This window comes from Colossoma macropomum, unplaced genomic scaffold, assembly GCF_904425465.1.
Source record: "Colossoma macropomum unplaced genomic scaffold, Colossoma_macropomum, whole genome shotgun sequence".
Lineage (NCBI taxonomy): Eukaryota > Metazoa > Chordata > Actinopteri > Characiformes > Serrasalmidae > Colossoma > Colossoma macropomum.
Window position 1 is genome coordinate 20,506,567 of NW_023494804.1, and position 60,948 is coordinate 20,567,514.

The 60,948-nt window shown below is 39.1% G+C and overlaps 2 protein-coding genes across 3 annotated transcripts; one reads left to right on the forward strand and one right to left on the reverse strand.

The window, feature by feature from the left end:
• Positions 1-21,061: 21,061 nt before the first annotated feature.
• On the reverse strand, positions 21,062-41,378 carry mrrf (mitochondrial ribosome recycling factor). The gene is made up of 7 exons (XM_036595710.1): positions 41,278-41,378; positions 38,104-38,268; positions 37,595-37,747; positions 31,419-31,537; positions 25,339-25,430; positions 22,559-22,718; positions 21,062-21,735 (listed from the first exon to the last, which is right to left on the reverse strand). The coding sequence occupies exons 2-7, from the start codon at positions 38,264-38,266 to the stop codon at positions 21,658-21,660; spliced, it is 765 nt and encodes a 254-aa protein (XP_036451603.1). The 5' UTR covers positions 38,267-38,268; positions 41,278-41,378; the 3' UTR covers positions 21,062-21,657.
• A 63-nt stretch (positions 41,379-41,441) lies between these two features.
• rbm18 (RNA binding motif protein 18) lies at positions 41,442-58,212 on the forward strand. 2 transcript variants are annotated; one of them, XM_036595059.1, is made up of 6 exons: positions 41,442-41,620; positions 43,080-43,193; positions 51,764-51,890; positions 53,270-53,356; positions 56,170-56,258; positions 57,191-58,212. In XM_036595059.1, the coding sequence occupies exons 2-6, from the start codon at positions 43,087-43,089 to the stop codon at positions 57,354-57,356; spliced, it is 576 nt and encodes a 191-aa protein (XP_036450952.1). In that variant the 5' UTR covers positions 41,442-41,620; positions 43,080-43,086; the 3' UTR covers positions 57,357-58,212. The 2 variants fall into 2 exon arrangements, with proteins under 2 accessions (XP_036450952.1, XP_036450953.1); XM_036595060.1 differs by having other exon boundaries at positions 53,270-53,350.
• Positions 58,213-60,948: the final 2,736 nt, after the last annotated feature.

Consider the following 60,948-nt stretch of genomic DNA (forward strand, 5'->3'; position numbering starts at 1 on the left):
ATGCTGCCATCATCTCTCATTCCTCTTATTCAGATTCAAAGTCTCTACCAAACACAGCCAGTGTGAGCAGAAAGGCAATGCAGTTTTTATTTGCAGAGATCGTCAATATTTCAAATCGGTTTAATTACAAGTCTTAAGCTTCCAAAATATCAAAATAAAAGCATGATATTCAATTTCCTGCCCAGATAAGGACAACGGCAATCTGCATGTGTTACTGGCAGGAGCAGTAGTCATAAAATAATAAGGCTGCCAGAAAGAACAAAATTGACCAGATGCAATGCTGATATGGTCCATTATGTTCTCCTCACTTTATGATGGGCTGTGATGACTTAATTAAGCTGCATATATCAGACATATCACAGTAGCTCCTCATAGTCCAATACACTTTATAAATATCAGCTTTAAAGGGAAAGTCCACTGATTTTTAAACTCTCATTTTCCTTACAGTGGTGGTGATAAGAACCAGGGCTTGCATTGTATACAATACACATTTTATTTACTATCCAAAGCAAATCCTGATACACAAACAGTAAATATAGTGGTAAACCTGAAAAAGGAAAAAAACAAACAAACAAAGTTTTCTTTGGAGCCTATTTTGCCTCACAACACCCTGTATGTACCCTCCACCAAAAATGTATTTAATATATGTTTTAGGCCAAAATCTTCTCAAAACCCAAAACCTCATAACCATTTCATGCAGTATGTGAGGGAGATTTGCCTTTTGAATGTGTTCCTACTGAAACCTAAAAGAGATGCCTTTAACATTAAGATGTTTCTGAAGCTCTTGATTAGGTGTATAAAGTGTATTACATTAGCATTGATGCTGTTACAAACTGTTCTGCAGAAAACCAGTATAGACCTTCTTCCATACGTTCCTGTCCAAACAAGGCAGAAGAACATACATGCACGTAGGCCCAATCCCATTTCTTATTTTTACCCCTACCTCTTGCCCCTTGGAACTGAGTTACAATGGGTAGTGGTTGAAATCTTCCTCTGTGAAATGAGACCCTCAAATAAAGAAGAACAGTACTTAATTAACAGGCTACTAGTGGTGCTCTGTAGACGAGCCTGCCAGTCTGCAGTGATAGCAGAGGAGGGTAAAGTTCAGCAACCTCACTTCTGGACTTTAGTTACATTTAGGAAATCATATGCATTCAAAGAGGGGGATAAGACAATTATTTATTATCACTCATCCCTAATTCTTTAGTGATACGAAGCTGAAGCCAGCGATTCACCAGCTTCTTGTTCAAATTTTCCTATTCCACCTTAAATGGAGAAACAGTTACATTCTAGTGCTTCAAAAGAACCATAATACATTGAAATGACATTAAACTAAGATAATACAATTGTAATCATTATTAAAAAAGAAAGAAAATACTCACATTTGTGTGTTTTTTTGGTCGCTTATGCAGCCATCTTGCCAGTTTTTCTTTTTTTCTCATAACACTGTTTGGAGTGTGCCAAAAACCTCTATTTGAAAGGTTATTTAGCTCTAACACTTCACACTATCCCTCTATCTCAACAAAAATTGGGACACCCTACCCCTAGGCGTGAACGCGCAAAACAGAAGGTAAGGGCTAAATTGTAGGGGAGAGAAGTGAAATGGGACTGGGCCTAAATGCATGAAAATATAACCATTGCTTTAATGGAAACTTCTCGTATTCATCAGAAGTGATCATTATGTAGCTTACACTCTTAAAAAAGGCTCCTAAATGCTTCTTGGCTTAGACCTGCTAACAGGAAAAAGCTTAAGCTGGTATTCAGCCTTTATATTATGTGGAAGTTCTTTAAAAGCTAAATTTCCCAACATTTCTTGAAAGAACTATCACTTGAAAGGTTCTTTAAGAAACCAAATGTGGTTCTTCTTCGGTATTGCACCCATCCATCCATCCATCCATCCATCCATCATCTAAACTGCTTATCCTTCTGGGTCGCAGTGGGGTGCTGGAGCCTATCCCAGCTGTCATTGGGCGGAAGGCAGGATACACCCTGGACAGGTCGCCAGTCCATCGCAGGGCAGACAGACAGACATACACAATCACACTAGGGGCAATTTTAGCATGTCCAGTTGGCCTGACTGCATGTTTTGGACTGTGGGAGGAAACCGGAGTACCCGGAGGAAACCCACGCAGACACGGGGAGAACAGGCAAACTCCACACAGAACTGACCCCGGTCGCCCCGCCGGGAATCGAACCCAGGCCATTCTTGCTGTGAGGCGACAGCGCTACCTCCTGTACTGCGCCCAAGAACCCTTTATTTTTAAGATAACAGACATGAATAGAAATCTCTAATCTATACCTGCTGCAATCCAACTTTCTTGAACATCTTAACTTTGTATTCTTTGTATAACTTTGTATTCTACTGTATTCCTGAAAGGAACGACAACTTATTTTCCTATAATTCTCACTTGCCTTTTGTCTGGACAGAGATTCACCTGTCTATATGGTTCCCAGTAAGCCTCATGAGTTGTGTCCACTATAAAACGTCTCCTCTTTCAGCTTCGGAGCTTTCCATCTCTCTCTGGTTCCTCTGCATCCTCTGGCAAAAAGTGCATAGCAGATATACACACACAAACAGATAAACAGCCACCACGAGCCACACCACAGCAATGAACACGGCAACGCGCAACAGGTTACTATCCATCTCTACTGACCGAGAGGAAAGAGGAGGGAGAGGTAAATAGAGAGTACAAAAGTAAACACCTGTATGACAGGGTAATGATGCTCTTAGCTCTACACAAACATCAAAACATCACTTTGTACCTCCTGTTGATGGACGGTTCTTTAAGGAACCATTTTTGTATATGAGATGTGTGAGTTTTTAAAGTTTAAAGGACCCCCCCCGTAGTGTAAAGGTTCTATACCAATGAATGTTTACTTCGAACTGTACGTCCAGCCAAGAATCATTTAGGAACCTTTATTGTTAAAAGGCCATAAATGGTCATAATTCATTTTTACCTGACCAACCTCTCTGTATTCCTTACACACTTAGAAGAGATGGGTTCTTTAGTAAAGAAAATGGTTCTGTATAGAACAGTAGACACTCAAAGAACCCTTTGCATGATTAAAGGATTCTTTGTATCATGAAAGAGTTCTACAGATTGATGCAGAATGTGCTGTAAATGGTTCTATATTGAACCTTTTTGAAAAGGGTTCTTCTATTATTATAAGCTTAACATCATAACAATAGAAGATCCCTTTTGGGTGCTATCTATAACCTTTTTTAAATAGGTTCCATATAGAACCATATACAGCACATTCTGCATCAATCTGAAGAACCATTCCACCATGTAGAGAACCCTTTAATCATGCAAAACGTTCTTTGAGTGTTGATGGCTCTATATAGAACCATTGTCTTTAAAGAATTATATTTTATAGAGTGAACCTTTTCAAAAAGATTTTATATAGCACTGTCTCTCTTCAGTACATTCTCTATCAATATGAAGAACCTTATACTTTACTAAAGAACCTATGAAGAACCATCTTTTTAAGTGTGTAGAATTGAACAGGCAGATTTATGAAAATGACCTCTGTTCTGATTGGCTGCCCTGTATTGTGCCTCATTCAAAAGGCAGTCCGGACTGAAACACCGTATTAAGGGTTATACCCTTACTGTGAGTGGGCAGGGCTAAACTGCTGTAGGCTGAACAGCTGGATACATGTAAATGAGTTGGTTCTTGTGACATCACAGAAACAACAAATTTATAACAGGCTGGTTTTGAAGCTTAGTTTCCATATATGGGCTGCACGGACAGGGGAGTGAACAGTGCATATGGAAACTTTAATAGTCTTTACATACCATGCCCATTATATGGGCTCTTTAAATATGGCACAACTGTTTTGCTGGGGAATTTTTCAGTTATAACTTGTTCACAAACCTTAGAAAAACAAAATATCATGACACATATTGTGTATCATACAAGTATCTTCAAGTATTGTGATACATTATTGCCACATAGACTATCCTACAAGAACATTAGGCCTCATTCACCAAAATCTTCCTAAGTTTTTTCTTAAATGTGTTCTTGAGAAAGGTTCTACGAAAAAGTCTATCAGATTCATGACATGTTTTTAAACCACAGAATTGTTCTTGCTCTTGAGTGTGTGCAAATTCTGTTCTTCCCTAAGAACAAATAAGAAAGCATTGGTGAATGTCAGAATCTTCGTGAAAACTGCGTAAGTGGGTTTAAGAAGAAATGTCTTCTTAAAAACAGTTGGTGAATGAGGCCCAATGTTCAGAGGCAAATCACATTTCTCTTTTAAGGTGTTGTTTGTCGCCCTCTATTGAGTATTACTAGGCATGACATGCAGGGCTATTTTTAGATGCAGAAGCTGAAGAAAACAACAATGTTTATGTCATGCAAATGTTTTCTCTGAGTATTTTAACACCAACTGAGGTAAATTTTAGTCTCTTTGCTTTGAAAATAGAGCTGAAATTTCAGAAGGTCTCCTCGTAAAGCTTTTAAATGAACTCAACTTAAGGCGTATAGAAGTCAACTCTCAATAACTCTTGTCTATTATCATTTTTCAACTTCGTAAGTTTCAGAGCAAGGATATTGCTGGGGATTTTGTATCTTCTAAAAATGCAGTGCTTTTGAGAAACTGTGGTTTAAGATGATAAAAACCACAGCTGTACTTGGAACCAAGACCAAAGAGTGCAGACCATTAGGATTTTTCAGGGATTCATTCTGCAACCTGAGATTTCCCAAAGAGGTATGAGAGCTTTGAGGTTGCTGAGAATTTGCCAGGACTTAAAGCTTTATGTCTGGAAGAATCACACGCACAGATCGTACAATCAGACATGCACACGGCAAATGTGGAATATACACGCAAAGGTATGCCCATTTGGACACATGACAAATAAGTGTGCACATTTCCAGGCAGCTGCAGGTATGAGCTCAAAGCTAATTTGCTGCGCCAGTAACGACCACTTGGTGGAGTCGTATCCACATTCTGAGGATGGGGGCCAACTTCAGAGCAATTCCCAGTGAAAATGTACGCCTGAGAAGTTAAACTAGCTGTAGTCCTGGACGCCTGTAGTCTAGTTTAGTGATTGCCTTGCACACCTTCATCTCATCAGTTGAAGGGGAAAGGGGAATTCCACTCATGTACTAAATTTCTGCGTACTTTAATAGTTAAGATGCAAACAAAGTCATTCAGAGTGGTCTGATGTGAAATGCATCGTTCTTGGGAAATGTACCAAATGATAGGAACCTGATGTCTGAAGCATCTAAAAGTTACCTCAGAGGAAGCAATTACATTAAAATTTTTACACAAGTGTTATCTGATGCCTAGGACAATGTTATATGATAGTTTTGAGATTAGTTTTTTGCCTGAATCATAATTTTGAAATATATTCATAATGTAGAGGTACATGCAGGGCGTTGTAAAGCAAAATAGTCCCCAAAGAAAACACATTTTTTCAGATTTACCTCTATTTTACCATCATCAACATTACATATAAAAACTCAGAAGCCACATGTGGGTTAACTCGTGGATTTCAGACAATAAACGAAATGGTTATATTTGCATTGTAGACATTGTGACCTCTGGTTCCTATTATTACCACTGTAAAGAATGTAAAGAGTCAGTTTCTCTATAATAAAGTATTTCACACTAAACCACTCTGTTTACTTCTTATTGCCTGAATTATGCAGTAATTTCGAAAAATCGGTGGAATTTACATTTAAAGTAATGGCTAGTTCCTTAGTTTAGGAGCTACAAGCCTAATGGGGAAAGTAGTAGAAGCTTATAGCCGCTAGGTTAGCATTGCGTAAACTGCATGCCTAAATCATCACACTTGTGCCATTAAGTAAATGCAGATAGGCTTGCTTATGGGGTTTCTGACAATGTTTGACAAAATAATTACCTATAAAAATGGTAAAAAAAATGCACTTTGGCTACGTTCACACAGAGGGTAAAGGTGGTTTTCTCACCAAATCTTAATTTTTTTGTTAGGCTGTTCACAATATCTTTTAAATGTGACCTATATGTGACTTTAGCCTAAACAGATCAGGCTCCTAAACTGACCCACATATGCAAAAGAACAGTGCTTCACATGGCACAGTCATCCTGAGGCAAACGATCAAAATGGAGTCAACAGTAACAGCCACTCCTGGAGGCTTCAGCTTCATCTTCACCCACATCACAGGAGCTTATAAGAAGTTCCACGTTCAAGCTTGGTGTAATAGGGCATGTTATTCGGCCACAGCCAGTTCTTTGGTTCACATTTTGCTTTCTTTAAACTTTGCATTGTTTTGCCTCGGTCTCCTACGGCTGCGTTCAGGGATTTCTTTCTGAATCTCTTCGAACATGGAGCAGTTTGGATAGGTATCTTTTAATTTTGTTTGTACAGAAACATCACCCTAAATGTTTATGAGGTCTCCGCCAGAGAATTTGTAGAGAGGGAAATACCACTCTGTAAAGTCTTCCGGGTTTCTCAAACACTACAGGGCGCTCTTCAGCGAGTCCACAATGAATGGGTTAAGAAGGAGCGTTTGAGCAAAATTATAGTTTATAAATGCTTAAACATTGTTAATATAAAAGAATACATTCATTAGCTGAATACAGAACATCATAAAACATTTTAACACGGCGTTTAAAACGGCGCCTCATGTACATTTATGACGTCAGTGAGCGCGAACAGCCAATGAGCTGCCCTTCTTGCCAACCATTCAGCACCCAGTAGCAATAATGTTAGCACCCTGCTGCTTAAAACCCGTTTGCTGTAGAAAAAAGGAAACACACAGGTACGTTTTCTTTCCTTTTTTAGTGAAATACATCCTTAAACTTTTTAAAATTAAAGAAAAGTTCTGGGCAAGTGATTAGACACAATTTTAACTTTTCGTTTTTAGCCATTTAGTTCCAATCACCCCCATTCACTGAGGACTTGCTGGCCGGCGCCTTCTGGCGTTTTGCTGTCATGTTTTTGATATAGTGGGGGAAATAGGAAGAGGCCAGTCTCCTTATAAACCTACTCTGGTCTTCGCAGTGCAAAATTATGACAAATGTTGAATTGGATTGACATAAAAGTTGCATAAATTCAGATCTGGCTGTTCAGATTGAGTCACAGTGCCGCATATTGGATACGTATCGGATTTCAGTACCACATATGAAAGTGTCCCAAATCGGAATGGAAAATGTGAGATTCAGTGTGTTTTTTGCTGTTCAGACTGACACATAGATAACACATCTTTGTCACATATGAAGAAAAAAAACATTTACCTGCTGTGTGAACAAAGCCTTTGTGGCAACTGTATGATAATTTAACCACGAATTGTGTGCAACGCTAATTTGGTGGCTATACACTTACATTATTTGTTAGCTGCATTAGGGTTGTAGCTCCAGTGCAAAACTAAAGAAGTGAACTTCAGACACAAAACAGTTTAGGTGATCAACCACATATGGAGTAAAAGGGGGAAACTGTGTGCAATCCATTTTTGGCTGAACTATCACTTTAATAACCAGATTTAGTAGGTATGTTAGTGCAGGAAAAACAGTCAAAAACTCTTTCCAGAGCCACAACAGGACTCCCCTGCTGCCATGGAGAACCACCAGAGTAAAACATTCTAAGTGCAGATGAGTGGCATGTAAGTGTTCATAAAAAAGGGAGAGGGATTGCATGAGACTGAGACAAACAAATAAAAAGAACTCTCTCCTCTGTTCTGTTTTGGCATCCTTTCCAAACAGAATGTGTCTTCGAGGCCTCCGGGTGAACAAAAAACATATGCTCCGCAGCTCTCCTCTTGTTTTGTTCTTTTTCTTTCTCTTCTTGTTCCCGTTCTGTGACCTGTGAGAAAAATTACATGCCTAGTGTCTTATTAATCTGGGAAATGTTGCCAAAAAAAAAAGCCGCGTAAAAAACTTCCTGGTAATAGCTACTCTCTGTGTTAAAAGGCCTCCTTGCTTCTTCTCAAACTTCAAACCGAATATCAGATCTTCTCCATAATGACTGTTAAACCCATCATCAAATGGGGACACTCTTCAATACACTAGGCCTCACTTCGTCTCACAGTTTCAACCCCAAGACCCTAAAAAGATTTCAATCAGCATGTAATTAATATTCCAAGAGAAAGAACACATCAGGAAGCAATTATTCAATGGGACCCACCCCCACTGCCAACTCCTTAACGTGATGCTCAGTGTGCATATCTAGCGTAGGTTACTCTGCACTGAGCCTTGCTGGCCAACATCACCATTTACCCGTTGGGTAAGAGCCCAACAGCCGAATGAATGACTTGTAGCCTTTTTCGGACTAAAGACCAGCTCGCTCTTAAAAATATATATTTTAAAACACTACTTTGACGAAAAGTGGAATGCATACAAATTTCCTCCATTACCTCTAATGTGGTCAGTCAGCCAAGACATGCTTGGTTTCTGAAGTTTGCTTCTCCAGTTTTGCACTGGAGCTTTGTGGCTAATGTAGAAACTAATGGAAGCTTATAGTTCACCAGTCGTCATAGATAACAGTATATCATACAGTATCATGAGTAGAGTGTGACTTTAACATGCAATACTAATTAAGCTCACATTAATATTACTTTTTGAAATTACTAAAGGGGCACTGAAAAATTGAACCATCATTTAATCTCTTGTAAACATGCCTACTCATATCTAGTGACAGTGCTGGAATAGTTTGTAAAGCAAGATTTCGATGGTTAAATCCCAGGCTTATTAGATACTAAGGCTTATTATTTAATGCAAACTGCCTGAGCTATTCTTAGGCTATAGAAGCATGTAATAAAATGTTGCCCCCACTGGTGGGCCCTGGCAATATAAGGGGTTAAAGACTAGGGAAACTTACTAAATTAAACAAAAGAAAACTATTTTAACTTTTCATTTTAGCCGTTTAGCTTCATTCACCCCATTCATTGAGGACTCGCTGGTGGGCGCCCTCTGGTGTTTTGCCGTCTTGTTTTTGACATAACAGCGGAAAGAGGAAGAGGGCATGCTCCCCTTAAACCAGATCTGGTGCCATATCACTGATGCTAGCTAGTCACACAGAAGTATTTAACGCCTCTAGATTAGTGGTTAGGCTATTCTGGATTTGTTGACACCAATGGTTGTGAGATGTATTTGCTTAATGCATGATGGGTGTTGTAGTGGCTCACCATATGGGCTAGCCCTTCAAATTGGGCCATAAATGTCAAAACTTCATCAAAATGTGAGGAAAAAGCCCATCTCTGCAATAATGCTAACGTCTGCTAGCACCACTATGGGATAGCGCTAAGCTCAAGGCAATTCGCTTGAATTTTTTTCAGACATTTAAGGCTTTTAAAAGAAATTCAAAGTTTTAGTTGAAGCTTATGACAGACATGGTAGCATATATTTTACCTTGTAGCAGTTTCACAGTGACTCACAGTAGTGAGCTCTGGTTTAGAGCTGCTGCCACTGTTTTCCATTTCTAACAACCCACTTATTCGCCCTACAGCTCGTATTCACAGTCAGTTATGTATTCAGGATTTCCAGAAAGCTTAGAGTGAATTTTTTTTCTCACTATTGGAAATCAAACAACGTGATTTGTTGATATTTCTGCTACTTTTGCTGATAAATAATTTAACATGTTAGGCCTTCTCTTCAGCTCTTAAAGTCACAACCAATAGGAGAGCTTCCTTAGCTTTATCTATCTAGATGCCATGGAGAAAAACAAATAGTGATTGGCCAGTTTAACCCTTCAGTTTCTATCCAAAAAAGCGAAACAAGAATAGCACTATAATGCTTGCAGAGTTTAAATACAAGCATGATTCTACTGAACAAAAACAAGTTCCCAGAAATCAGCTTTCTCAGAAGAGGGTTCCACTCTGGTGTTGAGAGAAAACATAAAACGATATAAAATTATACCCAAAATACTGCACACATAAATAAGCATACTAAATGCTAGTTTTATGCCCATTTACAGCCAAAAGTATAATATGTAAACAATATAAATGAAATTCTCTAACCACCATAAGTGACCCAGTAAAACCAGTGTCAGATTTGTGTAAACCAGCAGCTTGCAGAGATGTCCAGCACCTCGCTGCTCACGCTTGAGCCTCAGCCATTTTGCTGGCGAGGGCTAATTGAGATCAGATGCGAGCGCGACCTGTGCCGAGGGTAACCTGGAAGCATTTATTTTATGGAAAAGATGTTTAGTTAAGTGCAGCGCTACAGCTTAATGAGTCTGGGCCTGGGCCCTGTGATGAATATGATTGGTGAAAGCTCTGAAGGCCGCTTCCTGAGCCCTTCCTTCCTCTCGCATCAGGTTTCAGATTAGCACACTTCCTGTCCACTATGTGCGTTTGTACTCCAAAAGATACTTCTTCTCGAAGGTTATCATGTATTATTTTGTGTGTAGCAGCCATTTTTCCTCTGTGCCTTTTAGCAGCTGGCAAGAGCGACATTGGATGGTCAGAGAACTGAAATATTTGACTGGTTTTGGCCATGCTGTTTGTGTACTGATGGGTTTGCTGCAGATGTTAAATATCAATATAGGCCTAATAACATAGTGGGATGATATTGCTGGATATTGAAAATGTGGGTTGCAATATATTAAAAACATACTAATGAGCCCTTATTGTAACATGATTATAGATTGGCCTGTAGAGCTTTAACAGTACATCACTTCCGATCGATGTGTCGATTCTAAAGTCTACGTTGTTGATGCATTATATGTGCATTGATCCATATAGTTGTTCATTAGGGGCTGGATTCCTAGAAAGCTGCTGTAGGACAGTGTTTATTGTAAAAGCGCTATACAAATAACCTCAAACTGAGCTCCCGTTTAGAGACAGGTGCGTTCGCATGTCCTCCGCAGCACTTAGAAAAACAAAGGAAATTGCCCTTTTTGCATGTTAAATGTGTTTATACTGTATGAACCTACCAATAAATCTCACTGACAATACATAAACCTCACAGTCTTTTGACAACACCAACTTCTCATGCATTGCAAGCCTCATTACAGCTCTGGACCGAGGTCCTCACTGAAATCTGTTCCCCAGCGTGATGTGACGCCCATAGAGGGCGCTGTTGATTTATATCTTCACATTATTTGTCTCAATGTTTGCTGCATTAGGTAACGAGCACAGCATTAATTTTAAAGTGGCTATTGCAAGTTAGTCAGACAGAAAATGACAAGAAAAACAATCTTGAGAATCCTTATATTTTTGAATTGCACAATTTTCTGTTACTATACCAAGCTTTAGACATGAAACAATTCCAGTACATATATATGTACTGTAATGTACTGTATCTATATATATATATATATATATATATATATATTCATGGCAAGCATTCGCTGTATTTTACATGGTTCACATGACAACATAATAAGTAAAGGAATAGCTAATACATACATGCAAATGTTGCTGAGAAGGAGCCATTCCTTTAAAGGGCCAATATCATGGAAAACCATTTTTTCCTCACTTTTTTCTATTTGAAAGAGTTTGATGTAATATATAAACAATGTTAATGCAATTGGTGAGTTAATATGGAGTCCCCCCCTCCCAACTTTTGTGGCTATAGCAGCCTCCACTCCTCTTGAAAGCTTTTCACAAGATTTTGGATCATGTCTTTGGGAATTTGTGCCCATTCAGTCAAAAAAGCATTTGGGAGGTCAGGCACTGATGTTGGACGTGAAGTCCTGGCTCACAGTCAACATTCCAATTTATCCCAAAGGTGTCGACTGGGGTTAAGCTCAGGGCTCTGTGCGGGCCACTGGAGTTACTTCACACCAAACTCACCCAACCATGTCTTTATGGAGGTCACTTTGTGCCCAGGGGCTCAGTCATGCTGGAACAGGAAAGGGTCTTCCCCAAACTGCTGCTACAAAGTTTAAAAGTATATAATTATCTAAAATGTCTTTGTGTGCTGTAGCATTAACATTACCCTTCACTGGAACTAAAGGGCCCAAACTCTAAAACAGCCCCAGCCCATTATCCCTCCTCCACCAAACTTTACTGGTGGCAATATGCATTCTAGTAGGTAGTGTTCTCCTGGCTTCTACCAACCCAGATTCACCCATTAGACTGACAGATAGTGAAGTGTGATTCATCACTCCAGAGAACACATTTTCACTGCTTCAGAATCCAGAGGTGGCATGCTTTACACCACTCCAGCTGATGCTTGGCATTGCACATAGTGATCTTAGGCTTGTATGTAGCTGTTAGGTCCTGGAAACCCATTTCGTGAAGCTCCTGATGCACAGTTCTTGTGCTGATGTCACTTCCAGAGGCAATTTGGAACTTTGTAGTGAGTGATGCAACAGAGAATAAGCGATTATTGCAAGCTATGTGCTTCAGCACTCAGCACCCCACTCTGTGAGTTTGTGCGGTGTACTGCTTTGAGACTGAGCTGTTGTTGCTCCTAGACTCTTTCATTCAACAATGATAGCACTTACAGCTGACAGGGGCAGATCTAGCAGGGCAGAAATTTCACAAACTGATTTGTAGCAAGGTGGCATCGTATGACAGTGCCATGTTTAAAATCACTGAGCTATTCAGTACAACCTATTCTACTGCCAACATTTGTCTATGAAGATTACATTGCTGTGTGCTTGATTTTATGCATCTGTTAGCAATGAGTGTGGCTGAAACACCTGAACTCAATTAGTTAGAGGCGTCCACATGTCCATGTAGTGTATGTACATTTTTTCAACAACTATCCTGCTACTCCACAAAGATTCTCAAGTAATTTCAAACATTAGGCTCCAAATTTGCACGAATATGGTGACCCCACTGCCTCAGGGCCTACATTGTTCTATGAGTGCTAAAAACTCAAATAAAGCCATGAGCTCATCCACTCTGTCCATGCCATGGTTGCAATGGCAGGATGTCAAACTGATCCATGGCTCACTCAAATCGATCCCTTACACGGATCTCTTTATGTGGCAGGTGCCTTCCTTTCAGGCCCTAGACATGCATACTGAGAGTGGATGAAAAGCACACTATGCTCCTCGTGCTCTGGAGCCCCTGATTATGGTCCTCCTCACATGACAAGAGTGAGATGGAGGGGGCTTGGGGGGAAGATGGGGGGGGGTATCTAGTGCTTCAGTCACTTAGGATCAAGGTGAGGGTGGGAAATGGTAGCAGACATAAAAGCTAAATGTGATGATAATCACCAGCGAGCACGCGACAGCTTAACCACTCCAAACCTCAACAGAAAAAAGACGCTTACGGTCGAGGGCGGTGCAGCTCGAGCCATATTCTGCGTTTAATGTAAATGCGATGAATCTAAATGCAACAAATCCAAATGCATCCCTGGCACAAGCTGCAGTTACAGCCTTTTCTATAAATCAGAATTATAATGTTCAGGTTGATACATGGGCTCAATCCCAAATGGCTCTTCACTCCCTATACAGTGTAATACACTACAGAGGCTGAGAAATAATAGCTTCTACATCCAAATAGTGCACTACATGTCCAATAGGAAGAGGTGGGTAGGAACTAGTGCCCTCCAGATTTATTGGCACCTGTGGTAAAGATGGAAATGTTGCTTATACAGTATGATTTGTCAGTGAGAAAAACATCAAAGAAAAAAATTGTTTAAATTATTTGAATGATTACATGAAGTTTTGAATCTATACTAAAAAGTTTTGAATCTATACTAAATAAACTTTTTTCCACAGTATATTTACTCACTTCCATGTACTTCAGCAAAATGTTCATAGATTTGTACAAACATCTGCATATGAGTGTACAAGACATATCAGTGCTATATTGTGATTAATACCACCTTTATTAGAGAAACAAAACTCTGTTTTCCCTTAAATGTCAGCTGTTACTCTTTTCAAAAAACTTAAATCCAAAATATACAGATATACAGCATTTAAGAATGAACCCTACATTTAGTTCCTAATTCCTTTTTTTGGGTTTCATTTCTTTCTGTTCCTACAAACTTCAGTTCTTGTGTTTATATATGCTGGATGTACTAAGACGTTCCACAGCAGTTCTACAGGAAACTCAGTACTCTGTTTGTTGGATCTGACACTTTTTTACTCAAGCTATTCTGTGCTAGGCTTCTTTTACGTCTACTTTATTTCACTGCAGTATTTGTATTGCTGTGGGGTTTTAGGCCACTCAGCCAACAGCAGGGATGGAATACTGATTGGGCCAAAGGGGCCAGTGCACAGGGGCCTCAGGGGCTTCAGGGTGCCTCAGATCCCAAGGGGGCCCAAATACACTACAGATGAATGAAAAGCCCTTGAACATGTACAAATAACTAAATAGATGAAACAAATGAAGAAATATTGTGGAGTGGTATTAGAGTTTATCCTTCGATGTGTGTAGGACTGCTTCTGTTTTTGCATAACAATACAGTTTGGCTTAAAAGAATAAGAGATCACAATTGAAGTTTGTCTTTGGATGTAAAAACTGTTATGTAGATACAGTAGGATATTGTACCTTAATGAGACTCGTTGTGTTTTTTTCCCACACAAAAAAGAAACAAAGGGCCTGTGTACACCTTGCATCAACATATGTTTTCGGTGATCGGATCATGTTCAGATTTCACTTGTCATGAAAGGCCAGGCACAACCACCCCTGAGCAAATTATGATCGGATCAGTAAACCAACATTCAGAAGTGGTCAGAAAAGGACGATCACACCTAACACTAGTTAAAAATTCTATGCATTTTTGTTATATGTATACTAGTCATGTCAAACTTTCAGGTTAAAGTGCTGCAGAGATTAGCATTTACATCTGACATCATCTGACAATCTGAATTTAATGCATGAAGGCCTTGCTAATTAGCTAATGAGCCGAACAAGGTGTGTTTAATGAGACAGTGGTTGAAATCTACAGTGTCTTAGCCCACTTGGACTGGATAGTGACACATGCCGTATACAATGATGTGAAAGGAAATGCGTGACCACTGATGAAGGAGTAGCGCAGGGGTGCCCAGTCCTTGTCCTGGACATCTACCACCGTGCAGAGTTTAGATCTAATGTAAAACACCTGATGCAAGTAATCAAGCCAGGTGTGTAGATCTCCAGGACCAGGATTGAGCACCCGTGAAGTAGAGGATGAATAACACAAACTGTGCAGCAACAGCTGAGCTATCGTCTCTGACTACATCTACAAGGTCGACCAACAAGGAAGGAGTGTCTAATAGAGTGGACAGTGAGTGTAAAAGTCCAGCAGCACTGCAGTGTCTGATCCACTTGTACCAGCACACAGACACTAACATGCCACCATCACGTAAGTGCTGAGAATGATCCACCACCCAAATAATGCCTGCTCTGTGGGGGTCCTGATCATTGAAGGGCAGGGTAAAAGGGGGCTAACAAAGTACATAGAGAAACAGAAGGACTACAGTCTGTAATTGAAGAACTACAAAGTGCTCCTATATGGTCAGTGGATCTGATAAAATGGACAGTGAGTGTAAAAACAAGGATGTTATGGCTGATCAATGTACATGCTATGCCGGAGCCCCCTTTTTACCCACAATGCTCTTATAACTCACGCATCATTTTGCTCAGGAACAGAGGGAGCTGATTAAAGTGTGTAATTCGTTAAGGAGCGCTCAAATTCAGCCAAGATGGACAAAAAGCGAATAATGCAATCGAAAGCAAATGATCCACCTCTCGCTGCTGCTCAAACGCGAGCGCGCGCCGCTATCAGACCGTCCAAAGAGAGAGAGAGAAAAAAACACACTCTGTTAATTTCCTCTCCCATTTGCATATGCAGTGAGCCTGCCCTTTAACGGCGCGAGCGTCCCGGCACAAAATCGCTTCTCGTCTCAGCCCAAGTGCGTCTCCGCGCGCTAAACTGATTGGATTCTTGATGAGGAGCGTCGTGTGGCTCGCGCTCTCGAGAGGCGAGGACGCTCGGTGCCTCTGAAGTGATTAAACGCGCTCTCGAGTCCCCCCCCCTCCCCCTCCACACACACCTCCCCTCCTCCACCCCCACTCCCCATTCCCTCTCCCCACCCGTAACTACCGGAGCACGGGGAGAGCGCGAGGCGCGTAATCAGCGCCGCCCGCCGCAGAATAATAGCGCGCTTCTTCGCTGGAGACCCCGCCGTCACACGAGTGCGCCAGAGCCGGGATGTCAGCGCGCCCGCATTGTCACAAGACCCGGCAGGATGAATAATGCAGAGCAATCCTAAATAATCTGCATATAAACTAGGCGTAAAAACGGGTGCGCGAGGAAGTGTTGGGGGGGGTGGTAAAGGGCAAGAGCGAAGTGTTAGTCCATTTGCACCTTGCATGAAAGAAAGAAGAAGAAGATGGAGAGAAAAACATCGTCATAGGTAGGCCTCTTAATGACCCCAGCACTGGCCACATCCGGTATTTTACACTTGTGCTCTACAGAAGATGCAAAAATCGCACTTCAGAAAGATTAGAGTGTCCAAAAGCATCGTATTCATCAAATAAAGGATGTAAAGTGTACTCAGATGCTGTACTACCGTGCTGTGGAAAAGTATTCACACCCCTTCCCAATTTCTTCTATTATTTTTGGCATGTTTCTCACACTTGAATGTTTCATCAAACTACTTTTAAGATTAGACAAAGATAACTCAAGTAAACACATAATACTCCTTTTAAATGATGATTTTATTTATTGTTGAAAAAATTGCCCTATATGAAAAAGTAATTGCCCCCTTAGCTACTAAATCAACCAGTTAACCAAATCCAATTAACTATTGGGTTCAATTTCACTAGCCACCCCAGGCATGATTACTGCCAGACCTGTTGAATCTAAGCATCACTTAAATAGAATCTGTCTGGTAATGTGAAGCGGGATAGAAGCTCTCAAAAAGCAGCTCATGATGCCACATTCTAAATATTCAAATACAGATGCCAAACAAAGTCATTGAAATCTACCAGTCTGGAAAGTGTTACAAAGCCATTGTTAAGGCTCTGGGACTAAAGCGAAACACAATGAGAGTTATTATCCAAAAATAGAGAAAACTTGGAACAGTTGTGAACTATTCCAGGAGTGGCCAACCAACCAAAATTTTACCACTTTCAACGACTCATCTGGGAGGTCACAAAAGAACCCAGACAAACGTCTAAAGAACTGCAGGCGTCATTTGCCTCCATTAAGGTCAGTGTACACAATTCCACAATAAGAAAAACACTGGGCAAAAATGGCATCCATGAAAGAGTTGCAAGGTGCAAATCACTGCTGACCAAAAAAGCACAAAGGCTTGTCTCGCATTTGCCAGAAAAAATCTAGATGACCCCCAAGACCTTTGGGGGTTATATTCTGTGGACTGAGGAGTCAAACATGGAACTTTTTGAAGGACCTGGGTCCTGTTACATCTGGCATAAAGCTAACACTGCATTCCACCATAAGAATATCATACCAACAGTCAAACATGGTGGTGGTAGTATGATGGTCTGGGGCTGCTTTGCTTCTGCAGGACCTGTAAGACTTCTCATAATTGATGGAACCATTAATTCTGCACTCCATCAGAAAATCCTGAAAGCGATGTAAAAGACTCAAGTGCAAGTTATCACAAATGTTTGATTGCAGTTGTTACTGCCAAGAGTGGCACAACCAGTTATTAGGTTTAGGGGGCAATTACTTTTTCACATGGGTGACAAAGGTTTTGAATAAATATCTTCAATAAATGGTATGATCATTTAAAAGCTGCATTATGTGGTTGTGTTTTCATCTTATATTTACATTAGTTGGACAATCTGAAACATATAAATGTGACAAGTTAACAACATTAGAAGAAATCTGGTGAGGGGAAATAGTTTTTCACAACACTGTATATTCAAAGTACACTGCATGGCCAAAAGAATGTGGACACTAATTAGTAGGTTATTAGTAGCTATTTTAGCCATGCCATTGCTATCAAGTCCATACAATACTGTGCAGGTCAGTTTATTTCATTTCCAGTCAAAATTACCATGAAGTACAAGTTCTTTATTTTTCAGCATCATGAAAAAACAAGAAAAAAGTAAAACCAAATTTTTTCAGTACTGTTTTTACTGCTTCCGCTTTTTTCAGGAGTTTTTAAAAGAAATCCGCAGGAATATCTCTCTACATCTCCAAAGTTCAGTGTTAAAATTTGGTTCATTTTCTGCTTTTCACAATCCAGTAATTCCAAATTTATACAATACAAAACAAGTTTGTGTTCCAATAGGAATTTTCTTTGATCTGTTTCCTTTTCTCAGCAACAGCTTCTCAACAGCTACACATCCTTTCAGACTCATAGCATTGAGTTGTCTTCTCACAGTGGAAGGATGGATAGAAACACCTGTGGATGTTTTCAGATCTGAAGCAGCTTGATTTTCTCTTCTCTCTTAAAGATGAAAGCTTTAAGTGCTGTTTATCTGATGGGGACAGTTTTGGTGGTCTGCCAGGTTGTGCACAAATGCTAGGAGCCCCATTTTTTCTGGATCTTATAATCATTTTATGAACTCCAATTTTGGAAGTTCTTGTTTTTTTTCACTTATTTTTCTTTCACTTTCTCCTTGCTTAAGCACATGGATTATCTCATATCCAATCTCCTTCAAAATATCTCCATTATAGCCCTTTTAGATGCTCATGAGTAGTTGTTTGTGTAATATGTTAGCGTTTACTTGAAGGGAAACAATGTCAGTAATTCCTTTGGGAACAGCTCTTGTTGGGAGGACTCAGCTGTAACTAGATGGTTTTCAGATTGGAAGAATGGAAGAGTTAATGTGACAGTATAACGTGCACAAGAGTGAGTAGAGTGGACAAATACTGATAGATCTGACATTCTTAGAGAAGGAGACCTTCATATAATTTCCTGTTAAATATATATTTAAATATATGAAATATATACGTTCAATATATATTTCATGCTTTTGCATAGTATTGTACAATCAGGTATATGGCTAAGCAATCTCCATAGACAGTGGCAGCAGAATGGCAGTCATAGAATGTCATCCAAGTCAAGTCAGTTTGTCAATTTTCTGTCCTGCTAGAACTGCCCCAGTCATCTGTAAGTGCTGGTAATATGAAATGGAAATGTGTAGGAGTAACAACTCAGTTGTGAAGCAGGAGGCCCCATAACCTCATGCAATAGGACTGTCGAGTGTGTAGTGAGCAAATGTATTTGGTCTTCAATAGCAACATAACAACCTTCGATACCAAGTTCCAATAAAACAAGTACATTACATGAACCAGTCCCTGTAATCATGCTCCAAAATCTGGTGAAAAACATTTCAAGAAGATGGGAGGCTGTTACTGCAGTAAAGTGGGCACAAACTCCACATGTAAGCCTTGTAGTGTATTTCTCAATATCATTAAGAGCAGACTTGTGTTCCTGTAAGGAACCTTGTTGCCATGTTCTATGCGTGTTTAAGATGTTATTGCCGGCTATCTTGAGCCTCTTCCTAATGAAAAAAATTGGAACCAGCTTTCATACCAGGCATTGGCTGTACTAAATCAGCACAGATTTGACAAAGAGTGTCTGTTTTTTGGCTGGATTTTGCAAAATGAGTCTCAGGTGCACATGAGAGTTTAAAAAAACTGAACAGATATGCAAATGCAAATTTCTCTAATGTTTTACATTCTAATAAGATCCATGAGTTGAACTCTATGCTCCACCCGAGGGCAGTGTAGAGCCTGTGTCTAATGTTTTGCTCAGTTTCTTACCTGTTCACTCCAAAGTAGAAACCACAGAAAGGCTGCTCCGGGGAGCAGACAGTACAAAGCACAGCTACAGCATATAGTAAGCGTTGCAGAAAAGTGTTGATAAACGTCAAGCACAGGCTCACTGTACACTGTACTCATACATATTTAATGGAATAAAACTTTGGCATTATTTAGTGAATTTATCAGGTTTAGTATCAGCTAACTAACTTCACAAACTTAAAAGCTTAAAGGTATGAGGTGAAATACCATGTGAATAAGCTTATACCATTAGCTAAGGTGAAAACAGATGTTTAACATTTGTCTGTTTGTCTTAAAGACCTTAGATTGACACCTCCCTCTGTGTAAATTTCAAGCCATGTCACCAAACAGATTTGTGATCTGGATTTAATATAGCACAGTAAAAGTAAGATGCTTGATGGCATCACCACTTCCGGTCAATACCTCTTGAGGTGTCCAGTGTAGTAGCCTTTAGCCAAGATTCCTAGACTTTTTATACCATGCATTTCATGGGGGTAGTACTTGGATATTTTCCGAATAATGCCTTTAAAATTTGAACATTAACTTTGACTGAAATGCCCATCCCTATTTTATTAAGGTGGTTTGTTAAGTTGTCATCATATTTAGATCTTTACATTATCATTGCAGTGAGCAAGCGAGTCAGCGAGAGAGAGAGAGAAAATGCACAGTAAGTCACTCCCCTCTTCCAGCGGAGGAGCGCATGTTCGAGCCCAAAGTTTACAGAGCCAATTTATGCATGTATATTTTCAACGACATGGCAGGAAAAAACATTTGGTTCCCCCTCCCCCCCCCCTCCACTGCCATCCCCATCACCTCCATCATGGCAGTTGTAAACGGAGAGAGACGCGCAGTAATCCGGTTGATAAATGTAAAGTGAAATGAAGCTATCAGCTGAAAGCAATTTTCGAGCCAGCGGCTCAGGATTTTCACCCCTCCATCGATCATGAGCCTCTGGTCCAGGCCAAGATACACAATGCCCCCAAATTGCTGACATATGGACCCAAGGACCAGCAGGAACCTGCGTGTTTCCTCTGTCTGTGGACTACCTCCTCTAAACTTCTGTTTATTCAGTCACCCCTGTGTTTTTCTCCATTAGGGATGATGCTTTTCAGTGCAAGCGCTAGGCTACAGTCTTAAAATTAAAGGTGCCAAAATGGTTATTTGGAGCCACTTTCAGCTCCCAAAAGAACATTTTAATGGATGGTACTTTAAAAGAACTCAATTAGTCTTATGTGTCATTACAAAGAATGCTTTCTGGCACCTTTAATTTAAGAGTATAGTGGTGTTTTGTACCTTAGGGTAAGCTTTTATATTGATATTCCAACTAAATGATGCACTTAATCCAGAGCTCCAATATCAGTATAGAGTTACATGCCAGTTATATGCCACTGGTTACTCAGAAAACAGTTATATGCCATTACAGAGATGGATATCAATAACTTTAAGCAAAGAAACAGGCTGTAATTGGCCACAGGGGCCCAAAAAATACAGTGTGCATTTTTATTCCATTTGTATCGGCAGCTATACGATTAATACTCACAAACAGAAGGAAAGCATGACCGTTTTTAGCCCAGTGGCTGCGAATGTGAAACAAATGTTGGCACTGCCTTACTGGGAGCGCTCCTGCACCGCCCTTCGAGACTTCCACCACCCTGTAAAGACCGCAGAGTTTACATTCAATGCTGCGCTTTCTTACATAAACAGTGCACTTGTGGCATCGCTCTGATTAGGAGGAGGACCCCCAAATCACATTAAAACTTCATCTGTCCTCCCGTTTGTTTGTTTGAAGAAGTGAGGACAGGGGGAGCCAACAGCCACTGGCGTGCCATGGCAACATTTGTTTATGCACGAGAAAAATACACAAACATCGCCCAAACGCCACCTTCAACACTCCAATTTCTATCACCATGATCATTACTTTTTTCCTCTTTTCTGGACTTGGGGGGGGGTGGGGGGGGGGGGGGGGGGTTGAGTGTCCTTTTCTTTGTTTGTAGGATTTCTTTGTTTCCGGCTTCCAGCTTGAACTATGACGACCAAAATAAACAGGTCAGCGTCATGAGGGTTTGGAAGGCCTTGTCGATGTCAGCCCAACAGCTCCTTGGTTTTCGTGGCCAGCTGTTTGTCAATGTCTGCTGTGTAACTATCTGCTATCTGCTGAACCTGGTAATGTCAGGAAAAGACGAAGAACATAATCAGAACTCAGAAATGTGGAGTTAAAGATGCTTACACATCAAAGTTTCAAAATGAGCTGTTTTTCAGTCTTTGACCCAGTTTCCCTGGGTAACGGATGAGATAGATATCGGTTGTAATATAGTATCACAATATAAAATCCAGTAATAATCATACGGCTTCAAATCTGAATAATTCTGATAACTGTATATGATTATCATCATAGTCAAAAGTGAAAAAGGTCACAGTGAAAGTAACGAGCCTACGCTACAGTCTCCTTGCAAATATTGCACCAGGACAACATGTTCAGATGGTTATAATCTGAACATTAAATATTAGTGCTGATGATAATTTCAGATTTATTTAAATTATAGTTGATTTTCCATGTTTTAAATACAGGAGGTTGAATAAAACACAAATATGAGAGATTCAACAAAAGGTCCATCAATGTAATACCTCTGGTGAAATGATTTGAATATGCATGTGTGCTTTTTAGATGTTTTTAATATATTTTAACATAAACACACTCTGGTTTTGGTCACGGATATCATGAAAGGAATTTTTCATACCATCTCAACCCACCTCTGGAAATACAAATATAAGTTTTAGAGTATATGGAGTACTAAGGCCTGCTCCAGTTTGATTCCCATGAACCATACAAACTGAATTTTACCCAAAATCGGTACTCTGAGTTGTTTGGATAAAAGGGTCCAATTAGCTTACACTAAATGTAATTCAATGTAATTAGGGGAAGGATGTGCAATACAAACATGTTCATTTACCACAAAGACTGTTCTGGAACACATAATTTTACCTGCTTTTCTATTAAGCGGATAGTGTCTTCAGAGACACCTTCCTTGGACTTCTTGACCTGTGCCAAAGCACTAGAGCGCACCCTTCTCACAGACTCCTTGGCCTTGTTGCTAAACTGCTTGGCCAGCTTAGCCAGGTTCTCCCTGTGCTCCCGCGTTACTCTGTCAAACACACATACACACTTATAAGCTTGTTTTTATACAATGTCAGAACTATTATATATACACATGGTGCTGTGCAAAAGTCAGAGACTGCCCTTTATTTAATTCCCAGTCAAAGAGGCCATTAAGCACAAGTTATTCATTTTTCAGCAAAAATTACACAAAAGCCCCAATAACTAAATATACATTTTTCAGTGTGTCAAACTTTTTGTTTGATCCCAATGTAGATTCATCAGTCTATAAAAAGCTCTAAATCTCAGATGTCCTGTTTTGTTGTTCTACTGCAAAATTTTATTTTTGTCTGTCTCCTTTTCTTAGTAAGAGCTTCTTGTCAGCTACATATCCTTTCAGACTTATAGTGCTGAGTTGTGTTCTCACAGTGGAAGGATGGACAGAAGCACTTGTGGGTTTTTTCAGATCTGAAGCAGCTTGATTTTCTCCTCTCTCTCAAAGATGAAAGCTTTAAGTGCTGTTTATCTGATGGGGACAGTTTTGGTGTCTGCCAGGTCTTCCAGGTGGTTGAGTCGCATATTCTCTGCATCTTTTAATTATTTTTTTAACTCCAGTTTTCTTCTTTATTATGCAAGTGGATAACTGTATATTTAATCTTCTCAGAAATATCCACCGAAAAATGAATGGCCGTTTTCACTGCAAATAATAATAATAATAATAATAATAATAATAAAAAAGAGTGGTCTTTGAGTTTTGCATAGTACTGTATGTGTATATATATATATACACATATTAAGTAACTGTAATAATAATAATAATAATAATAATAATAGTACCATATCCAAAAAAAGGAAAATCTTGCCATTTTTGTCTTGAAAATATACAAAAAGTACCTCCACACAGAAATGGGTATTGATGCATGAAGAACTCAGAACAACAAAGTGGTCATTTCAAATACAGGACACATATGAAGAACCATTTTTGACATTTACGTAATAAGAAATTCCCTGGCAGAGATTTGTGAAACGGAAAACATGAGCCTTAATTGCCTCCATCATGTTCCAGACAAAGCAATGGGAATAAAATAAGGAAATAAAAAATTATGTTGTTTAAAAACAGGCCAGATCTGAGTCGGAGCAGCAAAACCAGATGCCTCCTTTCTTCTCCCCGGTCTTACAGACAAACAGGAATAGGTGCAAAAAAACTGACTGAAAGTATTTTTTTACTAAATTCTGGTATTTGTGGAAGTTTTCCTCCTCCTCCTTAATTGGCATTTTGCTATGAACCATTTGCAAACAGTCCAAGTGCAGTGTCTGTTTACTGCAAACAATGTATGTAATTAGTGATTCTGAGCCAATCAAGCCTCACGCTCTCTTTAGATATGCAAATCCACACGAGGAGTTGGTGCTGATTGCGGCCGCTCTGCGTCCAGCCCCTCCGCACGCCGCTGCCAGACGAGCACCTGCCGCCACCATAGCAGCCATGGGCATGCCGAGGCTGTCTAATCAACACGTTTTGTGGTTTGCAGAATAAAGGCAGAGATGTGTGGCTATTTTGCTTGGCAGGAGCGGACAGGAGCGGTCAGAAACTGCAGACCGCGGAGAGGTTTTTTTTTTCTTCCTGAAGAGGGCTTCAGAGCTGGATGAAACAGGATACAGTGATGGCTGTGGATTTACTTTTATGTAGCATGTTAAATTTCATCACTGACATAATCTTTTAGACCTCAAGTTGTTTACTGTAATCTGTGGAGCTGCAGCACAAACTAACACAAAGAAATGAAAGAAATCACATGTAGAAAAACATCTGGCCAGAAAGCAGAACAGCTTTCTGTGACTATGCCAAACTGTTTAGAACCGGTGTTCTCATAAATAGATAGAAAACAAAATAGTAAATAATGAATTTATGCACATTTGCTGGTAACCAACAGAGTTATCCAGATGAAATGAGTGTGAGTAGACAAAAGGTACCCTGCTCATCAAAAGTTTGGGAATACTGAGCTTTTAAAATGCTTTTAACAGACAAGTATATTTTCTTTGGGGATTTACAGTAACTTTATCATAATAAACAGAAATCTGTTTTGATCTTGCCATTTTTCCTTTTCTGAAGAAACAATCATAAAAGCCTAAGCTACAGGCCACACACACTGTTCCCCCTTGTGATGATGTCCCCACTCATCAGCCCTCAAACCTTTCTGGTGTTTAATCTACCTTTGGGCCAAACAAGTTTCAGTGTGTACTTTTGATCAATAGAAAACTATTATTTTGATCAAAAAGAAAACTATCAAGTCATTATTAAAAGGGGGGTGATGAATCACAAAATTCATTATTTGATTCAATATTTTAAGGTGGTGTCTCAGTAGATACAGCAAAAACAATGAATTGCTGAAAATGTTACATTAATATGTTGATATTAGTAGGTGTGTGAGACAGGCAGAAATAGAGGTAGAGTGAAAGAAGGAGAGACAGAAGACAGAACACAGACAGAGGCGGGGCAGTCAGTCAGAGAATGAGATATATAGACAGATAAAGATGGAGGAGGGGGAAAGAGGGACACAGACAGAGGCGGGGCAGTCAGTCAGAGAGAGAATCATAGATAGATAGATAGATAGATGGATAGATGGATGGATGGTTGGATGGATCTGCCTCTGCCCTGTGCTGTGGCCACTCACTTGGGAATGGGCACTCTGATGATGGTACCGTCCACCTCCGGGTTCAGCTTCATGCTGCTCTCCTGTAGGGCACGGGTGGCTGCTGCTGTGGCCTGAGGACACACAAACACACACATCAGGCATAATAACAGCCAGCTGAGGAGGCTGCTGTACCTGCAGCTAACCCTCGAACACCCACTGCACAGTTAAAACAGTAAATACAGTTTTAGACATCGGAGAAACTTACACTTTAAAAAAGCTGTTTATCTGGACAGTAAGTGTTCATTTTTTCAGGAAAATATCAATTTTACAATAAATTCAAACAACTTAATACAAGAAGCAATGATTTTTGCATGTTACTGTGTTTGTTTAACCATTTCCTAATCTGTCCTTGTGGATGGCCAGTATTATATTTGGTCATCATAACTTGTAAATCAAGTGTGCTGCTGATAGGATATCACAAATCTATACGTCTGCATGGGGACATCAGAGAGAAATCTGAACCCAGACCTGCATTCTACTAATCAGCTCATAAGACTAATTAACTATATTCAACAAAAAAAATAGTTGAAAGCAAAAGTTTTGGCACGCTGGTCAATGACATTTTGTTGATTTTCTAAGTAAAAATAAGGTAGCACATCATCTACAGAGAACACATGTATGCACATTTTAATGCAAAATTAATGCTTATTTGCTGAATTTAACATATTGGGGATAAAAACTAAATATAAAATGTGGCCCATGCAAAAGTTATGGCATGTTTTATTTTTGCATTATGTTAAACACAGCAAACAGTCAGAAATTGTGCTCTATAAAATGAGCATTTTTTAAAATAATATAAAACAGTTCTGTTGCAGACAGATACATCCGTGATGCTACTAACCACTCTACCGCTCCTCACAGGTTTCAAACAGTTCGTTTGAAGCTGAAAGAAAGTTTACATGTGTCCAGAATGGTGAACAGAGCTGTAGATCACAAAGGTCTATTATGTGTGTTTGTGTGTACATATATATCACTGCTGTCAGAACAAAACCTTGTATCTCCAAAATGATAACTTTACAGGAGAAAGAAAAAGCTTCTAAGGTCTAAAACTTCACTTTTAATGTAAGTCAATGGAACCAGACTTTTTTCAAGTAATGTTGGGCTATTTCTTTCGGTCCATTCATCATGTAATTTACACACAATGTAAAGGGCGACATGCATTTTCAAATTATGTAAAAAACTAAAAACTTAATTTATTACGTCTTATTATATAATAACGTTGTTAATAATGTAATTATACCTACTGGTGTCCAGTTCTGTTGTTTTAATCTATACTGTGCAAGTATTTTATCAGCTAACAACAATTATTAATATGTCAAGTGAACTTTTGAATAGCAGTGTAAATGACACACACGCACATATGCACATGCACACACGCACACGCACACACGCACACACACACACACTCCCCTTTTCATCTGTCCTCTAACCTCCATGCACCCTCAGCCCACCCGCGTACCAACATGCAGACCCTTTGATCTAAAGTAAACGGGGACACATCTCTCCATACTGGAGCTGCAGAGAGGAGGGGTGTGTAACAGAGGTGAGGGTGTGTGTGTCGTGGAACTGCTGCAGGGCACTGTCATCACACACTCCTCTGGGAAAGGACTAGGAGGCTGCTGTGCAGGACACTGACCTTTGATGACCTGCAGCGGGGGCTCCTGCCTGCTGAGCCCACTGGGGAGAACATACACTGGTCTAAGGGGCAGACAATGAGCTCGGCTACAGCAATAAACTTCTCAAGCTTGTAAGAGTTACTGAGGGTAAATTATCTTAGCAAGTGAAAACATCTTAAAATTAGTCAATATTTCTAATATTTCTTATTATGAGACTGTTGTAAGACTATTATATGATTATTCTACCTGTTTCTATACATTTTTGCTTATTGTACGTTTTTTTATAGTGAAAGTTTCTTATTTCATTATTTTACTTGTTTCGAAAAGTAAAGCAGATTTTGCTTGTTTTAGAGAATTCTTGTTTTAAGCATTATTTATCAGCCATTTGAAAAAAACACTAATTAGATAAGTGCTTAAAACAAAAAAAAGTCTTTAAATAAGTTAAATAATCTTATAATATTCTTACAACAATCTCATAATAAGAAACAGTAGATATATTGACTAGATTTCAGGTGAACATGCTAAAGTATTAATTTTTTTAAGTGAAGATACCAGTACTGGTATCAATGTGGTAGATTTCTGAATGATATCGAGCCCAAGTGAAAGACTTACTCCCTGATAAAAGGTAATTGGGCAGATTAGGTAGTAGAGAAGTATATCAATCTGTCATATGATTCTGCAACTATTTTATACTATAACTAAGTAATAGCTAACATGTATTTGGAAGCTTATTCCCACCAATTAGCAAAAGGCATGCTTAAATTGTCACTTGCCTCCATCGTTATAGACAACAGTACAGTGTCAGAAACCCCATAAACAGGTCTATTTGGCTGAGTGCAAAAAAAACAAAAAACAAAACAAAAACAAAGAAACAAACAAAAAAAACCCAAAACAACTCTATTTTTGGTGACAGTGTGAACAGAAAAAAAACAGAATCTGATGCTTTCAATCCTGATTTAGGCCCCTTTAGTATGCAGTGCTGACCTTCAAAACTAACAGCTTTACAAAATCAGCTTTACTTCAAGGATAGTTTTGGGGAAAAAAGTCTGGTCTACGTGGTTATTCATTCTTTTTCATAGCAGGTAAACAATAAGCTTTCTTTCACTGCTTGATCAGCTTCCACAATTAAAACAAGCATAGAAATTCACTATTTTTTCTCTTTTCTGTAAACTCAATGTGCTCAAAGTGGTTGTTTTAGTGTCCACTGTTTGTCCTTTAAATTTAAAGTAGCAGTTTGGGCAGCTTGTTTGGATAACATGTGAAAGGAGTCTTTTAATCTTAAGGAAATATAGAGGACAGCTGTGCTTGCTGGAGGAGCATGCTGGGTGGACCGGTGTTCTTTTGCACGTGCGGGTCAGTTCAGGATCACAGTCTATTTAGACTGACGTCAGACAAAGGTCACATTAAAAAAGTAATGTGAACGACAATCTGAATTTTGCCTTTGAGATTACTCATGATGCAGTTTGCACAATGCTAATTGGTGGGGTTTAAGCTTCCACTACTTGTTATCTACAAAGCAAAGGAAAAAAGCAAACTTCAGACACCAAACAGGCCTTGGCTGATCGACTACATTTGGGCTAAGGGAGGATAAATTTTGTAAATTTAATTGTTCCCTGATCTATTCCTTTAATTTCAGAGAGTGAGGATTTCTGTGTGGTGTGTTTTCCAAAAAACACTCTCCTAATTTCATTATTATTTTCTTCCAGTGCCTCCACCTCTTACGGTAAAGAAAGGAAAAAAAAGAGAGAGAAAAGATCCTGGTTTTAGTTAACATGTTAAAAAAAGTGACGAGCTTTTGATTAAAAACGCGACGAGAGTTCAAAGAAGGCCCGAGAAGAGTGGAGCTAAAGAAAACACGTTCCTAATGAGAGTGGATACCACACAGGCGCTGTCTGCACAGCTACATGCACAACAGCCACTGGGGTTTCTCAGTGAAACAGCACCTTCCCCAGCTCTTTAATGAATGACTGCAAAACAATGGCCTCTCTGGCTGAGGCGTGTGTAATGAATTAGAACAATTATAAAGCTGTTTGCTTTCAGGCCAGGCCAGTCACCTCGACGTTGTTTTTTTTTGCAGGCCTGTTAGGTAATGGCCAGTTACTGTGACACCCTGCACACCACTGAAGGGCATTATGAGCTGCCGTGCACAAAAAGTTACGCTATAATGCTGAGCAGAATCCTTCTGTGCATTACTGTAATTTAAAGGTGATGAATAGAAAACCACATACTTACAGCTACCTAATGGTAATATAAATCATGCTATGGCTTCACTTGATGTGGCAGATCAAGGCTTATACAGCATAAGATACCAAGAGACACAAACAGAGCTTAAAAAGATAGTTCAGTGAACAAAGCAGTATTTTAGTATAGAGAATCGTTCATACAATGGTTAAAAAATGGTTATTTCTCCATATCTGAAATGTAGTTGTTCAGTCAAAGCATGTTTAATGTCAGAAGTTTCTTTTTTAGTTTTGCACTGAAGGTACTATGCTAGTGTAGCAAACAACTGATGGATGCTTAAGCCCCACCAATTAGAATCATACAAACGTGCCTCAAACCTTGTTAAGTAATCCTAAATATATTTGCTAATGTTCTTTCTGACACTGCATGATACTGATATCTACAAAAAAAAACACTACTGTAACATGATCAACTGCATTTAGGGAACCTGGAATGCTGTCTTCATTTGACTTCTTGCTGAACTATAGCTTTAAAAATCCTCTATACTGAAGTGTTGGATTGTTGACTTCAGCCATGGACTGATACTAGACCCTGAAGCACTGGGAACCTATAAGCCAAAAGGAAAGACCATTAATCTCTCTTACAGACTTATCTGAGCATCAGGCAGTAAACTACTCTCATTAATAACATCACAGAGGATATCAGAGAGAGACAAACGAGAAAGAGTAAAAGAAGTAAAAGAAAGAGTGAGACAAAAATGGAGGGGCAGAAAGCGGACAGGAGAGAGAAAGAAAAGAAGAGAGATGTTAAAATTGTGCGCTTGCATGTCTATGTGATTTTCTTCTCTCTCTCAGGATAAAAATGCAGGGTCAAAGTCAGTAACGACAAAATGATCAGGACTTCACCACTGCTTTTCACATTCTCTACAGTCAACTAACTGCAGTGCACAATTTATAATAAGTTTAACTTATTGGAAAAAAATAAAACATGAAATATAAAATGTGCCATAAACTTTCCTTTTTTTGTTTTATTCTTCCAAATATGTTAAATTCAGAAAATAAACAGTGACTGTGCAGTAAAATGTGTATTATTTGCACTTAGAAAATCAACAAACATGGAATTTGACTAAGGGTGACTAAACTTTTGAATATTACTGTAAAAAGGCAGAAAAACATACATTTAACTGAAAATTACACAGAAGCCTCAACAACTATATTTAATTTAATCCTTAAGTTTTTTAATGTGTCCACGCTTCACCTTCATTACAGCTTCCATTCTTTTCAGGAGACTCACTTTCAGGGATATTTTTCCACACCTCCGAAGTTCAGTCTTAGAAGTTGGTTTTGCATTTCCTGCTTTTTTACAATCCAAGTAATCAAATACATTCAGTGACAGCTACACATCCTTTCAGAACCATAGCGCTGAGTTGTCTTCTCACAGTGGAAGGATGGACAGAAACACCTTCAGATGTTTTCAGTTCTGAAGCAACTTGATTTTCTCCTCTCTCTCAAAGATAAAAGTACTGTTTTTCTGATGGGGACAGTTTTGGTGGTCTACCAGGTCTTTGCTCGGAGTCCAGTTTTCTTTGCATCTTTCAAAATGTTTTTGAACTCCAGTTTTACAAACTCCTGTTTTTTCATGTATTTTTCTTCCGTATGCAAGTGAATTATTTTATATGTAATCTCCACAGAAATATCTCTGGAAAAATGAATATCTTCTATTTGATAACTATTTCTCCAAAAAAAAAAAGAAAAGTGGCCTCTCTTTCGCACAGTGCTGTGTATGATACAAATACTACATATAGGTCCATACACATATATGATACATATGGGACATATGTATGACTCCATGTCTTTACGTTGTATAACAACAAATATGTTTGTGTGTGTGTGTGTATTAGAAATAGCACACATTAAGGCAGTTCTGTGCTGTAGAGGGCAGTGTGCGGTCATTTCCTGATCTCTGTCAGCCTCCTGGCCGCTGCTTCAATCACTCTGAGAGAACAAAGGGCTTCCCCTCTACGATCAATCAATTTCCCCAAAACCACGCTGGACCAGCTCCACCATGCTCAGGTTACAGAGCAAGACCAGTGTGTGTGTGTATGTGTGTGTGCGCACGCTTGCGAGTGTGTGATTCATGTGAGTGTGTTCGGCTCTCGCATGCAGAAATATTTCACCTCTCACTGTGCAGAAATAGTAGAAAAAGGCTAAGCTTTGATTTAGAGCTTGATTTCTCCGACTCAGTGAGACGCAGTGTGGTTACCTCAGGGTAGCTCGTCATGTTCACCACTATGAGTTGTGGGGATTTCATGGAGATTTGGCCCAGCTGGTTTAGAGGGAATTTCCCATCCTTGGTGGTCACTGTGATGTGGTCCAGTGCACCTGTAAACAATACAGGTGATTTTTGCATTTGAATTTTATTTTGGCCAAAAGTGAGGATATCTGTGAGTTAGTATCATTATAATTGATTACAAACGTTTCTGATATTCTGCAACAGATTTCAAAATTGATGCATTTTTACACTTGTAGTAGACAGCATTTTGCAGTGGATCAGTAAAACGGAACACATAATAATAATACAGTTGTATCACTATGGACAACTGATTGTTTAATATTATAGTACGAATTATGGTTAAGTAATATAATTTGTAATTTTATGCAAATAACGTTGCGTTAGCTTTAGTTTATCTTCCAGATGAACCGGCGCACACATTTGCACATTGTGCAAATAAGGGATGCACAATGTTATCAGGATCATATTGTTAACTGCAGACAAAAAGGGAACAGAGCTTTATATTTCAAACTGAGACTGATTTGGTGATGTATTTATTGTACTCGGAAGAGCAGAATGTTTAGTTGATGCTCGGTTGCTGTGCTGCATTTGTAACCCTCTACTAATAATGATTAAATTTCCCTGTAATGTTAATCCAGATGGTTTTAGTCCTGTTTTCTGTGTTTTATAAATCTGTATGTATCTGCATCAACATCGGCAGATACGTATATGACAAATATCGGATATCGGCATCAGTCCAGAATTCCCATATCAGGGCACCCCTACACAAAATGTTAAAATTAAAATCTGAAGAAGGAAAATTTGTAATATTTTAACCCTGTAAACTGCCGGTCATTATTCAGTCATAAAAAAATTAAACATATTATTCAGTAATTACTATAAACTACTCTGCGACACGTTATTTGGTTATGTAGTTATGAAAGAGGAACTGAAGTGTGTGTGCTCAAATATGGACCCTGGGAGTTTAAATGGTTAACATGACCTCTTTTCTATGCATACAATTCCAAAATATCAGCATTAGCACAAATATGCCTCGAAATATACAATAGCATTCAAAAGTCTGGAATCACTGTTTTCAATAATTCAAATTTTCGTAGCGGGTACATGTATAAAAGTATTGTATTATGATGCCACTACAACTTCACAGATTTCTTTTCAGGAAGCTTTAAAAAAAATAAAGAAACTTCACATGTCCAGAATTATGATGAGCTGCAGATGAGTACTTCAAAAGAGGTGGCCAATATGGCAAAATGTAACATCATGACACTTCAAAATCTTTCTCGATTCATGATATGTGCCGATATATATTTTTTCTGACATATAATAATTTGTTAGACAAAATTAGTGCCACATGTAAAAATGCTTTCAAAAATATGAATACAACCATTTATATTTATCATTGCACATTCTGTGCTGCACTAAATCCCAAAAAATAAGTATGCTCTCTTTGTAATCAAACATGCAGTTGGGAAGTGTTTTTAAGTACTGACAATATCCAGAATATTCTCAGGAAAGCATACTGTGATCTACTATGACCCAATTTATTACGAATACGATAAGCATTACCCCACCCTAACTTGAAATTAGTGAGAAAGAGGAGGTATTTGAAAAGTGGAGATGAAACCTCAGGGCAGATAAAAATTACGGTAATTATAGAAATTACAGTAAACAGATAATCACAGCATATTATTAATTTGAGAGATTTTTAGGGTTCCTATAAACCTGAAATATTTAATAAAACATATTATAATACCTTCTGTCTAGCTTAAATCATTTCAGTTCACACTGAACAAAAAAAAATATGAATAAATGATTCTAAACTTTTGGAAACTAATGTAAACTATCAGCAGTTGATCAGAATATTTGCCATATCTCAACCAGAACCTTTACAAAATATGATAGAAATTTTCCCCAAATAGACCTAATTGAAAACTACATATACATACATATATATATATATATATATATATATACACACATACACACACACACATACATACATACATACATACACATATACATATTATATATATATATATATATATATATATATACATACACACACACACACACAAACACACACAATCTTACAGACTGTTTATGAGGGCTGTAAACAGGACACTGGCAGAGCGGACAACAATGACAGATGTTTAAATGGTGAGTATATTTAGCTCAGGGATGTTCCCTACTTGTAGTCTTTCTTCTTTCCTCTTCAATTTGAACATATAAGGAAGAAACAAAGAAAGAGGCAACTGCCTGAAGTATGACTGAAAGTCTCTCTCTTTCTCTTTCTCCTCTGGGGAGGTGAGCAGTTCACCTTCTCGTTCTGCTCCTTCTCAAGACGGAGAACCAAAAGCTTCAGTCCAACACGTTTCCTCCCCTCATCTGCGTTCCCTCATCTTCCACAGCTCTCCTTCTCTCTCTCTTTCCTCTGTTTTACCTCACTAACTTTGTCTGTCTATCCGTCCATCACCCCTACTCCTCTTTCTCTCTCTATCCCTCACTCCAGAAAAGGTGGAGAGTTGCCGAGACACTCCGCAATCTACTATCATTCTTTCTCCACTTTGATCTTTTCAAGAGCCTGCGTGCGTCTTTCCGCTCAAAGCGAGCGTTTGTGAGCTCAAGAGAACATGTCCATATTTGTACCATTTTCTTAACATGTGCCTCAATGGCAATACCTGGAATGGTTTAAAGAAAAAAAAAATTACACCATTTGCGAATTGGACTCAGAGCCAGTCCAATCAGTCGACAGCTTTAATAGAGCAGATGTGGCTTACAAAGAACCAAACTTCCACTCTGTCATTAGGGACAGCGCGTGCCCCGACAATGAGCGAAATCTTTGGCTGCCGGTTTTGGATAATGACTAGACATGCCCTAGACTCAGGTCCCTATCTGTATGTGTGTGCGTGTTACCTGGTCCCTCTCACATCTGCTAACGCTTCAGCGCTACATACTGCCGTTTCCTCCATTATAAAAACGATGAGGATCAACCGGGAGGCTATTAACCAATTGAGCTCTTCCTGGTCATGCCTCCAACTCCTGCCCTCTCCATCAGAGGAGCCCAAAGGTCACTTAGCATTCAGATAAAGAGTGCATTCTCTGATAACATAACCTCTCTTCAAAACCTGAAAGGATTCTCCGGTTCATGATTTGCTCTCTCTCTGCTTTGAGGACAAGCCTGATGGTGATTCTTCATGACACAGATCTATCCATGATTTGACAATGTAGTTTTCTATCGACTTTCCGAGGCTGAACAGGCTTTAAACACCGATGAGCCAAAATATTATGACCACTCACAGATGAAGCAAGTAACGCTGATATCTCCTGACAATGGCATGTCAAGGTCTGTCACATATTAAACGGTAAGCAAACAGTCGGTTCTCACAGTTGGCATGTTGGAAGTGAATGAAACGTGCAGGCATATGATGTGTAAGTATGAGCGACTCTGACGAGAGCCTAATTGTTATGGAGAGATGACTGGGTTGGAGCATTTTGGAAACAATGAGGCTACATACTTGTGCACCCTTTACCTGGAGAAGTGATGGCACCTTTGGAGAACAGAAAAGCTGATGAAGAGCAATGTTGTGCTGGGAAACTCTGAGTCCGCACATTCATGTGGACGTCAATTTGACATGTACCACCTACCTAAACATCACTGCGTGCCAGGTACACTGGAAGAGCTGCAATTTTAATTTCCTACATTATTCACAGTTGTTTTAAAAGGAGAAATTTGGTCTAATAACATAGAGCTCATGAACTGGCAGTATGGTACACTACATTCAGTGTTTAAGACAAAAACAGATGCACTGGTCTTATTGGCAATGTTTAACATTTACAAACTATTGTTAGACAGATGTTTTGAAATTTATTAAATAAAATAACAGGATGAAACAGCACAGAAGCGACAAACGCTTTTAAATGATTTGCAAAACTTTTATGTATTTTATGCATTTTTACGCAACTTGTACACTGGGCTTTCAGGTAAAAATATATATTGCCATGATATTTGGAGACGGTCTGAAGGTATAACCAAAAGCGGATACTGACCAACCTGTCAAACAAAACAAAACAAAACAAAAAAACAAAACAACAAACAAATAAACACATATATATATATATATCCTAACATATACATATATATCCTGATATTTATCATGTGTATATATTAAATGTAACATTTAATATATACACATGATAAATATAATTTGAAGTTAGAAGCTGGGGGGCGAAGCATGGATAGCTTAATTCAGGTTCTGAAAGGCAAAAGCTCTACAGGGTTTAGAATGGCCTTGGCAACTAGTTGAATTGTGTGTCGAAGCAGACAAAATAGTGAACTGAGGGCCCAGAGTTGTCCATTACTGGCTCAGAATGAGACACTGTATGGAAGCCAAAGGCTTATCTATACTCAACTCAAAGCATTTGGAAGAATACAAATGAACAAGAAGAGAGATGTTGCCCCTCAAAGGCTCATTTGTCTGTGGGCCCATATGCATTATTGCTGCCCAGAGAGGGAACAGGAGAAGCCATGCTGGAGAGAGAAAGAGCATGGCATTCAACAGCAGCCAGAACCGCAGGCCACAATCCATGTAGCGTTGGCCCAGACACCAGGTCATCGCATTAATCCGCTGCTCCACCACCTCCTTCCCAAAGTGAAGGTGACTCTTCCCCTCCTCCACAACAAAAACACTCTCTGTAATGAGGCCCAGATGACTATCATTCTCCATTTAAAAAAAATGATGTCATACTAGCCAAATGTCTCCACAAGCTCAGCGGCTTGACAGGTCTAAGTCCTTCTGCCGGCACGGATGAAGCCACAGCCGCAGAGAAGAGGAAGGGATGGAGGAGGGGAAGAGGGAATGAGGGAGGAGGAGGAACGAGAAGGTCAATAGTTGAATAAAAAGAGCACGGGTTTAAAAAAAAGTCTCTGCTGTTGGGGTCACGAAATATCCTAGCGGTGGGCAATTATTTTTATATTGGCCCAGCTTTTTATATTTTATATTTGACTATGCTTAAATAATGATACAAAAAGCATTTAATAATATTAATAGCACTACTATAATATTATAGTATTATAGTATAGTACTATTCTTTCTACTTCAATGCTTGTTTATTCTTCTACTTTTTTATTAAACAATGTTATTTTATGCCATACACTATTTGGTTTATATTATTTTCTTTATTGTTCATCAAAAATTAACAAAAATATTTGATTATGCTATATTAATAAAGTTACTATTGATATCATTATTAGACTAACAATGTGTACGTGTTGAAAATGCTTTTTTTTAGTTATATATATATATATATGTTAGCTATTCAAGTTTTTTTTAGTTATATATATATATGTTAGCTATTCAAGTCCATGTATAATTTGTATTAGGGGCAGCACACTGTTCACTGTTTTTGGTGACAGCTGATCAGGGGAAAAAGTCACAGCATACACTACAACTCCCACCCCTGTAATAGCCTCAACTTTGCAATTAGGGATTGGACCGGTCTAACCTGAACAGGCCTGACCTGGATGTACTCGAGGAAGCAGAACCACAAACAGGGTAAGAGTTCCCACCTTGTGGAACAATAGTCAGTAACAGAATCGATCCAAGGATGGATCTTTGTATGTTGACCCTCAGGGAGATCAAGGCAACACAATGCTCCTCTAGCCTTATGTAACCTTGGTCACAGTTATGAGGTTGCCCTTGATAACCTTGTAGAAAAATGAGCACTGCTGGAAAGGCTGGTCTTTGTTTGGGTGCACGTCATTGTTGGGGTTCAAGACATCTGAACCTGACCACTAGCAGTACTCTGAGTAAGCTTGCACAGTCCTAATGACAGTATTTGTAAAGTTACCTTGTAGCTGGACATTATCATCCACAATTAGTTATAAATTCTGCATTAATTAAGTAAATCATTAAATCAATGCCTTCAAAATATCACAAAAGTTTTTAGAATGGATAAACTTCACATTATGGTTTGTTTTCATGTTGGCCCTGTGGACTTTGCTGCCACAACACGAGTGACTCCAACATAGTGGATTAAAAAAACTGCTTGAAATCTGAACCTGACCCAAGCCCAAAAAATGTTTGATGTCCAGTTCGGACAAATATTTTAAGCATTAGCAGCTGTGTGTAAAGGAGCCCAATCCTGACCTGACGAGGTTCGGATGCCCAGGTTGCGGCTAAAGTCGTCCTTTAGTGTGGCCAGTACAACGGCCATGTCCTCCTTCACTTCCTCCAGGCTGATGATGTCCTCCACCAGGGCTGCATTGATGCTCACTTTGGCCGCCTGGCCCTTTGCTTTCGCTGCGGCAGAGAAATAAAGAAGAATGGAGAGATTAAACATGACCACTATTTGCTTCAAAAACAGAGAGGACAGAGGGAGAGAGAGAATGACAGAGAAATGAAAGGACTCGCCAGCATGCTGGTAGGTTATCATTGCTATTACATATGAAAGCAAGACACAAGAGGAATTCCTCATCCTCTCATATGGACTCTAAAGGGCCACTCCAGTGAACCTAAGCAAGCACTACACTGGAGAGACTTTTTAAAGAACAAACAGCAGACCCACCCCCACCCTTATATTCAGCCCTTTGAAATGGTCTGTGTGGCATATGTGTTGTGGTGCAGAGAGAGAGGAGTGATACAGGTGCTATACTGACCTTTACTTTTCTTTGTGGCGTAATGGCGGACAAAAAAAGGAGGAGAGACACCTACATGAGGGTAGACATTTTGGAGGAGAGGTGGCACTCTCACACAGGTTGGAAGGGGGCTTCTTATGAAGCAGAGCGCTGGCCGCAGCAGCCCTAGCCGGCTACATGCCATAGCTGTAGTAAGAAAGCACATGAGAGGAGAGGAAGGGGGAAAATACATCAGAGAACTGCACTAATTTTTAACATGCTTCAAAGAGCTCACATCATGATTTTTTTTTTAAACGAGAGTTTGGTGTACAACATAAACTATGTAAATGTTTCAAAACATATTATTGATTCTCCTATCCATGCAGTCCATATATGAAAACTAAGCTGCTAATTATGAATTTGTTGCTTTTGTCACAAAAACCTGTTTAACTCTAAGGGATAAAGAGAGGTTGGAAAATGGTCAGGTAAAAATGAATTAGGGATGTTTGTACATAAAACCACACAAATGTAATAAGGGGCTCTCAGCGAAAAAAAAAAAAAAGAAGAAGAAAAATGTAGAATAGCCCTTTAATTTATTTAAACTAGATTCAGCACTGGCCCAATACCCAGTATTGATATCTGCCAGATATCAGCAGAAAATACTGGATCAGACAGCAAATCTGAACTGATTCTGTAACAAATCTAGCCTGAAATATTGCAGGATTGCTAGTAGCACAACATAAAGTAAAGCAAAGTTTGTCACATGATAACACAGTAGTCACATGTAACCTCATGTTAACCTAAGAATGAGTATCTAAGTGATTACAATTCCTTTAATGTGAATTACAATTCCTTTATTTTAATGTCTGATTTTACACTCATTTGTCCTGTAAGCAAAATGTCTGAACATGGTATTATTAAATGGCTATCTTAAGTGAAGGTCATTTTAAGGGTCAATTTATTAAAAAAAATGTTACTGGGCTCTTCTGAGGGATCAAACTAATAATCTCCTCAGTAGTAGACAAGTTTGCAATTGTCAAGCTTAGTGGACTGAAGCACTGCAGTGAGAGACAAAAATTACCTTTTTGGAAGTTCATTTAAATGATAAGCATATTTTTCACGAAATGCATTAACAGAATAATTACATGAAGAAAACTGCCAACCACAATTCTTAATAATGTTACTTTTTCATGCATTTTAACAGAATATGCTACTGAACACATTTAGGACAGTGACATAACATAGATGACATAATATGACAAATATAATACACAATAGGGTGCACATAATAAACTCTGGAACATCAGACTCGGCTTGGCTTCCTGTGGTTAGTGCTGTGCGGGTCACTTTCTGCTTTGTTGATTTTTCTGACTTTATGATTAACTTTTGCTAATCCCGGGACAGATAGAAATGTGTTCGCTGTATATACATTTTAAATATATTCAATATGATACACTATTTCTGAAATCAAGGATATTAATAGATTTGCCCTCCTTTGCTGTAGTAACAGCTGCTACTCTTCTGGGAAGGCTTTACATTAGACACTGCAACACTGCTGTGAGGATTTGATCACGTCCAGCCACAGGAGTATTAGTAAGGTGAGGTACTGATGATGGATGATCAGTTCTAGATCACACCAACTCATCCCAAAGGTACTAGATGGACTGCATCACTCTAGAGAACGCAGCTCCGCTGCTCCACAGCCCAGTGCTGGGGGGCTTTAGACGCCTCTAGCTGATGCTTGACATTGGTCATAGTGACCTTAGGGTCATTTGCAGTTGCTCCATTCTATTGACAATGCACTTCTACGGGGGTACAAGCTGTGAGCACACAATTGAACATACAGTGTGCATCTGTGCTTTTTTTAATTACTATTGTCATCATTTACTCTTACCACCAGGGGGCGTTTCTTAAATGTGAACCCATGAAGATGTTTCTATACACCTTCTACAATTTTTCCACAAAAAAATTAATTTCTCTAAAATTAATTTAAAAACGCTCTAGTAAACTTCCAGTCTAAAATCAATTGAAAGTTATAAGTCTAACTCATTACAAGGCATGAAATAATTAAAAAAAACTGATATTTCCAAATCTACCATAAATCATTCACTGGATGATACACCTGTAAGAGTGGTGCTGTTCCATACATGCTTGGAAATCTCAGGTAGTAGCTCTTGTGTAGGTGTGAGGTGTCAGGCTAGACAAAATAAAGCCTTGCTTATTGTCTCCAGAGTGACAGCCGGTGAGATAGGTCAGGCCCCTGTTTGTTTTCACAGTTGCCATGTTCCACCATGTCAGTGGCGGTCAGACGGCACAAGAGCTGAAAGCAGACGCAACGACTGCTGCTCTCAAACAAGTGATTCTTATCAGGCCTCGATGACGGCGTGTGGCAGCTTTGATGAAAGCCGCAGCTGTTATGGTTAAAGGCAGATCAAACCTGAAAAGCATGACTTTGGCAACTCTAGCCATCTAAGCGAGACAAGAGGAGAAGACAGAGCAGGGGATGATGGCAGCTTTTAGAGGGCAACTGAAGTGGAAAAACTGTCGCACAGGTGGTCTGTGAAACTCCGCACATCTCGGACTGATGAATCCAGTACGTGGCGAGGGCAGCTGGTGCGCCCTTATTGTGCGAGATAGCCTCATGAAAGAAGTGTTAGCAGTAACTGTAAAACATGACACAATAACTATCCAAGTGATGGTGGCAGTAAGTGCACCAGTAGGATGGTTTCAGCCATAATATCACAGCAGAAGCAAGAGTGGCTTCAGAGGATGAGCTGACATTCCTCAATAGCATACATCTTTTCCTCTTAAGATCACACTGAGTCAGACAGTGACAAAACAGTCACAGTACCATTAATTAATGCCACGTTTCCAGTATAAAGTGTAATAAATGTGTTTATGTTCAGACAGTCACACTGCTAACCAGCTACCGTCACGAAGCTGAAGTCAGCTTCCTATTCGAATTTTCTCGTTCCACCTTAAATGGTGCAGCAGTTACAATAACACCTCAGGCGCCAGACTGTATCTGCTGCACCATTTAAGGCGGAACGGGAAAATTCGAAGACGCTGGCGAACAGGAAACGTGAACTTCAGCCTCGCAGCTACCGCTACTGTCTGCAAGTAAAAGGCCACAGCAAGCGGACGAACAGTCTGTGTTAGCAGCACAGACACTTCTACGTTCACTACAATTAAAATAACACATTTACATGTACTTACTAAACTCATACAGTGAGATTTCCTCCACAAAGCATGGCCTGGTGAAGCCACTTTAATTCAAAACACGAGCATCTCAAGGGTACAGCGTGAGAAACGTCACCAAAGTGTGTGGAACGTCATCTATTTCAGCGTGAAACATCAACACTCCACGCCAACGACGTCACTCGTTTGCGTTGTCCTGCTAGCGCTGTTAGCGCCGAAGCTGTCAACAAGCGCGTCAAATAAACTACAAGCGGTTAGTTTAGGGGTGAACTGGTGATATGGTTCGTTTTTAAGACTTTACTACCGCGACTCTAAGTCCTGCTTTCAAGTCGCGAGTTGTAAAGGTTAACGAGAGTTTACGGTAAGTAAAAAATAGGATTTAGTTGACCTAGAGCAACAAACAGTGCTATGCTAAGCTAACTAGTTAGCTAACTACCTTAGTGATACAACATTGATATTTTTACTAATGTTAATGTGAGTTATTCACCATGAAGTTAACGTTAGCGCTGCCTGTTTTTGGCGGCCAGTAACTTATTTATAGCTATAAAAGCATGTCGATTCAGACAGTGTTTGTGTATTATCTGTCCAAGCTAGAAAAGAATAGCTGTTATGTTGTCTGTTTGCGTTGTATTGTTTATGAGAGTTTATAATTACATTACATACAGCACATAGCGAGCTATCATGTTTACAGTGAAACATCTCGAATCAGTGATTTTCGGACAGCGGGCAGTCACTCAGTCTCAGAAACGCCGACATGGTTCACCGTCTACACACTTAAAAATGATGTTTTTTCAAAGAATCTTTATTAAGGACCGTGGATCTATTTAGAGCCATGAGTTCTATATGGAGCCATTTCTTGCTTACATGGTTCTTTGCGTGATTAAATGTTGTTTTTATGGGAAATTTGTTGTATATTGTTCTATATAGAATCTTTTTGAATTTGGTTCCATATAGCTTATAGCTTGTAGTTGTAACAGAAGAAGCTTTCTGGGTGTGATGTAGAACCGTTTATAAAATAGTTCTATATAGAAACATGTACAGCACTTTCTCCATCAATATAAAGAACCATTTCACCATGCAAAGAACCATTTGAGCCTGAAATGGTTCTAAATAGAACTGCTGCGTTTACTACAGAACCCTTGAAGAACCATTTTTTAAGAGTTAATCTAGAACAAAATAGCTGTTTTGTTGTCTGTTTGCATTGTATCTAGCATGTCTATCATGTTTGAAATTATATATTTCTAGTCAGTGATTTACAGACATCAGGCAGTCACTCAGTCTCAGAAAGCTTGTTTGATTCACTGTCTAATATATGAGATGGTGTTAAAACCAACATGTGGTTAGCTTTCTACCAAGCAGTGTGGTGTGGAGAAACCACAGCACCACCTCAGTTATTAGCGGTCGTAGAGTAGGGTTGCCAAATCAGCCCTGTACAAATTCTTGGGTGCTTGATCAGTCGGGTAATTGTGAGGTAACTGTCATTTCAGCTAGGGAACTTAATCTCTCAGTTATCAGTAAACAGTTGTCCCTGTACATTGAAGGTAATGCAACCTAATCAAACTATTCTTTGTATGCACATAGTCTGACGCAGCAAATTGAATTCCACTTAAAAAAAAAACATAAGAAAATGCTTAGATTCTTGGACATTTTGTAACCAGGAAAGGAATTTTTCCTGGACAAGCCACCAAAAACCTGGACAATCCTGAGAAATCCTGGACGAAGGGCAACCCTATCCTAAACTCATCCTTTAGGATGTTGTAGCTCACCAAGCCCCATGATGTCGTTTTTAAGAAGCTGAATCTCTTACTCTCACTTTCCAGGAGCCCAATGCAGTCGCCTGCAGAGACAGTGGAGAATGCCTCCATCCTTTCGAGCGGCTCGTCACAGGAGGGCCATCGTCTGTGGATCGGCAACATCGATCCGAAAATCACAGAGTGAGTACCTATTAGTAACTGATAGGGGTGTAACAATGCACATATTGTTTTTAAGTTTGGTGTGAATTTCAGTTCGATTTGATATTTTATGTCTTTTATGTGCAAAGCTGAAATTATAAACTGTACAGAATTGGCTCAGAAAAATACAAACCCAATTATTGCATAGTAGCGATGCAGTTAAGCGATAAACAATGCACAAATACACCCAAATGCCTGGTTTTTATTAATTAGTAGTCTTTCAATAATAGGTACTTGGATATGTCAGCGGTTCGGTTTTAAATTTCGATGCACTGTAACTTTAAATGTTTAAATTTACACTTTAAGTTTCTTGTTTTTCAATACTGTATTGAAATCATTACATTCTTACTAGTCGAGAGGGACTCCTTGTGCTGAGAGCTTGGCCCTCTAAGCCTCGCCTGCCTGGGTGATTGATTAGCCAAGTGTGTGCGTGTTGTTCTGGAGAATGAGCAGATGACGGTGGGGCGTGTGAAAGAGAGCCATTCGGCCGTGGAGACCTGCTTTGCTCAGTGACTCCCACCGTTTCCTACTCACCTGGCATGTTTACACTGTCAACCTGTAGCCACTGCGTAAGGTGGAGGGGGGAGGGGGGGGGGACACGGTAAGAAAGAGAGAGAGAAACAGCACAGGTTGAGAGAGGGCTGCTGGAAAATGTACGGCTTGCCTGGGCCGATGTCTAGACAGGCGTTTCCTTCCCACTCGATCCGCTGTTTTTCTTTAAATAACCTGCTCGAATGAAAACAGCCATGATGCCCACAGGCTGGTGTTTGGGAAGATTAATTAGCTCACATGCTGGAAGTGTTTGTTGTAGCGAAGTCCACTTCAGAATCACACAGGCTCACATACAGAGCGCTGAAAATCCTGCTGTGTGAGGTCACTGCTCACCTAACATAGTTTTTTTTTTTTTATTATTATTATTATTTCCCTGAGGTTTCTAAATAAGTGGATAATTGAAAGCACTATTGGAGTTGTGGGGTAAAAGTGCACTGGTAATTTTTTCTGTTGAAGCAAATGTGGGCTGAGCGTCAGGGTGATGGATGGGGCTGCAGAAGATGAGGTAGAAAGTGAAAGTCAATTGATCACTGGCTAGTGTGGGGAGATTAGGCTGGAACACGACAGCCCTCAAGGTCTCTGGCTTCAGTAAGCTTGTCTTGCATATGATGGTGTTTAATGGCTGGTTGTAGGACACATGGGTAAGTGTGTAACAATTTCAATGCTGTATTAGAAAATCATGTAACAGATTGTATGCTAAAAATGGTGTATTTAAATGGAATATATCGCCAATATGCCCATTGTTTATTGTTAAATTGTTTTACAGGATCACTGTTTTTTGCAAGCACATGCCACTTTGCAATATTTTGCATTCATAAATCTGTGTAGAACACCCTTTAAAAAAGGATGGTTCTTCTGGGGTTCCTTAGTAAAGAAAATGATTCCATATAGAACCATGAACATTCACAGAACCCTTTGCATCGTGAAAGCGTTCTTCAAATTGATGGAGCATGTGTTGAAGATGGTTCTATATATAACTTGTTTGGAAATATTTTATATAGCACCAAAATGAGTTTTACTATTGTTACAAACTTGACATTGTAACAATAGAAGAAACCTTGTTGGTGCTGTAAAGAACTATTTTCTAAAAAAGTTATCCATCAATCTGAAGAACCCTTTCATCATGCAAAGAACCTTTTAATCATGCCAAGGGTTTTTGGGTGTTCATAGTTATATATAGCACCATTTTCTTTAGTAAAGTGCCCTTAAAGAACCATCTTTTTTTAGGAGTGTATATAAGTAGAGTTTTGTAAAATCAACATTTTTAGTATGTTAAATATCAAAAATCAAACTGAATCTTGACCCAAGAATTGAAAATCTTATTGAACCTCAAAATCTGGTCACCAGTATATTTCTTTTAGTTTACTCACATTTTACAACACGCACATTTTTGCCAGTATTCATGAATCTTACAGTAAATAAATACCCGCAGAAATATATTGATGCATTTTGCAATTGCTAAATTCCTTTTGTTTCTCTGTGATGGGAATGTTGTTTGCACTGAAACTTTTAAGCAGTAACTTGGAAGGTCATTGCCAGGGCAACATGACAAGGTACACTGCTGAGATCGCTCACGCTGCCTGTCATAATCTTGCCCTATACACACACACACACACTTTCCACTTCACCACTTCACTATACTGCATCACCTCACTGCCTTCCAGGCCTGCCCTGCAAAGAACCTTCAGTTCTTGGCAAAATGGATGAATTTGTGGGGAAAATACTGCTGCAACACAGACAGACCTTCCACAGTTCAATTAACACTTTCCTTTCGCACTTCGACTAGAGCATGGGTGCCACAACTTTTTGTCTTGCAATGTTTGTGGGGGACTGGGGGCCAAAACCACAAATCAATATGCAAAAAAATATACAAACAATGAAGGCAAATAGTGAAAAATACTGTTTGTAACATTTGCACTGTGTTTTCTTACTAAAATTCTACAGAAATACAAATGTAAACAGTGTAAGAGAATAAAAATATGTTTGTACTCTCATTGGGAGAGGGGAAGGGATTAGGCTAACTTTCTAGCAGGCCACACTTTGGGCAGCCCTGAACTAGAGCTTTAATCAGGGCTGAAATTTTGAGCTGAATTCAAATATGAAATATGGCCTGAGAACATTCTGCCCAAGTCCAACCTGACGGGCAGCAGTTTTAAATCCAAACCAAAAAAAAAATCTGTCTGAGCCCAATCCCCCCACATCACAACCAAAAACTAAAAAAAAATCTTAGTCTAATCTCAATCTTGTCTCGCTTTCAGTCTCAGCCACTACTGGTCTTGGTCTTGACTGGAATTCGAGTACTTAGTGTTGGTCTTGACTCAATATGTCCTTGTCTCAGTCTTGACTCGGACTCTGCTCTAGCGGTCTTGACTATAACTAATTCAGACAAATATTTCAAACTCTGAGACTGACCCATATATGTCCGTGATCCACCTGTAGCTGTAATGAAGACCACAAGCTCTGGCACTGTCTGTTTTAACAATTTGAATAAGTAAACTTCAAACATCCTCACTCGTACACCCAAACAGAAAACCCTTTTCACCTTCCATTGGGGTTGGTTTCCCCACAGTTCCTCTCTTGTCCTTCGTATGGAGCTACTGTTGTAACCAGAGGCCAACACGCTGACCTGTTGGACCACCACTGGGGCCAATTGGAGGCTACTGATGGCTCCAGCATGTGCTGCAGGCTGTTTGTGCTGTTTGGACTCTGCTTTGCATTGTCTGTGTGGTGGGCAGATAGAAGGGGATGGGAGGTCATTTCCGACAAAATGGTAGAAAAAGAGGAAATAGACCTGCCCTCTCAGCACGTGCTCAGATCATCTGGACAGACAGATGTGCATATGTGTAATGCTGATGTTGTGGTTATTGGCTTGGAGTATAGCTGGGGGGTTTTCCTAACAACATATGCTCAACACATTGCTTGCTGATTCATATATGTTGAAATACAACAGGACTGGGACTGGATTAATAAAATACACAGATCTGAACTCATCCCATTAATTTTTTTTTATATTGTTATACAGCTTGTACACTACTGTTCAGAAGTGTGGAATTGATGTTTTTAATAACGCATAACGGATTTGATTGCAGACAGTTGTACAAGATGATTCTAATATGCTTGTCCTGTGCAACTTCACAAGTTTTAAATAATTAGTAGAACACTGAACCTGTAAATGAAATATTAAGAAATTTTAGATGTGTCCAGTGTAGTAAACAGAGCTGTAGATGATTGTAAAATGACTGCGAAAGCTGTATAGCATTTATAATGCTGTACACCACTGAGTTTAGAGTCAGTGTACATGTTTCTTTTTTTTCTTCGTATATATATTCTACAAGGGGGCTATGCACCTAAGATTTTCACTCACCTTGCACCTGTGTAAATGTGATGTGACAATAAACGTGATTTGATTTGATGAACAAGTTATAATGAAATTAATATCCAGAATTTGTTTCAAATAATATTTCAAAAATGGAGATCAAATCTTAAAAATTACTATGAATAGATAATTACAGTATATTATTTGTATTTGCAAATATTTTCTGTATATTATTTGGCATTTCTTTACTTCTTGTTCACAAGAGTTAAAAACAAAACAAAAAAAAAATAAAACATTTAAAATACCTTGTGGCAAAGAGTTGATCATGTTTAAAGCCTTGTAACCTTATAGAAATGGCTAGACTGGTGAGTAATTCCAAACAGTTATAAAAGGTAAAGAACCCCCCACAAAAACAGTGTCAAGACGAAACGTAAGACATTACAGTGAGCAAGTAGCCAGGTTTGCACAGAATAAAACAGATAAATAAAACAGTTCTTTTTGACCCACTTTGTTCATATTTCAAACCACCACTGTCTGCAAAAGTCCACAAAATGTAAAACCAAACTTAACATTGCCCAATAAGGTCAACCCAACCTCCTCATGGTGTGCTAAGTTAGTCAGTTCACTAACTACAGTTTGCTAAAACTGAATAGTCAGCTCTGCTGACAACCTTTTTATTCGGCACTTCGGCTTAACTCGGCTCTGACTGCTCACGCAATGTCCGTCACTTTGTAATTGTAACCTCATAACATATCATGAAATTCTGAAGCAACAAAATACACTATATGTCCAAACGTTTGTGGACACCCCTTTTCGTTAGTGAATTCAGCTGCATTAAGGTGCACTCACTGCTGACACTGGAGTTCAAATGCACACACAGCTTGTATAGTCTCCATAGAAAAGCATTGACAGTAGAACAGGATGCTCTGGAACTGTCGCACAAGACCCTGAGGTCACAATATTCATTGCCAGGCGTAGTCTAGAGGGGTATGAAGCCCCACAGCATTGAGCTGTGGAGCAGTGGAACTACGTTATCTAGAGTGATAGAGCACCAACCAATACCTTTGGGATGAGTTGGAGTGGCGTTTGTGATCCAGAACTAATCATCCATCAATACCTGATCTCATTAGTGCTCCCGCTGCTGAATGCAATCAAATTAACCACAGTGTTCAAAAGTTAATGTAATGCCTTCTCTGAAGCGTACAGTTAGTTGCTGCAGCTGAGGGGGACAAACTACTTTTTAATACTCTTGATTTTGGAAGAAACATTGAATGAGCAGTCCACAAACTTTGGCCAGTATATATAGTATGTACATAGCAGATACATGGATTGTATCATTCTCATTTTATTTTTTCCTTTCTGGTGTTTGAATACTGATCTGTGAGGCTATTCAAATAGCAAAAATGCTAAAAATGTCTGTCCTTACTGGGGAGCACTGGAGTGTTGCTTTCAGATTTTTCTGTTTACACCTGCCTGCCTTCTCCTTTTTGCGTTCTGTCACTCAGGCCTTGCATCAGTGCCACTGAAAGCAGCAGCTTGGAGATTGTGAGTGGGTGGGATGGCAGCTGTCTTGTTCCTTTGGTTCATACAGATGTCTTGCTTGGCTCTGGACTGTGATTTCACAGAATGCCCTGAAGCTTAGACATCAGTTTTCCCCTAAGTCAGACCCCTTTCTTTTCCTCCTGGTTGTACGTTTTATAGCCCCCAGAGGAGTACATTGTGGTCTGCTAAAAGCCACAGGTTGTCCCTGAGTATCAGGCCCCTATCAGTTCCTCATTCTCCTCTGGACCAGGAAAACCCTGTGAGCAGCGCCTGAGTGGGTGGAGTCTGGGAAAGTGCGAAATGCTCCTCGGAGAGAAAGCTCCAGGGAAAGGAGGGGAAGACATTAAGACAACAGCCAGGACCCCCAGTCCTGCTCCAGCTCCTACCTTTCCAGGATTAAAAATAACCCCAAACCAGCCTGAAACAATAAAGCAGTCCCAGTCAGGCTACTCCCAAACCACTGCGGGTGTCAGGGGGAAAAAAAAAAACAGTTAAGTAACAACACAAATGTGTTGTTACGCAAATGTGGTTTTGTTGTTGTTTATCTAGCAGATAGTTTTGGGAATTGTCTTTAATACTTGAAATGAAAGTGAAATATGAATTGTGCACTGTCAAAATTGGTTACACTTGGATCTTTTGAGTAATGTAATGGCTAAAGTATCGTTTTCTTTTATTTATGCAAGCTGTAACACATTTTGTTCAGTTTATACAAGTTATCACATGTTTTCCTGCTACATATTAACATGAATCATCCAGGTGCCTAGCATCAGCACTGTGCCAGAGATGGTTTGTTTACATTAAGCTGGCAATGCATGATCAACATTTAGTGAGGCAAGCAGCAGAAATGATTGATGCAATACAGGTGAAGAAAAACGCCCTCTTTTCAGGTTTTCCTGCTAAGCCCAGCTTTATTAAATAGAAATGATGAAGATTACGTAAAAATGAGCAAGCAAGAACGGTGCTGTTTGGCTAAATGAAAGCAAAACGTTTCTCTCCTATATGCAGACTGAATGCTACACTGCCCCTCAATACTGGGCATGGCATTTTGAAATGACTTGTTTATTTTGCATCCTCTGATTTTGGACCTTCGTGTGACCTGTGTCCATGTTCATAAATCTTCTTAGAGTAGGAATGCTGATCTGGGATATGTTTCTGTCAGGCCACTGTACATGAGAGAAGACTTTGATATTAGATCAGCACTCCTGCTCTTAAAGGCTTTATGAATATTGGCCCTGACCTGATGTGTTCTCTCTTCTCTGAAAGAGAAGTTCATGGGTGCACTAGCCTACAGGTTTGGGGTACCTGCTCATCCAATGTTTCTACCAAAATCAATTTTTGTGCTTTACTTTCTATGTTTCTACTTTATACCTTAAAGTAGCTGAATTCACTAATTGGAGGCGGTGTCTAAGATAAAATAAGATGATTCTCTTTTAGTTCCACAACTGGGAAAATTCAGTGCTACAGCAGCAAAGGGATAGCAAGGCATTCAAGAAAAGAATTAAAAAGAACCGTAGTTAAAATGGAGTTAAAAGCTAGAAACGCTCATCTTCTCTGCCTGATCAGGACTGTGTGCATTTTAAACAGTGTGATCATAGACAGTTGCATAGCCATGGCAACATAGACAACTCCAAAGCAACAGGCTTTTTTAAGCTTTAAGCTTTTGTTTTTTGGCAGAGGTGTAAAAGTCAGATTTTGAAGCTGTGTGAGAAATAGGATTACGGGGAATAACTGTAGTATATGTGGTTTGAGTGGAGTGAGGCTGTGAAAGAAGAGTTGCTGGTGAAAAATCTGCCCTAATTGGTTTGAGGAAACACAAAATTCTCAATTGAAAAGTTCTCTCATTTGAATTGACCATTATTGTTGTTGATGGAGAACAGTACATTCATGCAGAAGTCTGCAGCTAAAAACATAAACAGATTGACAAAATAAGTTGGCTACCCCTCTAAGCAAGTTGTGATGATAAATATTTGCCGTCTTATTCTAGGACGAAGTGGCACACTTAAATGATGATCTGTAGAGTAAAAAAAAATGGACTCTTGAATTATAAGTAGACTGTAGAAGCCTTTTAATGCCAATAGGGGCATTAAAATATGTATCCAAATTATATGAAACTGCACAGTAAACAGGAATAGTAGAGTGTGGTATGTACAGGGTCAGGCTTTTTTTTAGAATTTACAATTTTTGACAGTAAGATTTTGTAATATTTAAAATATCATTGTCTTTGGACATGTAGATATTACAAGCTACACTATATAACATTTTGTTTAATGCAGTGTGTTTTGCATTAATATCTTTGTTTGCATGTACATTATTGTCATTTTACGGATTATGTTTAATCAAAAGAGCTTTGTTTTTTCTTGTAGGCATATTATTTGATTGTAAAAATGATAATATTAGAGTAGGGAATGGGTGTGGATTGTACAAGTCTGCTACAATTTTTTTGCATTATCTTTTGTCTTGAGGTAAAAGTCATGCATCCTTAGGCAGCATACAGCTCACCACTTCGGCATGGATAAGTCATCCCTAGCACTAATGGTTTTAAGGATTGTGAAGTGACCATAATCTATTGCCCTTGTTCACGTTAAGAATGGAATGGGGGTGGGCCTTAGAAATTTCCCTCATCTCCAATTGGCTGTCAGTGCGTCAGTCGACAGTGGGGTTTTGGAACCGTTCACAGATGTAGATGTTTGTTTGGAATTGAGCTCTGGGGGGAATTCAGACTTCCTCTTTTTTATACTTTCATTGTCCTCTTGCTGTATCCTCTGTATTGTGTGAATAAAAGATTTACTGCAGCTAAAAAGGTGTAAAGAGACCTGTCATTCTAATCAAGCACATCTGTGAGAGGACTGATGTCCTACCAAGGATTCTTCACTTTTATTGTTGTCTTTTTAAGCATGAAGATGCTCATAAATCTATTATCAGAGCAGTTTTTTTTGTAAAGATGTAATTATCAGAAGGATTTTATAGATAGCTAAAAAGTGACTGTAGACAAGGTTTGTTTGGTTTTTTTTTTGTTGTCATCTTTATATTATTGCTGAAATGGCATTAATGCTGTTTTACTTCAGATTATTCTCAAACCATCTCTTCAGTCATGCTAATCTATTGATACATATCTTCTTGTTAAATTTTTATTCTACTGTAGGTATCACCTCGTGAAGCTCTTGGAAAAGTTTGGGAAAGTGAAGCAGTTTGACTTCTTATTTCATAAGTCAGGACCACTGGAAGGCCAACCCAGAGGATACTGTTTTGTCAACTTCCACACCAAAGAGGTTCTGCACAACTTTTTTTCAAATGGTCATGTAGAAGTGTCTGTCTTTGCCCAATCCCTATTATATAACTGATTTTGAAGAAGGCCTGAATCTCGAAACTACACTTAGAAACCAACTCAACAATTCATTCAGTGATTCATAGTTCACTGAAAATCATGGTTTAACATACATAATACCAGTAGTCATTTGTGAATTACTATTATTATTATGATTGATTATTATGATTATGCTGTTGCAGTGGTATCTGGTCGAGGAATTTAAAGAAAGATTTGGACCAAAAATACCAAAAAGTCATAAATAATTAGATTTGAGGGTCTAAATATCTGATGTCACAACTATTCGATATGAATACAATTCTTTATTCTTTGAAGGTTCAATACATCAGTGAATCTCAAATTTTACCTCGATTTGAATATTTTGGTACTTTCACAGTAGGTAACGCAGACAATTAAAACAATACACCAAGCTTGTTGGTTTACAATTAAATATAACCTGAGAATGTAATTTTGGCCAAAAATGAGCACATACTTTATTGCAGTGGTCATCAACCCTGCTCCTCCTGATCTACATACCTGCAGAGTCACAATCTGCCACACCGGCTCCAGCTAGTTAACTTCTTCTGAAGTCCCTGATTGGCAGAATAAGATGCTTAGTGTTAACTGGTGGGGTGGGGGCAGACCTTTAGGAGGATTATTATTAGCTACGTTAGTGTTTTTGCTTAAACTGTTTCTTAAAGGAGGCATTTGATGGTTGTTATTGTTTTCTTACTCCTTGAAGTATGATGGGAGGCATTCCTTAGTGTGGTTTAAGGTGGGGAAATGTGTGTTTACAGATTCATGTACACACTTAACAATAGTCCCGGAGATCCAGTGATCCATCATCAGCTATTATTCTTGGTGACATCACATTATACTCTCTTCCAACTCCAAAGAGCACACGTGTGAGGGGAAACAATGGCTTTGGGACTCCCATGTTTAAATAGTTTTAGATGTTGTTTCCAATATGAAGTATTTATGCACTGTATTTTTTTTGTCAGTTGTGCTGTACTGCCACTTCTGCTTAGCATTAAAAGTCAGCGGCATCATGAAAAGTTCTACTGTGATGAAGCTGAATAAAACACCAAAAAGGCTCAGGATTAGAAAACTGCTCTAGTCAATGAATTTTCATGCAATTTATTCAATACTTCTGTTACACTTAGCTTTAGACATCAGTAGTTGTTATTCAGTTGTTTTTAAGAAAAAATGTGAAAAATTGCTATTTATAACTAGATAAAGCTCCTTTGAATATATGTGGTGGAAAGTGTGCATGTTTTGACAGCTTTCTCCCTGCAGCAGGGGTAACAAGACAGTTTTTGATTATTTTTTTCCCCGTTTTCTCAGGAGGCTGAACGTGCCATACAGTGTCTAAATGGAAAGCTGGCGTTATCGAAGAAGCTAGTGGTGCGCTGGGCCCACGCACAGGTAAAGGTAAGTCTCTCTCAAGCTCACTAAAGCACTAGCAGTTATAGAAGTTGTTTACCCTGTTTAAAGTGATTGTTTGGCAAAACATTACATTTGCACAATTTTCCCCTTGCCACAAATGCAGTCAGTTCGAAAAGACACGTTTGGTGTCTGACGTTTGCTTCTTTAGTTTTGCGCTAAATCAATAAGGCTAATGTAGCTAACAAGTAAAAGAAGCTGCAAACCGCAAGCCTTAATCACCAGGCACTTGCCTCAAACTGTGTTGGGGAATCTCAAATAGACTTGCTTATATGGTTCAGACGCTGTATTACATACTGTTATACATAAAACTGGACATAACTAGATTACTTAGCTCATTGTGGTTTGAGACAAGTGTGTGATTATTTAGGCATGCAGTTTGCATGATGCTAATTGGGCCATCATGTGTTAAGTAAGAAGGGAACTGTGTAAATTCGATTTTTTTTTTTGTCAACATCACTTTAAAGTAGTGACATTGGTTGTAACTGGAGTGGTCATGCTGTGCATGGTAGACCAGAATCAAACAGAAGCCGCAGCGTAATCAGTTAGAGTTAGACAGAAGCAGTAGCTTGGCTGAGTATTGAGGATGCTCGTGCTGCACATGGAGTGGGACTACTCCAGAGAGCCAGGCCACTAACAATAGGCAGCTGCTGCTCAGAGAGAGGAAATCCTGTATAGTTGAGAATCACGCCCTTTTACACTTCCCTCACTGTCTGAGGGGAGCGTAACACCAGCCTGGGGTCAAGGTCAACAGTACAGGCTTGTTGACAACAACAAGCAGAAGCATCCTTCCCCGGTATGCTGGAGAGGGCAATACTAGGCTGGTTGAAAGTGCATGTGCATTTATCAGTTACCAGTTTATCGGGAATGTAGCCTCTTTATTTGTGCATCAGTGCATAATGTGTTTGAGATGTGTGGATTGTAACATCACCTCTACCACCCCGCACCCTTTAAAGTCTCTTTATAGGCAGTACAGATGCATCAAATAAGTGAAGAGTTTATTTGCAAAAAACAATAAACACCATCCTTAAAACACTGAGCTGACTGTAGGGAGTTATTCTTAACACACAGCGCATTCTGAACCCTTAAGTACGTTTAGTCACAAAAGCTGTTATTGTCCATTGTCAAGGCATTGCAATTTCACATTTTACAGCTGAAACAGTCAAACGCCAGCGCTGTTCTCAAGCAGAACTTGATAAATTTCAGATTACGCAACACTGTCGCACACTGTTTTAGGCAGAATCTCAAATGGTTCCCTTCTCTCTAAAAAGTGCAGTACATAGGTATTAAAATAATGGCTACTGCATCTAAACAGAGCACAATGTGTCTAACAAAGAACCACTTTGGATTCAGCCATGTGTATTCATACTGGACACAAAGTGCAATATTTGGGTCTGAAAGCCAAAATTTCATAACTCACATAGTGCACTGTGTAGGGAGCAGTGAGTCATTTGAGATTCAGCCTTAAGATTTCCTGAGGTATGATCTTAAAGATGTTTAATATTGACCATTAATGGGCTGTTTCTGTTGAATTTTTAGCATTTTACCTATTTGTTTTATGGTAAAGAACATTAAATATTGCACTTAAAAGAAACCTGCATCTATTACATGGCTTTGTTGACCCTGGAGCATGAAATGACTATCAGAGTTATCTGCTAATTTTTCAAATTATTGAAATTGTTTTTCTTTTAAAGTCTAATTTTGTAAGTTACCTATATTTTTATTACTTGATCAGAACAACCCATCTGCAGTTTGATTTATATTACCTGGAATGCACAATAAAATAACATTTATTTATGAAAATGAAATAAAATGGAAATGTTTTTTGCAAATGAACTCTTCAGGTGTTTCTGAAACAACTTTTTTTAAACAACTACTGTGCACACTGTCTGAGCTGGAAACACCTGTATAAAAATACAAAAGGAGTGATCTTACAATTTTGTTTCACTACCCCATCAAAGTGGTTTATGATGTGCTGTCAGGTTTTGATAAGGCTGCCTGAAATCATCAGATTTAAAAAAAAACAAAAAAAAACTCCCAGCTGATTCACTGATTTTACTGTAAGTCAACCTGAAATCAAAATGACTAATATTAGAGGATTCAGTTTTGATATCAGTATTGGAAAAGGTGGCATTGTGCCATCTCGATCTTCTGTCAAAGTGTAATGATTTCCCCACCTTTGAAATGACTTCTGATATCATGTGTCACCTCCCACCTCCCCACTGTCAATACAAAATGATCAGCTGTCTCAGAGACGTTCCCTGATACAGTATATCACTCTGAAATGAGTCATATGCCATTCTTGGGTTATAAATTAAATCAGTTATGTGCTGTTAGTCATTATGATGTTAAGGACTTAAAGGTTAAGGGTGTGAAGCACTTTCACTGGCTGACTTTGAATTTCTTCCATGCTTTCTTTGGTTCTTGAGGTTCTTGAGTCTGCCAGTCAAGTTAATTGTGCTTTCTCATTCTATTCTCCACAGGTTCACAGGATATGCTGAGGGGTCACCACACTTATGGGCGTAAGGAAAATGTGGGGCAGTTTTGAGAAGAATGAACCCGTGGCCCAATGCTGTGCAGTTCAACTTCACCCATTATGCCTCAGAGCAAGGATTTGGCCAATACGCCAAAGCTGTGGCCTGCCATGACTTTGTCCACTCTGCGAGTTCATTCTCCACAAACAGTCCTCAGTGTGTGCAATGTGTCGAATGTATGTGTCTCACAAGTGTCTGCATGTGTCTTCTGTTTCCCTGGTGTGTGTGTGTGTCTGCATCTGCATGTGTGTGTATGTCGTTTTGCAGAGGTTTGAACCTTACAGAGGGGACAAGAACCTGCCTGCCAGCTTGGAACCGTCATCCAGTGAAGCAGAGGAGCTGCCGACGTCGCTGAGGTTTGTGAAGTTGCTTTATTTTTTGCTGATGTTTATGCAGCGTTTCTCTCTCTGTCCCTCTCCTGCTTAGACATTCCAGTAGAAAACAAATGGTCCCAGTGTGTTTCAGTACCAGGCCATTAGCTCTGTATCTCCGACAGCTATTTCCTTGAGCCAAGTGCGACTGAATGGTGAAGTGGCGTAGTGTTGTTTGTGTGTGTGTTTTTTGTTTTTTTTTGTTTTGTTTTTGTTTTTTTTTCCTCCCCTCCTCCATCCTCAACTAAAGTCACAGCAGCCTGCATACACTAAAATAAGTCTCTCTCTCTCTCTCTCTCTCTCTCTCTCACTCACACCCCTCCCTCTGTCTGTCTAACCTTCCCTTCTCTCCTTTTCTCTCTCCTCCTCCTCATTTCTTTCTCCCCACATCTCCATATGTCCAACCCTCCTCTCTTTTTCTTTTCTTTCTTTATTTTTCTCTCTCTCTCTCTCACACACCCCTCCCTCTGTCTGTCTAACCTTCCCTTCTCTCCTTTTCTTTCTCTCTCCCTCCTCATTTTTTTTCCCCGTACATCTCCATATGTCCAACCTTCCTCTCTCTTTCTCTTTCTGTCTCTCTCTCTCTCTCTCTCTCTCGCCCCATCCAACTCCTTTTCTGTTTTTCTGTCTCTCTCGCTCCCTCCTTCTCTGCTTCTTTCTCTTTTCTCCACCCCCCTTTTTCTATTTCTGTCTCCCCCTCTCTCCTTATCTGTCTGTCTTCTCTCTGTCTTCATATCTCCAACCTTTCTTTCTCTCTCTTTCTCTCATGCTTTTTTCCTCTTTTCTCTGCCTCTCACTCCCTCTGTCCAACTTTTTTTTTCTGCGTTTTTCTCCCTCCCTCCTTCTCTCTCTCCCTCCCTCCTTCTCTCTCTCTCTCTCTCTCTCTCTCTCTCTCTCTCTCTCTCTCTCTCTCTCAGTGTAAGTGCGAAGATCAGAGCTATCGAAGCCAAGCTGCAGATGATGGAGGAGAATGCAGATGACGAGTATTCGGGACCTTCAGCTTACCTCTATAACAAACCCCCGGAGAAGAGGGATAAAAGATCTCAGCCGTACAACAAGCAGTTCCGCAGGCACAGGAGATGACCTCCTCCAGTCCAGCTCACCAGCCTGCTGTCTCTGCACTGAGTGGACTCACACAGCCTGCTATGGACTTGTACACCACATTTCTTATGTTTTAGGCCGCTATCTGGACTTTATTTATGCTAGAGAGAGAATTTGAGCCTTTAGGTTGAGATGACCTAATACACATACTAATTCAATGGAGGAAGCTTTTCCCTCCCAACACAGAGACGCTTCTATAGCTGATGTGTGTGCATTGTGTAATATATCTCTCCAGCGATTTTATAATTTTTTTCTTTTAATTGTTCATAGAATGTGTTTTTTGTTTATTTTATGATGGGTTTTGTACGTTTTTGTACCTTTCTTTCGTTGTCAAAACCACGTCCACTTTTATTCCCCTGAAATCGATATTCACAGTGAAAGAACCCCATCTAATCAGTGAGCCTATTGTTTCTGTTTACCCACTCTTAACCTCCTCTACCTTGTATTGTAATCTTGAATTGCCTGCAGATGTGCTGTAGCATTTTGTATTGTGAGAATGAAAAGTAATGATTTGTAATTGTACTGAAGTAAAATGTAAGGACTTTTTCCCCTTCTTCGTTTAGACAGTAGGTATATTTTGTATAGACAGAGCACAAAATATGGCACAAAAGTACTTAACAGTTACTTAATAGTTACAGTAGTTGTTTGACTGTCAGTATCTTATTACAACTTGCCTTATAGCATCACCCGCTATTTAAAAAGGGCTTTGTTTCTGTGATCAGAACCGAAGACATCGCACAGGCTCTTCACGGCTTTGTCCTTGTCTGCAATCTCTAAGTTTGGCAGTATTTTGATAGCTGATATTATCCTCAAAAGAATAAAACAAGTCTGAATATGAGCTTGGATTGATCCTTATGTTCTTCATGTTAACTTGGTAAGTATGTAGGTATTACAGTTGTTCTCTCTGTGAGGTTTATTTTTCATACAGCCAGCTCACAGAGGATTTAAGTAACTTCAGGTCCCAACTAATCCCACTAAGCGTGGCTCCACTCGGCACAGTTTAGCTGGCTGTCTGTGCTCTCTCCTGATTATTTTTAATATTTTTACAAAGAGTCTTGCATCCATTTTTATCAGAGTAGAGGTTCATCACTATGGCGCCCTGTAAGAGCTGTAACAACATTGACATGTCAACTGACATGTTTTGTTGATTTTCTGAATGAACATAAGTTAACTCATCCTCTTCACATACTTCTGTACATTCTAATTCAAAGTAATGTTTTGTTTTCTAAATTTAGCATATTAGGGGGAAAAAACAATGTGTCCTGTGCAAAAAAATATGCCTATGCATTAACTTTTCAGTTAAATCAACAAAATTTAATTTGACCAGGGGTGCTGCACATTTGCATATCTTTGTTATGAACTGCTGATATTGCCAGAATATGAACTTGTGCAGATCTTAGCTCTGCCACTTGGGAGCCCTTTTTAGAGAGACATGCAGTTGGTCAGTGTTCCTAAAGTACTGACAGTGTCCATATTCTGTGTTGTCAATACTATGGTCATGTTGCAATTGATTCAAAAAGTAGTCTGGCTGGAACACTCCTTATAACTTAAGTGTGAATAAGCAGAGCTAAAATACTAAAGGCTGATTGGCAGATGTAAATGCATCAGGTTTCATGATATCACAAAAGCAATGAAATCCAAACAGGTGTTTTTTGCTTAGTTTCCGTGTATGAATGCAGAGTAAATGGTATATTTTGAAACTTACATACCACAGCAACCTCTTATTTCATAAAGTGAGAGAAATTCAATTTTCCATGATATGGGCCCTTTAATTAAACATTTATATTATTTAAGGAGTATGATTGCAGGATTATTGACCAATCTCAATCTCAGAAGACCTATCAGTGCATCACTCGAACTGAGAGGTAAGAGGAATTTTCTGTCATTTCCAAAAATGGCCTATTTATATATACATTTAAATGTATAATGTGTTAAGTTTAAATTAATTTTTGTAGATATTTCTCGTCATTTATATTAGTTACACTAACGCAGGCCAGGTTGGTAGCCTTGCATTTTGAACTAGAAAAGCAGCACTATGTACTGACACTAAATAAAGTGAAGTGCAGTTTTTCATTAAGCTTGAACTTAAAACATTAAGATTTAAATTTGGATTTAAGTTTTATCTCAATTATGTTACTTAACAAATACCCGTAACTGAGTCAGTTGTGTTTTAGTGAGACACAATGAGTTGTCAGTTTTAATTGATACATGTTTGGTCAACACAGTCTTATTGAGTAAAACTCAACATCTTTCCCATTGGCCGTTGGCATCACCTGTTTATGTATTGTTATACTTATTTTGCTCATCCTCCAGTTGTCTCTTCTGAACTGAACTACATATAATGAACACATATGTTGTGGCTTCTTCTGCTTTTTATTAGTAAAACACAACCAGATGAAGTTGAATGTTTAAATGATACATAAAAATATGGAAGCCTGTTTTTCCACCACCTGGGGAAAAAAGGCTATATAGTAAGTCATAGTAACGTCTCATAATACTGATAATAATGATTATCTCCTAATTATGGCTTAGTTTTTTATGGCTTAGTATCTCATAATTATGACTTAGCGTCTCATAATCATGACTTAAGATCTCATAATAACTTACTATTTAATAATAATGAGAACATTTTCCCATAATTGAGATGCGAAGTTGTAAATATGAGAGATAAAGTCATAATTCTGAGATACTAGGTCAAACTCATAATTATCATATTCTAATTGAGAATTATGAGATTGAAAATTATGATATAGTAAGTCCCACTTATAAGATACCAAGTCAAAACCTTCCCAATATTATGAAATCTCATTATTATAAGATAGCAAGTTATAAATATGAGATTCTAAGTTGTAATTATGAGACAGGCTCTCTGTTATGAAATAGCAAGTCATTAATTAAATATAAGGTTATAAGGCATAATTATAACATAGAGTCTCATTATTATGAAAGAGGAAGTCATAATTATGAGATATTATTATGAGACAGTAAAGCTATAATTAAGAAATGCTTTGTTATAATTATGAAACACTAAGTCTTAACTACAGAACAGTTTCTCATTATCATGACTTACTACTTACTTACTACTTACTAAATGTCAATTTGTTCAGTGATGTAAACGGGCTTCCATATCAAAACATCAGTCGAGTTTATTAAATGTACTCAAATCACTTTTGCGTGATTACTCGAGTTCACTGGGGACATACTACCAAAATCAAAGTTCGTAGAAGCTGCACTGTTTTTAATCATTTAAGCATTAGTTGCTATGAAAGAATGACGCATTTGTAGGCGGAGCATTGCTAGGTCGTACCTAAGACCCCTGGGGACATTAGTTAGCGCTTCATCACGTCTACCACACTGAGGAAAAACGGGCTATAAATAAATGTTCTTTTGTGATCCTGATTATGACATGAGACGATATTCCTATAATACACATAAGTACAATATTTTGCACAGATTTAAAGCCTGCTCTGTGTGAGGGGTCTTTGGATGGTCGCTCTGAGGGTTAATAACACTTTTATGCTGCTTTAATGGAAGGAATAAGAATATGATTGGCGCATGAATCACCCCAGAGCAA

Excerpts from the sequence above, each read along its gene's own strand:
- rbm18 (XM_036595059.1), top strand. The coding sequence starts at position 43,087 with ATGCAGTCGCCTGCAGAGACAGTGGAGAATGCCTCCATCCTTTCGAGC. Across the intron at positions 53,357-56,169 it reads GGGCCCACGCACAGGTAAAG|AGGTTTGAACCTTACAGAGG; the intron begins GTAAGTCTCTCT and ends GTCGTTTTGCAG. Across the intron at positions 56,259-57,190 it reads GAGCTGCCGACGTCGCTGAG|TGTAAGTGCGAAGATCAGAG; the intron begins GTTTGTGAAGTT and ends TCTCTCTCTCAG.
- mrrf (XM_036595710.1), bottom strand. The coding sequence starts at position 38,266 with ATGGCATGTAGCCGGCTAGGGCTGCTGCGGCCAGCGCTCTGCTTCATA. Across the intron at positions 22,719-25,338 it reads ATCAGAGTGCCCATTCCCAA|AGTAACGCGGGAGCACAGGG; the intron begins GTGAGTGGCCAC and ends TGTGTTTGACAG. Across the intron at positions 21,736-22,558 it reads TCCGCTTAATAGAAAAGCAG|GTTCAGCAGATAGCAGATAG; the intron begins GTAAAATTATGT and ends TGACATTACCAG.